General features: G+C 40.3%; 1 protein-coding gene across 6 annotated transcripts; it reads right to left on the bottom strand.

Moving 5' to 3' along the window:
* Positions 1–19,664: 19,664 nt before the first annotated feature.
* Positions 19,665–29,929, bottom strand: LOC104225567 (uncharacterized). 6 transcript variants are annotated; one of them, XM_009777394.2, is made up of 10 exons: positions 29,774–29,905; positions 26,915–27,282; positions 25,978–26,136; positions 24,702–24,782; positions 22,512–22,604; positions 22,152–22,244; positions 21,929–22,072; positions 20,394–20,501; positions 20,238–20,289; positions 19,665–20,167 (listed from the first exon to the last, which is right to left on the bottom strand). In XM_009777394.2, the coding sequence occupies exons 2-10, from the start codon at positions 27,248–27,250 to the stop codon at positions 20,136–20,138; spliced, it is 1,098 nt and encodes a 365-aa protein (XP_009775696.1). In that variant the 5' UTR covers positions 27,251–27,282; positions 29,774–29,905; the 3' UTR covers positions 19,665–20,135. The 6 variants fall into 6 exon arrangements, with proteins under 6 accessions (XP_009775696.1, XP_009775699.1, XP_070028053.1 ...); XM_009777397.2 differs by having other exon boundaries at positions 26,915–27,206; positions 29,774–29,869; XM_070171952.1 differs by lacking the exon at positions 25,978–26,136 and having other exon boundaries at positions 26,915–27,206; positions 29,774–29,929.
* Between the last annotated feature and the right edge of the window lie 42,160 nt (positions 29,930–72,089).

The raw sequence follows: 72,089 nt of genomic DNA on the forward strand, positions 1-72,089 counted from the left end.
AAGACCTGAGACTGTCCTTCTGTGACCGAGTCTAGAGTTCATGCCTTAAATGATCTAGGAGAAATACGAAAGTGACTTTGTAGTTGCAGGACTATGAAAAAGGCACATGGAGTTACTTTGTCCCACTATCTGGTTACCTGTCTTACGCAAACTTTCAGCAAAGTACAATGGTTTCATAGCTAATATTTCAGCACTTACAGAACCACAAACTTTCAAAGAAACTTCAAAGACCAAGAGATAAATTGAAGCAATGAAATTGTAGATTGAGGCCTCGGAGGAAAACAGGACACAAGAAATGGTAGATATTCCCAAAATAAAGAATACAATTGGTTCAAAATGAGTGTATAAAATAAAGATTAAAGATAATAGAGAAGTTGAAAGATTTAATGCAAGATTGGTTCCCTAAAGATATAACCAAAAAGAAGAGCTAGATTATCATGAGACATTCTTACCAGTTGCAAAAATAGTGACCGTGAGATATGTCATTGCCTTAGTAGCTTCCAAAAGATGGAGTATGTACCAAATGGATGTCAATAATATTTTCTTGCAATGAGATCTATGCGAGTAAGGAACTACAACAAGGATTCAAAAGACAGGGGAGACAAATGTATGCAAGTTGGTGAAGGCCTTATATGGGTTGAAACAGGAATCAAATGTAATTGAACATCAAGCTTATAGAAGTACTGCTAGATGCAGGATATGTACAGAGCTTGTATTACTACTCAATGTCTGCCAAGAGAAAAGGGACGACTTTGTGGTTATCTTAATATATATTGACGATTTACTAATTACAGGGTCTAGTGAGAGACTTATTTAGGACACAAAAATTGTTCTGCATTAGCAGTTTAAAGTGAAATACCATGGAGAGTTGAGATAATTTTTAGGGATAGAGGTCCCTGGGATCCAGTAAGGGAGTTCTATTGAACCAAATGAAATATGCATTTCACTAATAGACTTGAATCAGAAGTTCACTTCAATAGAGTTTAATGAACATACAAGAGCGACATGGGATGAAGTGTTAAAGGATTTAGTATACTAGAGGTCAATACTCAGTAGGCAGGCTGATATACTTGACCATCACAAGATCAAACATTGAGCCAGTTCATGCAAGCACTTAAACAATCACATTATGAGGCAGCTGTGAGGATAGTGAAATACATCAAATAGGCTCCAAGAATGGGAATATTAATGAACAGTACAAGTGCAGATAACTTGACATGTTGCTGTACTACAGGTTGGTCAGCTTGCACAAATACTAGAAGATCAACTACTGATTTTCTACTGATGTTTGGAGAGTCGTTAATCTCATAAAAGTCAAAGAAGTAGCAAACTCATTCAAGAAGTCGTGCAGGCCCCATTTATAAGGTAGAGGTAAGGTCTACATATACACTACCTTTCTCAGACCCCATTTATGGGATTACACTAATTTTGTTGTTGTTGTTGTAAACTATATCTCTAGTCAAATTAACATCATCACTTATACTAGGATGGAGGAAGTATGTATTTTGCGTTTAAAATTAATTCAAAAGTATATACTTTCTTCGTCTAATTTTATGTGAATGTGCTATTATTTGGGGAGTTAATTATAAGTGCTCCATCACACAATTATCAATTGTGGATGTTAGTGAGTTCATGCATGTCACGATCCGGATTTCCCACCCTCGAGAGTCATAATGGCGCCTACTCATAGAAGCTAGGAAAGCCATGAAATTTAGAAATTTTAACTCCTTCATTTTAGTCCTTTTTAACAATTTGTAATAGCAGGTGATCATTATTTAAATAATAGCGGAAGACAAAAATATGCGGAAGACTTAGACAATATAATGCCAAAATCAGTACAAAAACATCAGCATACGTCTCTACCCAGAAACCGGTGTCACAATATTCACGGACTGTCTATGAATACTACATACAGATGTCTGAAGAAAAGAAATACAATCTATCTCGGATACAAATGAAAACAGAACATATAAATAGATAGAAGAGACGTCGGGCCTGCGGACGCCTGCAGGACTACCTCGGGGTCTCTGTAGACTGAAGGCTGACTCCCCAAGTGCTACTGTCGCAGTGCTGCTCCGCTATCTGCACAGAGTGCAGAGTGTAGTATCAGCACAACCGACCCCATGTGCTGGTAAGTGCCTGGCCTAACTCCGGCAAGGTAGTGACGAGGCTAGCACCAGACTCTAGATAAACCTATGCAATTACATAATATACGGCGGAAAATAAATAGGAATAAACAATTCAAATGGGAGGGGGTACATGCTTCGGGGAGCATATCAAATCCAACAGAAATAAAGAGAAATATGAGAGAAACAGCTTAAAATCTACAACAAGCAATAATAAACTGTTGCGGCGCGCAACCCGATCCAATATATATCTAACATAGTTGCGGCATGCAATCCTATCCCATATATATAACAATGTTCCGGCGTGAAACCCGATCCAATATATATAACATTGTTGTGGCATGCAACCCGATCCTATATGTATAACATTGTGGCGGCGTTCAACCCGATCCAATATATATAGCATTGTTGCGGCGTGCAACCCAATCCAATATATATATCATTGTTGCAGTGTGCAACCCGATCCAATATATTTATATACCTTAAACTCAATCGTACCACGAGTCCCGGCAAGGGATCAACAATAAACTACACTATCCCGGCAAGGGAATTCAATAGTGAAGTATATATGTCCCGGCAAGGAAGAATCAGCTATAACCAATCTCAACTCAATCCCTACTCATCTCAGCTAACACCAATACTCAACCTTAATTAATTGCCACGTAAATAAACTAAAGCCTTGCTCAACATTGAGAATCACCAGTAAGAACATTCGTACAATCATTCAAGAACATAACATATATCAATTTAAGACTCACGGTCATGCTCGACTCCAACATATAGATACTTGTCACCATGCCTATACGTCATACTCAATAAGAAGCAATTAACAAATAGGACACAACTCCTAATCCCTCAAGCTAAGGTTAGACCAAACACTAACCTCGATGCCACGAACACAATTCACGATTCAATTATAGCTTTACCCCTTGATTCCACCGCCAATTCGCTCGTATCTAGTCACAAATTACTTAATTACATCAATAAACGCTAAATGAATTGACCCTAATGCATGAAAATGAGTTTTACAAAATTTTACTCAAAAAGTCAAAAATCGCATGGTCGAAATCTGAGGTTCGAACCAAAACCCGATTACCCATTCCCCCACAAACCCAAATATATGATTTGTTTTGAAATCGAACCTCAATTCGAGGTCCAAATCCCCAATTTTTGAAAAACCTAGGTTCTACCCAAAACACCCAATTTCCCCCATGAAAATCATTGATTTTGAGTTGAAATCATGTGAAAAGATGTTAATGATTGAAGAAAACGAGATAGAAATCACTTACCAATGTTTTGGAGAAGAAAGGTTATTTGAAAAATCGCCTCTTATGTTTTTGGGGTTTTGAAAAATGAAAAATAGCTAAAAATCCTGTTTTAATATACCCCTCTCAAACCCCCTGTGCGGACCGCACAAAATGGATTGCGGCCGCACAGTCCTTCCTGAGGATACTGCAGTCCAGTGCCCCTGTGTGGACCGCACAAAGTCGACTGCGGCCCCACAACCCTCCACCGCGCACCGCACAAGGTCGACCGCGGACCGCACTGGCCCCTTCCACGGTCGCACACGTTTTCTTGCGGACCGCACTGGCGGGTTCAGAGACCTGCAACTTCTCTGAACCTGCAACATCTGGTTTTAAGCCTAAAACATCCCGGAACCTACCCGAAACTCACCCGAGCCCTCCGAACTTTAAACCAAGTATACACACAACCTCAAAAACTTCCCACAGACTTATTCGTACGATCACATCATCAAACTAACATGTAACATCATGAATTAAACCTCAAAACTCAACATTTTCATCAAGAACTCTCAAAGTTCATAACTCTTCAACCGGAAGTCCAACTCACGTCAAATAAACTCCGTTTTTCACCAAATTTTACAGTTATCTTTCAAATACTATAACAAGTTTGTACCGGGCTCCGAAACCAAAATACGTGTCCGATAACAATGGTTTCAAACATTAATTATTTTCTTTATTTCTTAGATAATTCAGTAAAACAATTTCTTTCAAAAATTGATTTCTAAGGTTTGGGACCTCGGAATTCATTTCCGGGCATACGCCCAAGTCCTATATTTTACTACGGACCTCCCGGGATCGTCAGAACACGGATCCGGGTCCATTTTCTCAAAATATTGACCAAAGTCAACCATAATCATTTTTTTAACTCTAGAATTTCTATTTCTCATATTTTCACATAGAAGGCTTTCCGGATATAGGTACGGACCACGCACGTAAATCAAGGTGGGGTAAAAGGGAGGTTTTTAGGCCTCGGAACATTGAATTTACTTGCAACACAAGTGATGACCTTTTGGGTCATCACATTCTCCACCTTTAAAACAATCGTTCGTCCTCGAACGGTCATAAGAAGGAAGTACCTGAGTTGGGAAAAAGATGGGGATAACGGCTCCGCATATCGGACTTGGACTCCCAGGTCGATGCCTCAGGAGGCTGACTTCTCCACTGAACACGAATAGAAGAAAAACTCTTCGATCTCAATTGACAAACCTGCCGGTCTAGAATAGCTACTGGCTCCTCCTCATAAGACAAGTCTTTGTCCAACTGGACAGTACTGAAATCTAACACGTGGGATGGATCGCCGTGATACTTCCGAATCATGGACACATAAAACACTGGATGCACGGCTGGTAAACTCGGTGGCAATGCAAGTCTATAAGCCACCTCTCCCACTCGATCAAGAATCTCAAACGGACCAATGAACCTAGGTCTAAGCTTGCCTTCTTCCCAAATCTCACCACGCCCTTCATAGGAGACACTCGAAGCAATACCCGCTCACTGACTATGAATGCCAAATCTCGAATCTTACGGTCGGCATAACTCTTTTGCCTGGACTGAGCTGTACGAAGCCTATCCTGAATGATCCTGACCTTATCCAAGGCATCCTGAACCAGATCCGTACCCAACAACCGAGCCTCTCCCGGCTCAAACCATCTAACCGGAGACTGACACCGCCTACCACATAAAGCCTCATACGGAGCCATATGAATACTTTACTGGTAGTTGTTGTTGTAGGCAAACTCTATTGAGGGCAAAAACTGATCCCACGAGCCTCCAAAGTCAATGACATAAGCTCGAAGCATATCCTCCAAAATCTGAATAGTCCGCTCGGACTACCCGTCCGTCTGAGGATAAAACGTTTTGCTCAACTCAACTCGCGTACCCAACTCTCGCTGAATTGCTCTCCAGAAACGTGAGGTAAAATACGTATATCGGTCCGAAATAATAGACTCGGGCACACCATGAAGACGAACAATCTCCCGGATATAGATCTCAGCTAACATCTCGGAAGAATAGGAGACTACCACATGAATGAAATGTGCTGACTTGGTCAGCCTATCAATAATAACCCATACTGCATCGAACTTCCTCTGAGTCTGTGGGAGTCCAACAACGAAGTCCATAGTGATCCGCTCCCACTTCCACTCAGGAAGCTCAATCCTCTGAAATGAACCATCAGGCCTCTGGTGCTCGTACATAACCTGCTGACAATTCAAACACCAAGACACATACGTAACGATATCCTTCTTCATTCTCTGTCACCAATAGTACTGCCACAAATCTTGGTACATCTTCGCGGCGCCCGGATGAATAGAGTACCAAGAGCTATGGTCCTCCTCTAAAATCAACTCCCGAAGCCCATCCATATTAGGCACACAAATGCGACCATGCAATCTCAAAACTCCATCATCACCTAAGGTAACCTGCTTGGCACCTCCGCGTTTCACCGTGTCTCTAAGGACACACAAATGGGGATCATCATACTGCCGATCACGGATACGTTCCATTAATGAAGAACGAGAAACTGTGCAAGCTAACACACGGCTGGGCTTAGAAACATCCAACTACACGAACTGATTGGCCAAAGCCTGAACATCCAAAGCAAGCGGTCTCTCACTTATCGGAATATAAGCGAGACTGCCCATAGTGGTTGACTTCCTACTCAAAGCATCGGCCACCACATTGGCCTTTCTCGGATGATATAAGATAGTGATATCATAATCCTTCAACAACTCCAACCACCTCCTCTTCCTCAAATTCAACTCCTTTTGCTTGAACAAATACTGAAGACTCTTATACTCCGTGAACACCTCACATGTCGCGCCATACAGGTAGTGCCTCCAAATCTTCAATGCGTGAACAGTGGCTGCCAACTCCAAATCATGAACCGGATATTTCTTCTCATGAATCTTCAACTGCCGTGAAGCATAGGCAATGACCTTGCCATCATTTATCATTATTGCACTAAGTCCAATACAAGATGCATCACAGTAGACTGTATAAGGCCCTGAACCTGTTGGCAAAACCAACACCTGTGCCGTAGTCAGAGCTGCCTTGAGCTTCTGAAAGCTCACCTACACTCGTCCAATCATCTGAACTGGGCACCCTTCTGGGTCAACCTGGTCATCGGGGCTGCGATAGATGAGAACCCCTCCACGAACCGACGATAGTAGCCTTCCAATCCCAAGAAAATCCGAATCTCTATAGTTGATGCTGGTCTGGGCCAATTCTTGACTGCCTCAATCTTCTTCGGATCAACCTGAATACCATCTGCCAATACAACATGACCTAGAAATGCAATTGAACTCAACCAGAACTCACACTTCGAGAACTTAGCATATAGTTGACTATCCCTCAAGGTCTGAAGAACCACTCTGAGGTGTTGCTCGTGCTCCTCCCGGCTATGGGAATATATCAAAATGTCATCAATGAAGACTATTACGAACGAATCCAAATAAGGCCTGAACACTCGGTTCATCAAATCCATAAAAGTTGTTGGGGAATTTGTCAACCCGAATAACATAACCAAGAACTTATAATGCCTTTACTGAGTGCGAAAAGTTGTTTTAGGGACATCAGATGCCCTAATCCTCAACTGATGGTAGCCAGATCTCAAGTCAATCTTCGAGTATACCTTGGCACCCTGAAGTTGATCAAACAAATCATCAATCCTCGGCAATGGATACTTATTCTTGATTGTAACCTTGTTCAACTGTCGGTAATCAATACACATTCTCATCAATCTGTCATTCTTCTTAACAAACAACACCGACGCACCCTAAGGCGAAACACTCGGCCTAATGAAACCTTTCTCAAGCAAGTCTTGCAACTGCTCCTTCAACTCTTTCAACTCCGGTGGGGCCATACGATACAGCGGGATAGAAATGGGTTGAGTGCCCGGAGCCAAATCAATGCAAAAGTCAATATCCCTGTCGGGCGGCATACCCGACGGGTCTGAAGAAAATACCTCAGGAAACTCACGAACAATGGGCATAGAGTCAATAGAAGGAACCTCAGTACTAGAGTCACGAACATATGCCAAATAGGCCAAACACCCCTTCTCAACCATACGTCGAGCCTTCACATAAGAGATAACATTACGGGTAGAATGACCAGGAGTCCCTCTCCACTCTAAACGAGGTACACCCGGTAAGCCTAAAGTCACAGTCTTGGCATGGCAGTCCAAGATAGCATGGTAAGGTGATAACCAGTCCATCCCCAATATGACATCAAAATCAACCATGTCCAAAAGAAGCAAATCTACACGAATCTCAAGACCCCCAATCACAACTATACATGAACGATGGACTCGATCTACCATAATAGAATCACCCACCAGTGTAGACACATAAACAAGAATACTCAATGAATCACTAGGCATGACCAGATACGGCGTAAAATAAGATGACACATACGAGTACGTAGACCTTGGATCAAATAACACTGAAGCATCTCTATCACAAACCAGAACTATACCTGTAATAACCGCATCTGAAGCCTCAGCCTCGGTCCTGGATGGAAGAGTATAACATCGAGGCTGGGCCCCACCACCCTAGACTACATCCCTAGGACGGCCTGCAGCTAGCTGGCCTCCACCTCTAGCGGTCTGAGCTCCACCTCTAAATCCTCTATCTCCACTTCTAGCACCTCTACCCCCACCTCTAGCTGGCTGGGCGGGCTGTGGAACACCTGGTGCCTGAACAACAGCACGGGGACCTTGCTGCTGCGACTGAGTACCCACCAATCTCGGACAAGCCCTCCTGATATGACCATACTCACCATACTCATAGCATCCACCTGAGTGCTACGGCTGAGAAAACTGAGACTGACCCAGGAGACCTGAATGACCACCCCAAAAACTCTGGAGCGGCAATGCACTGATAGGAGATGGTGGTATACTGTAGGACTGCTACTCAGAATACTGCATCTGAGGACCACGGCTACTTGAAGCACCGTAAGAAACCTGAAGTGCTGACTGGAAAGGCCTAGGAGGATGGCCTCTACCATATGAATCTCTACCTCCATACGAGGTACCACTGAATCTGCCTGAATGATAGGGCCTCTTGTCCGACCCATGACCACCTCCCTGTGACAGAACCATCTCAACTCTACGGGCCACATTGGCTGCCTCCTGAAAAGTAATCTCACTCCCATCCTCCCTAGCCATCTGAAGACGAATCGGCTGAATAAGACCATCAATAAACCTCCCCACCCTCTCTTTCTCTCTCTCGGTAGGAAGTATGGCAAGAGCATGGCGAGCCAAGTCGTAGAATCTGGTCTCATACTGGGTAACAGTCATGGAACCCTGCTGGAGATGCTCAAACTGCCTCCGATAGGCCTCTCTCTAAGTAATGGGGAGAAACTTCTCTAGAAATAGTTGTGCAAACTGCTCCCAAGTCAAGGCTGGCGATCCAGCTGGTCTAGCCAAGCAGTAATCTCTCCACCAAGTCTCGGCGGATCCAGACAAGGGAAATGTAGCAAAATCGACCTCATTGGTATCAACAATCCCCATGTTCTTGAGAACCTGATAACAGTTGATTAGGTAATCCTGGGGATCCTCAGTAGATGTACTAGTGAAAGTAGTAGTGAAGAGCTTGGTGAACCTATCCAGCCTCCACAAAGCATCGACAGACATAGCTGCTCCATCACCGATCTGAGACACCACACCCGGCTGAACTACTCTAACTGGCTGAACCGCTGGAGTCTGAATCTGGGGAGCTACCTACTCCGGAGTACGAGTAGCAAGAGTCTGGGCTCCTCCTCCAGTCTGAGAGATGGCTGGTGCTACAGGAAGCAAGCCTGCCCGGGTGATATTCTCCATAAGGCCCACTAGTCAGACCAGAGCATCCTGAAGAACTGGGGTGGCAACAAACCCCTATAGGACCTGAGCTGGGCCCACCAGAACTGCTGGGGCCGGAACCTCATCATCAAAATCAACCTAAGGCTCTGCCACTGGTGCTGCTGCTCGGGGCTGAGCTCTGCCCCTACCTCGGCCTCTAGCACGGCCTCGGCCTCGCCCTCTGCCCCTCGTGGGAGTTGCTGCTGGGGGCTCGGGCTGTTGAGCGGTAGATGAGGAAGCGCGTGTTCTCACCATCTGCGAAAGAACAGAGTAGAAATTCACTTAGCATTGAGAAAAGACACCGCACGACAAGAAAGAACAAATGTGATGTTTTTCTAACTCTGTAGCCTCTGGGGATAAATACAGACGTCTCCGTACCGATCCCTCAGACTCTACTAAGCTTGTCCATGAATTGTGAGACCTATGTAACCTAGAGCTCTGATACCAACTTGTCACGGCCCAGATTTCCCACTCTCGGGAGTCGTGATGGCGCCAACTCGTAGAAGGTAGCAAGCCATGAAATTTAGAAATTTTAACTCCTTCATTTTAGTCCTTTTTAACAATTTGTAATAACAGGTGATCAATATTTAAATAATAGCGGAAGACGAAAATATGCAGAAGACTTAGACAATATAATGCCAAAATTAGTACGAAAACATCAGATACATCTCTACCCAGAAACCGGTGTCATAATATTCACGGACTGTCTATGAATACTACATACAGATGTCTGAAGAAAAGAAATACAATCTATCTCAGATACAAATGAAAACAGAACATATAAGTAGATAGAAGAGATGTCGGGCCTGCGGACGCCTGCAGGACTACCTCGGGGTCTCTGTGGACTGAAGGCTGGCCCCCCAAGTGCTACTGTCCCAGTGCTGCTCCGATATCTGCACAGAGTGCAGAGTGTAGTATCAGCACAACCGACCCCATGTGCTGGTAAGTGCATGGCCTAACCTCGGTGAGGTAGTGACGAGGCGAGGACCAAACTCCAGATAAACCTGTGCAATTATATAATATATGGTGGAAAATAAACAGGAATAAACAATTCAAATGGGAGGGGGTACATGCTTCGGGGAACATATCAAATCCAACAGAAATAAAGAGAAATATGAGAGAAACAGCTCAAAATCTACAACAAGTAATAATAACACTGTTGTGGCGCGCAACCCAATCTAATATATATCTAACATAGTTGCGGTGTGCAACCCGATCCCATATATATAACATTGTTGTGGCGTGCAACCCTATCCTTATATATATAACATTGTTGTGGCGTGCAACCCGGTCCCATATGTATAATATTGTTGCGGCGTGCAACCCGATCCAATATATATAACATTGTTGTGACGTGCAACCCTATCCCGGCAAGGGAATTCAACAGTGAAGTATATACGTCCCGGAAAGGGAGAATCAGCTATAACCAATCTCAACTCAATCCCTACTCATCTCAGCTAACACCAATACCCAACCTTAATTAATTGCAACGTAAATAAGCTAAAGCCCGTCTCAACATCGAGAATCACCAGTCAGAACATCCGTAGAATCATTCAAGAACATAACACATATTAATTTAAGACTCACGGTCATGCTCGACTCCAACGTATAGATACCCATCACCATGCATATACGTCGTACTCAACAAGAAGCAATTAACAAATAGGACACAACTCATAATCCCTCAAGCTAAGGTTGGACCAAACACTTACCTCGATGCCACGAACACAATTCATGATTCAATTATAGCTTTACCCCTTAATTTCACCACTAATTCGCTCATATCTACTCACAAATTACTTAATTACATCAATAAACGCTAAATAAATCGACCCCAATGTATGAAAATGAGTTTTCCAAAGTTTTACTCAAAAAGTCAAAAATCGCCCTTGGCCCACATGGTTGAAACCTGAGGTTCGAACTAAAACACGATTACCCATTCCCCACAAACCCAAATATATGATTTATTTTGAAATCGGATCTCAAATCGAGGTCCAAATCCCCAATTTTTGAAAAACCTAGGTTCTACCCAAAACACCTAATATCCCCCATGAAAATCATTGATTTTGAGTTGAAATCATGTGAAAAGATGTTAATGATTGAATAAAATGAGTTAGAAATCACTTACCAATGTTTTGGAGAAGAAAGGTTATTTGAAAAATTGCCTCTTATGTTTTTGGGGTTTTGAAAAATGAAAAATAGCTGAAAATCCCGTTTTAATATACCCCTCTCAGACCCCCTGTGCGGACCGCACAAAATGGATTGCGGCCGCACAGTCCTTCCTGAGGATACTGCAGTCCAGTGCCCCTGTGTGGACCGCACAAAGTCGAGTGCGGCCGCACAACCCTCCACCGCGCACCGCACAAGGTCGACCGCGGACCGCACTGGCCCCTTCCACGGTCGCACACGTTTTCTTGCGCACCGCAATGGCGGGTTCAGAGACCTACAACTTCTCTGAACCTGCAACATGTGGTTTTAAGCCTAAGACATCCCGGAACCTACCTGAAACTCACCCGAGCCCTCCGAACTTCAAACCAAGTACACACACAACCTCAAAAACATCCCACAGACTTATTCGTACGATCACATCATCAAACTAACATGTAACATCATGAATTAAACCTCAAAACTCAATATTTTCATCAAGAACTCTCAAAGTTCATAACTCTTCAACCAGAAGTCCAACTCACGTCAAATAAACTCATTTTCTCACCAAATTTCACAGTTATCTTTCAAATACTATAACATGTTTGTACCGGGCTCCGGAACCAAAATACGTGTCCGATAATAATGGTTTCAAACATTAATTCTTTTCTTTATTTCTTAGATAATTCAGTAAAATAATTTCTTTCAAAAATTGATTTTTAAGGCTTGGGACCTCGGAATTCATTTCCGGGCATACGCCCAAGTCCCATATTTTACTGCGGACCTCTCGGGATCGTCAGAATACGGATCCGGGTCCGTTTGCTCAAAATGTTGAGCAAAGTCAACCATAATCATTTTTTTAACTCTAGAATTTCTATTTCTCATATTTTCACAGGCTTTCCGGATATAGGTCCGGACCACGCACGTAAATTAAGGTGGGGTAAAAGGGAGGTTTTTAGGCCTCAAAACACTGAATTCAAGGTCATCACAATGCAGTGAATAAATTCTTAATAGCGAACGCTTCACATTAATGGGTTCCTAAGTGGTGAAAATTTGAATAAGTCAGATTAGTGGATTTCGAGGTTAAACCAAAAAGAAAAAAATCAATATAAGCTAATGTTACTAACGAGCTTCAAGGTCGTCTAGATCACCAAATGTATCACACAATAATATTTCGACATCATTAATGAATTAAGCCATTACAATGAACGACTAGGCAATGACTTAAAAACATTGTTATTTGGATCCACACATTTCACCAAAATGGTGAAGGAACACATAGAACTGAACTGCCGGATATGACAACAGAGAGAAAATCAAATAGAAAAAGATACATTGGTGCTGGGAGATAACACGATAAGTCAAGCACAAGAACAAACAGAAAATTAGGGTAACACACCACTCTAAACTATTATTTTCAAATCCTTTCCCTGATAACAAGGAAGGAAAAAACCATAGCAATAAGTCCAGCCACTGCGGATGGTAAAGAACTGAGGATGGCACTCCCGGGGTCCATCGGAGCTGCCATAGGTTCATGGTGGTGGCCTTCATGCGCGGCCACAGCAACCACCATGATCACAACACTAGCAATGAAGTTGAATGCTACAGCTGAGACCTTGAAAGCCATTATTATATTGCCTTCTCTTCAATATTCAAATGTTTGACTTCTATTTGCTGGAGCAAATGGCAATGTTTGATTAGGCCTCGACTGCTTGCTTTGGTATTAATTCTACATGCTTATATAGAAATCTTTTAGAAGGGTGTTATGACTCCAGGCCGGCAACTATCGATCGTACGATCCATTACAGGTTTGTACTTTGTACTATCATTCTAGCTTATTTCTTCCATTGACTTTCACCCTTTTGATAGACGCAAATTCATAATTCAAAGTAGTTGAGGTCAGAATGAATGTGATATATATATATATATATATATGTTTCATACTCTAGCCAAAAGTTATAGGTGAATCAGTTGAACCAAATAAAACCCATCCTAGATCCGCCTTTGTCCCCAGGGGCGGCTCTTAAGGCTTTGGGCAGTGAGGCCAGGCCACCAAAATTTGAAGTTCTCAAATTTATTTTAAATTTTTCTTATTATTATTACTATATATTATATAATTTATATAAATAATTGATATAAAGAAAAGTGTTACAATATATTTTTTTGTTACTTAATTGAGGTTATTTTATACCAATAAATTTATAAATTATGATTATTTCAACCCTCATCAATTAGTATGTTTTCTTCGCTCTTCAATTTTTATTTTTTTCTTTTTATATAGGAATTAATTATATATCGATAACATAATTAATTTCTTTTACAATATACGCTGAAACTGCATGAACACAAAACCGTTCATGCACCAGTTTTTTTTAGTATAATTCAACATATTATATTAGGTTATTTATAATTTATTTCCGATATTCACCAAAAAGTGCTACTTAATAGAATGAACTACAATTATTGTTAAAATTGATAAGAAGGAGTGAATCTTTGACACCGTCAGTGCTCAAACTTAAGCTATTACGTTATGTACGTTTATTTCTTTTTCTTGTTTGCGATGATAGCCAAATCAAAATTTTCACTTTGAGTTCTAGACCTCAACAGATAGTCCACCACTTTATTTTTTGTGCTCTTCTTATTTTTCTTTTCTATTTTTTGAAATTCGCTTTTTTTCTTTAATGATTAATTTGTTATTTAAAAAGTAAATTTTATTGTTAGGTAAATATTTTATAGAATATTTAAGGACCTCTCAATATAGTTTTGTCTTAAGCCACGAGATCCATTGAGTCGCCCTACGGTCCCTAAATCTTTCCTCTACATTTTTGTTTCAAATGATCCAAGAAGCAAGAAAATGGAGATCGTTTCGAAAGGTTCGGTACTGGAATTTTAATTATTATATTTAATAGTTTGAAGTGACGCATGTAATAGGCTAATAGCTAAATATTCTAGGGAAAAAAGTATTTAGTGATCTGTAAGGATTTGAAAAGGCTAAAAAAGAACGTGCGAACAATTCTATAAAGCAATGATTAGATGATGCAGACTGCTTCATTTGAGGCTTTGACAAATTGAAAAACTAATATATTAAGAATAAAAAAAAAATAGCTAGACATTCGCATTCGGAGAGATGTCGCAGTCATAAGGTTCTACTTTTGAGATTTTGTGACTTGCCCAACCAATATGTTTTGCTTCAAGAGTTGGAAGATTTACAGGATTATCGTGATTTGTTTATTTCTGACGGTAACGAATGAGACGACTTAAGTAGTAGTTTCAATATAACGACTAGTAGATGTGATTATTACATTTTTTTGTTACTCCTAACTAAAACAAAATTGTACTATTAAGTATTTATATTAGAGCATAGGTTGCGAGATTATTTACAGTATAAAACTATATATGGATATGTATGAGGCAAGACCCATGCAATCCTTGATGCTGCTGAATAATATAAACATTTGCGTCAATGGTCGATTTCCGATTGTATCTCTAATTCTTCATTGAGAAAATATCTTTATCGATGTGAATATTTTTTACCTGTCTCATATTGGAGGGGGTCCGAAGCAGATTGGGCTAAGATGCATCTGCCCCTGACATATTAGTTGAGAGAATGCGTTGTCTCGTTATCTGATCTTCTCGGTCCTCATTTCATGAGCTAAATTTTAAATTTTAGTTAGATTCAATGTTTATTTTCTCGTAACAATATGCTCATAGACACAAAAAATCATAAATATGATCAAGGATGGCAATATGAAAGAGGCACACATCTCATCTCAAATTGCAGGTGCTGCCTAGGTGGACTATAAGGCTAAGCAATGTTTACAGAGATTTTTAAAATTATTAAAACTGCTAACAGAAATTAATATACTATGATTAATTACCCCGCGGCCATCTTTAATTTTGTATTAAAGTTTATGTGCAAGACCAGAAAGGAAGAAAGTTCTATAGAAGTATTCCCTGGGTTGTGTATATATGAATACATATATGATGTTATATTTTGAAGCTAAAAACAAAAACAAAAAAGAATAACAATATGCACATCAACGCTGTCCTGAAACAAAAAAGAATAACAATATGCACATCAACGCTGTTCTGGAAGTAAGTTAAGGATAAGAGTGTATGTATTCTTTTGCGTATTTGGTTCCTACGAAGGTAAAGCAAGAGTTATTAACCAACAAATATTTTATTTTTACATAATTAAATTATTCAACAACTGTCATCACATGTGAAAATACAACATTTTAAGAGTAAATGACACAATAATACAGCTAAATACAAACACACTGATGATAGGCTATAATTGCGTATTTTAGTCGATTATTACACTCTAATTTACTGCACTTTAGTTGAGTTTGCGCTTTAATCGCTAGTGTCTTGCACTAACTGTGTGTTTTATGCCTTGTAGGAGTGATTCCGAGCTATATAGATGTTATGGAATGAATTCAAGTGATTTGGAGCTTTGAAATCTGTGTAAAAGTTCAAGGAATTAAGCCAGGATCGCGTTTGGGGGTCAACGGATGATAGTTAGAGCAAACGAAGAATCGAGCAGGCACACTGCGCACTGTCTAGTAAAATACACATAACATTTTTCTCAGGAATCCATTTGGGCTTCACAATATATGGTTGGAAAGCTAACTCAAAGGGCTACAACTTTCATGTTTTACGTTTTTCCAAATTCGAAACGGAAAAGGGTGAAAACGCGCGAACTACAAAGTTCGCGCAGTAGTTCGCGCGTATAAGGAACAGAGGCAGAATACTGCGCGAAGTAGTGCGCGAACTCTGTAGTCCGTGCAATAGTTCGCGCACTACCGACCCGGAAAAATATTATTTAGGGGTAAAATTGGAATTCCTTCTTAATCCCTCTCAATATACATAAAGCAAAAGCTCCATTATTGATAGAAGATCAGATTTTAGAGAAAGAGTTTTAGAGAGAGGAACTTTTTGAGGAGCTTCATCTTGGAGCTAAGAAAGGAGAAGAAGAACAACATCTTGGAGCAAGGATTCAAAGAGTTCTTCTAAACTTTCTTCTATTTGTTTGTTTATATTATGTTTAAGACTTTTATTGTTGATTTTTGTATGATTATGAGTAGCTAAATACTCTAGTATTCTTGGGTCATGGATGTTAGATGATCTTGTTGTTTGAAGCTTAGATTGAAGATCTTGAATCTATCGTTATGGGTTGTTTATTTGATTCTGCTTCTAATTATTTTACTGCGTAGCTAACAGTGAAATATTATTTACGAATCTTGAATTAAACTTGAAAAAGGAAATTCTTGGTTGCATATAGAATCAAATAGAGCAAGATCCGGATCCTGGGCATCGGGTGAAAGATTCGCAATTAAGATAGAACTATACTTAATTGCCTTTCTTGGTTGAGAAATAGGATTTGTAAATGCATTTGAGTTAATATTAATACCATAGACATATAGGTATTAATTTAACTTGAATAGATGCATAAGAACTCGAAAGATTCTTATGAATATTATTAACCCTATAATCAATAACCCGGATAATTCAATAAATCAATCTTAAGCTAAAATAGTAGCATGATCTCTAGCAAGTCCATGACCCTGGAATATATTTATCCAAATTGTTATAAACATATTGTGAAATTGGTGTAGTAATTTTGTGTTGAATTATTGTGCAATTATTAAGTACGTTGTAAATTGGTTCTTTATATATTTTGTGATAATTTAACTTGAATTGATAATTGTTTGAGTCTACATCAGTCGATAAGTTGATCACAATTCCTCGTGGGAACGATACTCTACTTACTACTATATTACTTGTCGATCGCGTGCACTTGCGTGAGTGTTTTGGTCGCAACAAGTTTTTGGCGCCGTTGTTAACCCGGGAGAAGGTGTTAGGCATTCTCGAGTTCCGTGGTTCTAGCACGGTCGCTCAACTGTCATATTAGGCTTGTTTATCTTCTCCAATAAGACTCAAATAATTAGTATTCTTGGGTCATGGATGTTAGATGATCTTGTTGTTTGAAGCTTAGATTGAAGATATTGAATCTATCGTTATGGGTTGTTTATTTGATTCTGCTTCTAATTATTTTACTGCGTAGCTAACAGTGAAATATTATTTACGAATCTTGAATTAAACTTGAAAAAGGAAATTCTTGGTTGCATATAGAATCAAATAGAGCAAGATCCGGATCCTGGGCATCGGGTGAAAGATTCGCAATTAAGATAGAACTATACTTAATTGCCTTGCTTGGTTGAGAAATAGGATTTGTAAATGCATTTGAGTTAATATTAATACCATAGACATATAGGTATTAATTTAACTTGAATAGATGCATAAGAACTCGAAAGATTCTTATGAATATTATTAACCCTATAATCAATAACCCGGATAATTCAATAAATCAATCTTAAGCTAAAATAGTAGCATGATCTCTAGCAAGTCCATGACCCTGGAATATCTTTACCAAATTGTTATAAACATATTGTGAAATTGGTGTAGTAATTTTGTGTTGAATTATTGTGCAATTATTAAGTACGTTGTAAATTGGTTCTTTATATATTTTGTGATAATTTAACTTGAATTGATAATTGTTTGAGTCTACATCAGTCGAGAAGTTGATCATAATTCCTCGTGGGAACGATACTTTGCTTACTACTATATTACTTGTCGATCGCGAACACTTGCGTGAGTGTTTTGGCCGCAACACACACCTTCTATGTCATGGCACATTATGCATATGGAAAGATGCATTAAACATTGACCGCCAATATCTCCCTTCAAACATAGAAATTAACAACAAGAAAAAACCATAAAAATGTCGAATGACACTGAAATTAGTTAAACGCAGCTGGTTTTAAACCCTTTTCCAGATAACAAAGAAGGAAAGAAGCAAACAAAGGATGCTGATGAGTGCAACTGGAGAAGAATTGACAGAAGCCAAATTAGTAGATGGAGTAGGGGCACCATCCATGCCAGGCATATTCGGCATGTCAGTACTGCTGCCGGGATCATCGCCATATTGGGCTGTCACTGCCACAACAGCTATTAAAATTGCGAAAGAGGCAACAGAGGCAGCAGTTGAGAAACGTAGAGCCATTATATGACCAATTCCGAATTCAAATGCCTTCGATAATTATCAGTAAATGATGTAACTTTACTGCCTTTGCTTGAACGGTTATGGCAACTTAGCTACGTATTTATATTGTAAAGATCTTTTATTTATGATGTTTAAACAAGATGTGTCGTATTTGGGGTCATTGGTTTTAGTGTTGGAGATCCTAGACGATGTTTTGCTGTCGAGGTTTGTCACTTATTTTATATTGTATGTAGCTAGGAACATGATTCAATGAGGAATCCAATGTGAATATAGATAGCTGTTTACAATTGGAAATTTTGCTTTCATCTGCATTACGGTTGAAACATAGACAACTAGGACAAGGACTTAAAGTTTAAGCATTGTGTGACAAATGAAGGAACAATTACTAGATTCTTGGGGCTTCGAATTTTGTATCTGAGAACCATGGCTCGATAACGAATGATAACTGAAGCAATATATATTTAGCAAGCTCATAAATCTAATCTAGTAAAAAAACGTAAAATATTACAAAATGGGTAAAAACTTGAGAACTAGATTTTCTTTTTATTCTTGTTGGGTAATTAGAATGTACACAGAAAACTTTTAGGATTAAAGAGCCCAATTTATCAAACATTAGAATGTAACAGGTCTAGACGGAGCAAAATAAATAGCTTATAATTGAGACTTAGTGGGAGTTTGGACATAAGAATTATGAAATTTCAAAAAAAAAAAGTGAAAAAAAATTTCAAGTGAAAATGGTATTTGAAAATTAGAGCTGTGTTTGGACATGGATAAAATTTTGGGTTGTATTTGAAGTTGAGTGATTGAGTGAAAATTTTGAAAAATAATTTTTCAAATTTTTGAAAAATTCCAAAATTCATCTTCAAGTGAAGATTGAAAATTTTATGGCCAAACATTGATCTCGAAAAAAAGTGAAAATTTTTGAAAAAAAAGTAAAAAATTTCTTATGTCCAAACGGACTCGAGTTGTTGTACTAATAATGTTGACATAGCATATTATCTGTCAAAGCTATAGGTAGCTCTAGAGCAATCATCACGTACAATGTTCATCGAATTATATGGAATTTGGATCCTCCTAGCAGCAGAGGCAGGGAAGCTGTATACAGTCTACCTTATGATAAAAAGGAAGAAAAATTAAACAAAATTAAATGATGGATGAATAATATTAATTAGGAAGAACACAAAAACTTAGAGAATTGAAAAAAAGAATTCAACATGGGGATATTGGGATACAAATAATTAACGTGTCTCAGCAGTAGGTGAGGAATGAGAGATGAAAATTTTCTGCTACAATAGTGACAAATATTGATTGTTCTGCAGTCTATCTTCGTTGAGTATCTGGGATATAGAGCGCTCTCATCAGCAATATTTCTAAGCAAACAATTAGTAACATTTGGTGTTGATTTCTCCCCAATTACATTTACATACTTCCTAATTGCAATAACATTAATCCATTAAATAATGAACGATATTACTGTATGGGTAATCCAGTGGCTTCATAGGCAGACTCCTTGAAGGTTGAAAGTAGTACTGGCTAAATAGGCAATGTTTACCCTTCGACAATCTGAAAACTTAGTGTTAGCGTGTAGAAATCCTTCTCTGCAATGTTACTACTACTTTATACCACGGACTTTAAAGCCATTTCCTAGTGCCGCTGTGTCATTTCTCGATCTCCTCCTGAATTTGACCTTCTGTATTAGCAGATAAAGTTAGATGAAACATCGATGACCACACAAAATACAACAAAGTGTAAACTCTCACCAGCAAGTTCAACACCCAAGTTAGCCTGAACATCCGCATCGGAGTTTGATTCCTATTAGAAAGAAGTTCACACTATGTTAAATCTTCAAAAAACAGCAAGGTAATACTCTTAGGTAAATCCAAAAGAGCGAAGAAAGAGATGATTTGCAGAATTACCCGAAGGACATGAATGATCCGGAAAGAAAGAAACCGATCTTTCAGTTGTTTTGCCTGCTCATACAGTGTGGAGATGTTTTGATTTTTAACCTTCCATAGGCCCTGTATCTGTTTGGTAAAAGACACTTTAATGAATTCATATATCAAAGGGATTAAAGAAGAGAAACGAAATAACAAATCATACTGCAAAGAGTAAACTAATAATTAGGACCAGGGGCGGTCCCAAGTGGAGAGAAGTGGGTTCAACTGAACCCACTTCGTCAAAAATAAATACTGTGTATATGTATAAATTATGGCTAAAGCAAGGTAAATTTTGTATAGAAATTATTTTTGAACCCGCTTATACGGCTTAGACCACTTATGTTAGTTATGGACTTCTCTGACTGAACCCGCTTTCACAAAATCCTGGGTCCGCCACTGATTAGGACCACTATTTTGTAAAGTAATAATCACTCCTGCTTCCAATGATGCGAAAACAATATCTCAACAAGATGACGTACAATAAAGCATCAATGAAAAGATGAGCAAAGCTCATCCTACATTTTACAGTGATCATACAGGGATGAATCTTGAATACAAGCTCATTTTGTTCCCTGGCAAGAGAATTCTTCCTTAGGTTAGACAACTTTTCGCCCACTTCTTCCTCACCTCTTTATCTTTTCCCAGTAGCAGGAGCCTCTCTCTTCTAGGTTTCTCCCAGTTTGCCATGTAGGTCATTCTTCGATTGGGTTTGACACAAAAGAATGCAGTAATTAACCTAAATTACTTGTTAAGATTCCTCATTGCTTCAAAATGCTCTGAACCCATATTGTCCATCACTAGTTAACACCGAACATAAGTTTAACAGGGGACCTACCTTGAAGGTAGAGAGGCTGTTTCCGAAAGACACCCGGCTCAAGAAAATATGAAAAGAAAGCAGTAGCAACAGCCAACAAGCAGTAACAACAGCAAGATATTAAGAAAACAAGCGTAATGAACAACATGTAGTAATAGAGATATACCAATAATAGAATACAAGGCTAACTACTAATCCTACTGGTACGGGGAAGATATTATCAGCTAACCAGACTTTATCTTTTCGTCTCCAACACAGAAGATCCGATTATTACTTATGCCAGAGGTAAGGAAAAGCTTTGTCATATAAAATAAAACCATTAAGCGGAAGTAACTTGAGAAAAGGCCCTCTGGCATAATATTGTTGACGACATCAAGGAGTAATGAACAAGCAATATAAAAAATTGCCAGGAGCTGCATATTCAGATGCTACCTGCTAGACCTTTGAACATGCAAATAAGGATTTCATTGATCCAGAATATCAACCCCCACCCCAAAAAAAAGAAAGAAAAAGGACGAGGAGAATTGCATTGATCCAGCTAAAAGATGAAAAGAGTAACTTAGCTTAAATGCAATACCATCACCATGTTAAGAGATGGAAATGTAAGAGGTTTTAGTAGTGCAGTGCATGACAAAGGACAAGTGTCAGATCAAGCATATAAAAGGAGAAACATGATAATAAATATATCTGAAAAACTAACCTGCATACAAACAAGTTTGGAGTCACCCTGAACACGAATACTTGTAAACCCTTTGCTAAGTGCATATTTCAACCCCAAAATAATGCCTCGATATTCAGCAGCATTGTTTGTTGCTACTCCTAAACCTTCACGCAGCCTACAGATCTTTTATTTGGAAGGTTGTAAATCATAAGTTTGAAGAAAAAGAGAAACAAACACAAATCCCAAAGTTAGTGATTATTACAAAACTGCCATCATCAGCTCGTAGCACCGCTCCTGCACCAGCTAGTCCAGGATTTCCTTTTGAAGCACCATCAAATTCAAGAGTACACGACCGCTGCTAACAATAACAATGATCAGCCTCTTTGCACACAACACCATAAACCAACAAGAAAATTTAGAAAAGCTCAACCATGTAGTTTGCCACAAAGAATTTAGTTTTCACAATTAATTTAGTAAATTACGATTTTCGCACTTGGCAGCCCACTAGGTATAAATGAAGTTTACCCTTATTAAAATTTTTAGATAAAGAATTTTGCTTTGTCAATTTCAGTACAGAAAGCATTTATGTTTTACAATTAGCCATCGTTTAACAGCCACTCACACCCGATGGCAGAGCTTGGTCACCCTTATGATCATCTAACTTCACATGCTTTCTTAGGAAATCATTTGAAATAACTGCTGATCCAACAGCATCCTGCAAACGAACATGGCCAAAAAAACAAATAGTTTCCAGAACAGTGTCAAGCCAAACTATCCAGGGCAGAGAATGCAACTAATCATCACTGTACTACTTTGAACCAAATATATATAAACCACCTTTCTACAAAGTGGCTAGAATAATATAGTGTACTTTAACAGATGAATTTTGCAAATACACATCATTCAACAATTGCAACTCTACCTACTATTTCATGTACAAAAAGATGTTGCAATTCGTCCCGTTACCAACTCAAGATTTTGTTTATTAACCAATATGTAGTACAGTTCTTGTTTGATAATGCTTAATGCAGGCTATACCAAATACTAAGCTTTCCTTTTGATGGAGTGACAAGCACATACAAATCTTTTAGCTAAATCCGTGATCCTCACCTCTAACTAAAGAAAAGTAACAACAATCATCCACCTAAGCCATTATAAACTATCATCCATCCCAAGATCAAGGATCACTATAGCTCCTAACTTTCTTCCCAAAAAACATTGGACTAATTATATCAGAACAACATCTATATTCTTGAGAAGGCCATTTAAATCCGAAAGAAAGAAAAGAAGCAGCAATAGAAGTTAACTTTGAACTTCAATTCCTTTTGACGTTTCTACCATTTTTTCCCGCTTTCCCAAAGCACAAACATGGTGAAGTAACATCTTTTAGTCATCGCCAGTAAACTCAAATTAAGGATCCAGATCTAGAAGGTAGGTCAAGCAGAGCTAATAATGTTACATTCAAGATAAATGCAAGTGTAGTTTATATACTTTCTTCGAGAAAAGAAAATTTCTTAACAGGAAGATACTATTATAGTAAAAGGGGCAGCCCGGTGCACTAAGCTCCTGCTATGCGCGGGTCCGGGGAGGGGCCGAACCACAAGGAAGATACTATTATAGTACAGGTTAAATATTTTCTTTTTGGTGATATGTGGAGTCTGTTGATTTCTTTTATTGACAAGAGATTCTTTTTTATGAAGGTTGACAAGACATGTTTATTTCTTTATATTATTATACGGCAAACTAAGATTTGCAGGGCTTTGAGATGTTAGCAGGTCATACTTGCTTAGTTTTTCTGTATGTTTTTGCTGCTGGAGCTCTCCTTTTGTTGTCTAAGGAATTATAAATTGGACGATGCAAGATTAAGCTATATCACCGGAGACTCTGTAGTTCTGTGACCATATTCATGATGTAGCTATGGATCTTAAAATAACATTCCTAGATACTGGTGTCTTTACTCATTAAGAAAAAGTTCGTATGTTGAGAAACATCAGAAATGAAAAAGACTACTATTTTAGAGCACCGAAGCTCAATGGCATCGATCACACCTGCGGGCAGAAGAAAGAAAATATCTAGTTACTTGTACATGTGTCTTGACAAGAGGGGTTGCTCTTATGGTAAGCAACCTCCACTTCCAACCAAGAGGTTGTGAGTTCGAGTCACCCCGAGAGAAAGGTGGGGAGTTCTTGGAGGGAAGGATGCCGAGGGTCTATTTGGAAACAGCCTCTCTACCCTAGGGTAGGGGTAAGGTCTGCGTACACACTACCCTCCCCAGACCCCACTAGTGGGATTATACTGGGTTGTTGGGTTGTTGTTGTTGTTGTACATGTGTCTTACACATAAGCTATAGTATCCTTCCATTTGTGAAAATCTTGCTCATAACTAGAGCTGACTTGTTAGAATCTTTCCACCACATGACATTATTACTTGTCTATTAAAAGGTGGCCCCGGTACAGCAAAAAGATATCAACAATTCTCTAATAATCAATAGTATACAAATTCTTAAATTAAAAGGCACTGCTGCTTATGAGAGAAAAAATGCCTTTCCAGTTGAATTAGTGACGACATACTTCTGTGATTGTGAAACTGTTAGTTATGACCTCTTAAAGAAAAATTGCAAGGAAACTCCCAACACTAAAAGCATGCTTCGGTTGCATAGAAAAGTGTGTACACTGACTTCCTAAGGAGATAACTTCGGGAATGAAGTAATTAAACTCTCAGTGTACAGTAAGAAGTGAAGAAATCATAGAGGCAATTGCTGCAAATTCTGATAGACTTTTCCGCAGATTAACATAATATGGTCTTAACTTACCGAATATTCTGACCACATTACTTCCTGTGACCTCTTCTTTGGCATGTGTTCAGGCATCCCACCTTTGGAAGAAGAAGGTTGCTGCAAGGAATAAAATGCTAATAAATTAGTACGACCAGTCAAAAAAGAAAAAAATAAGAGGAAAGATGTGTCATTTTCAGGCCATTTCACCGCTTTATGATCACAAGCAGCTCATCTGACTGACCAGCATATGCTTATTATTGCTAGCTATGTTGCCCGGACTCTCCTAAAATGTCGTCTAGTGCATGTCGTATCCTCCAAAAGTAGTGCATTTTTGGAGGATCAGGCACGAGTGCGGCAGCATTTTGGAGAGTCAGCGCAACATAGATTGCCGGAGAGTGACGAGAGAAATATACACCAAAGAACGAAGACGAGAATATTAAATAGAGGATTAGAGAGAGGTAAGGATCTTTTCTGCCAATGTTTATTGAATTACCACATGAAACAGGATTGTCACATCATGGAACAATTTTTTTTGAAATAAAGCACATCATATAGGAAAGTTAACCTGGGTAGAGTACAAACCTACAATTAATGCGTCAACTGCATTTAGAGAAATCTCTTAATCTGGATTATATTGACAACATAGAAGAAAAATAAATAAGTATACCACACATGAGGTAATGCAATGAAACTCTCAGGGTTTTTTTCCTTTTTGGCAGTACCATTTGTTGATGAAGTGAGTTGCAGTATAAAGTTTAGAAACTTTCAACTTTGGTTGGGGAATGCAGTACAAATTCATCCCTTATATAGCAAAAGGCAAAAGTAGAGCGTTTTTTTCCAGCCACTCTTCACGGTTGGACTTCGCGATTTTTTGTCCTAACTCTTCACACACGATACAAAATCAGCTAGTCATATCATGGTCTTATTTCTAGATAACAATCCAATAAATACATGAGATTTCCAGGGTTTCTTTAGCTAATGGATTTTACCTTTATTTGAAGTTCCAGCGGCCAAAATATGAAAATTTCAGCTTTTATTTGGGATTGTTTGATGGGCGATGATTATTCAAATCAAGTGGAAAGGAAATTTCAAAATTCCAAGTATCAAGTAGTTCTGACAAGGAAACTTGCACATTAAGATCTGTGTCATATCAACCTCACAACAGAATGGGTGAGTCAAAATTTAGATCAGATTGATTGAAAGAACCTATTTGTAGAAATAAAGGTAAAATTATCACCCACCTTGGTGAAAACATCGTGAAACAAATACTAAACCATTAAGAATAAATGATAGACCTCAGGAATTGGCTTACATGAAAAGGGCATGGTACTAGAGTTCCAAAGAGATCTTCAGTCAGATCAGCAGCTCTGATAGAATAAAGAGCATTTTTAAGCCCACAAGAGAGCAGATATTCCTCTGTGTCCTTAGGCATGGCATAGCCTTTATAGACACTCACAGGGGGATCACATATCTGCCAGGAACAGCGAGCGGCAGAAAACAACTGATTAACTCATTGCAAGTGAACGTCTTCACAGGGAGAACAATCTCAGAAGAATCATGCAAACGGCCATTAAGTTCAATCACTCCATACAATATGATCTCAAAGATGCCAGTTGACATTCTCAGAAACAAAAAACAAAAACAAAAAAGAATGACATCTGACGATATGCAGATAAAGTGGCACGAAGATGATAACAATACGAAAAAGCATGTGTACAGAATGTGGAAAAATAAAGTAGCGAACTATCCAGATGATGCAGGGAGAAAGTGAGAAACAGAGAGAGAGAAAAAGAGATAGAGAAGGGGCCTTAGAAGTAAAAGGAGAACGAATCACAAATAGAAGGATAAAACTCAACTCACTTAACCTATCCTTTTGTGATTTCTTTGAAGCTTGAAACACATTGGTTTACAATAGTAATTGGACAAAAGAATGACCTGGAGACATAATGTTTCATTGTCATACACTCAGGAGGGAATTCCAAGACTGTTTTCAAAGTCATCCAAACACACTTAGCTGAAGTTTTGGTAATAAACTCAGGTTAATTATGGATAAACAAGGTTCTAATACACAAACGACTATTGCATATTATTCATCAAATAAGAAAGAAGCACTAGTTACAGTAAAGCATTGCATTTATAGATATATTCTCTGCATAACAATCCTCCGAGGATCCGACTTGAGTCTGGCAAGAGAAAAATAATAGATACATTCAATAAAGGTCAATAAACAAGAGAAAAATAATGGTTACCGAGGATCCGACTTGAGTCTGGCAATCACTCAAGTTTTTGTAGACTCCAACCAGATCTCCTTTCCTAACAACAAAGAAACCATCTCTATCTTCCTTCATTTTTGGAGTAGGATCAGACTTCTCTGAGCTGGAACTATCCCCACTAGACTTTTTAGATGAATAGCAACGAAAGCAAATTCTCTTCAAAAGCAAGTCGAAATCAACTTTTCTAGCTGCATTATGTCCAACACCTGTCTTCCATGAAAGAGCTGAAATTGCACCAATAGAACTCTTCACAGCACGACTGCCAGTCCTTGTTAATATTACAGCAGAACATGCATTAAACAAGACGTTCATTACACAGGACCTCACTCAGAATCAACCAGTTTCTGAAAAAAGAAAAAAAAAAGAGAAAACAAAGTCATTTTTCTTCATTCAAAATCATTTTCATTTTGCGAGAAGAGAACAGAAGAAAGAAAACACCGATTTTTTTTAATTTTTTTTTTTTGTATGATGAAGTAAGAAATTTCACTAAAGGCATCAAGAAGATGCTAACAGATCCACAAAGGATTACAAAAAGGCACAGTTAGCTCCAATACAAAATAAACTAGGTTATGCTCGGGGAGCTAACAAATCTAAAAACTGAAAAGCAGTGGAATGGTTATTGTACTAACTTTCCTCCTAGAAAACACCAATTTATTCAGCCAGTTCTTTCTGTGTTCCACACTTCCACTTCTATAAACACGTTACGAAGTGAGAATTTCAGACAGCTCACCATGTTTAAAAGGCTAGGAAAAAAATTAACTTGCACCAAGTGTTTACACAGGTTTAGTTAATTTAACTAAGAAATCTTATTCACAATTAAGGCGATTTAGTTTATTTCTAAGCTACTCGGACTCTTCACTTTCGGTGCCCCACCCGTGTCGACACGATATGGGTGGGTGTGGGATCCGTAGTGGATATAGTCAATCGATTTTGGGTACTTTGTATGGTGAAACTTGGGACTGATCCAATGATTTCTCAAATCAAAATAAAGGCTAGGGTGAAATTGAAGAAAATGAAATATCTTGTATATATAGAAATTTCTATGTCAGTCCTTTTCTTTTTATCTCCTTCTCGGATTCTCCTTTGAAAATGTAGGAGGCCTACAAATTCCAATTAGAAATGCTTTTCTATTTTCTTATTAGCTTAATTCAAATGTTAATGTTCTTCACTTTTTATGGTTTAAACTTGTAGACTTTTTCTTGCACTTTACAAGCACATGTAAGTTTTCCGCATAATGTCTTATAATTTAGGCATATTTTTTAACTCTACTTTAAGATATTTGAATTATTTTTAGCCGAATCCCCGCAGCCGAAAGTACTTAGATCTATACCCCCGAATCTTATCATGAAGGATCCGACTTCTAGATCCACACCCATATCGGACACCTGCACCCGAGTTCGAGCAACTTAGGTTTATATATTAGTATTCTTTATGAGATCATGAATCATTGACATGAATTTTAGTGTTTTATTCTAATATTTGAAATTTATTATTTTTCACATTCTTATGACGGATACATAATACTACTTTTTTTTTTATAAGGTGAAGATTTTATTAAAAACAGTATCAAGCTGATACTGTAAAAATACAAAGATATTACTGGCTTAAAAACATTAAAATCCTAAGCGGTCTAGCATGTCCAGCATATCATGAAAATTCATAACAACATTTCCATCTTTCCAATAGTACAAATAATGTAAACAACTATTATATTTACATAGGTATAAAAATAAGTGAAGAAATATTAAAAAATTAGTTTATATCATGTGCGAAACACATCTTAGTTAATTTAAAATGGTAAAATTTAAGTTTATAAAAAAAAATTAAATGGTAAAAATTTAAGTTTATAAAACAAAAGGACACATCTTCTATGTTTATTTATGGTTCAACTTTTTTGTTTTTGACCATCTGGTATCGGGAACCCGCTGGCTGACTAATACTCCCTCCGTTCACTTTTACCGGTCCAATATGAACTTTGCAGAATAATAAGTGAAGTGTATAATTTACCATGATACTCATGTTAATTGATGCATATTTTTAATGGATTTAAAAAAATAATTTAAAATAAGTAATTAATATTGTGGGTATAACAGGAAAAAAGAAATTGTCTTCTCTTTATATGCTAAAAGTGGCAAGTAAAAGCAAAAAATCTAAGTAAAAGTGATCGGAGGGAGTACATTGGTGCCTCATAGGGCCTATTTAAGTGAAACACTCCCTATTTTTGGTGGCTATATTTTTTCTATAGGTACATTACATATGAGAACTTCCTTTTCATTTTATAAAAAGAAAAAATAAGCTTCCTTTTCATTCTTCTTTATATTATTTCAGTTCTTTTCCCTTCTCAAAACATAAAGAACTTTTTTTTATATTTTTCTTTTACAACCTTTAAGATAAAACAAAAAACAGCACAGCAGAGCTTAATGGAGGGTTCTTCCCTCTCCCCCCAAAATCCAAACTTCGAGTCATTCCATCACCGGAAAACTACCCTTCCCCAAATTTTAATTCTTAAAACACCAAGGACTTAACTGCAAAGCGCTCAATAAATGAAATTGTCAAAAGATTTTCCTTTGAAGTATTTGAAAGTTAGGAAAGGATTCTTCTATATATACACAACTAGATGAAGAGCCGCATTGAATAAAGGTAGTAAAAGGAAGGAAGCCATAGAATAGCTCTAAGTGTGAAAGTTCCAATCTTTCCATCAAATTGAAAAGATTAAGAGAAAACTTTAAATGGGTTCGCATACATTGACAAGTGGAAAATGATAAAACGAAATTAGAGCCCTAATCAAAATGGGTCAGCAAAATGGATGTGTTTAGCTAATAAATACAAGCATACCGGCAATTGCAGGATGAAACTGCACCAATCTTCTTGGGGCATGAAGAAGACCCTCGTAGGGAGCGTGAGAGAAGGGGGTTGGGGTTAGCGTTGGGGTTGGGTTATAGGGTGGGTGGTGTGGAGTGAGTGCGTAGATAGTGTCTTTTACTTTTCAACAGTATAGCTGGTTAACCCGGTAAGGTTTTTCGAATTTGGCTCCGGTCTGGTTCGAGTGTTTTGCCCTTTCAACAGTTCCGGTTCGAGTTGACTTCTATGTTTATGTTTCATTTTTGTTTTATTCCTTATAAACAAGGAAAATTCCTCAATTTTAATTGGCAGAATAGCAAGCTATTAAATTTGTGCTCACTTTTCACTTAGACAATCTATCTTAAGTCTGTTTCATTTGAACACTTTAACTAGGCTTTTACTGTGTCATTTAGACACAAAATGCTGACATGACAAGGCAAGTGTTTCTCACATTTTTCAAGTGCGTGAAATCATCCAAAAAACAAATACCACATACTTCTTACCGGAAAATGAATAATTTATGTCGGAAATTTTTTCCAGGTGAACTTATCTTTTTAAATTTTCAGATTTGTTCACGAGATTACTACCAAATCCTACCAAATTTTGAACCCAAAATTGCAATTTCTTCTTAGTTCGTCGACTGAAGAACTAGAAGTGTTTCATCGTGCTTCAGCAGACCCAAAACGAACCAATCTCACCCAAATCTTCACCAAACAATTTAAAACTTGAAAGGAGAACTCTAATCAACATCAATACCAAGTCGAGTGATTAATTCGAACAAACAACCGCAAAATCAGAAGACCTAAGTTCGTCTCTTCGTCGAAAAATCAGTTAAAGTTTCGAACCCAAAACCCTAGAAAATTAGTTCAAAATTGAGCTAAAATCTTCAGACTTCACCTCATATCAGCGTTTACAACCAAAAACTCTAACACTCAGCCAACTTCGAACCCTAATTTTCAGATTTTCAAATGACCCAACTTCCAAATCTAAACGTTTTTGGCTTAGATTAGTATTTGTTTCCTAATGTATAACTCTGAGAAGAAGAAAGTTCCGAACTTTTCCGCTGAAAGCCAAGAATTTTTCAAAATTTTGCATTCGTTCTATTCGATTTGGAACCCTGAAACTCCATATCCGGCAATTTGGCCTAGAATTTAACCAAGCCATGGTTATGTGAGTACTTTGTTCTTTTGTTTGGTAGAAGAAGATGGAGAGGAAGGTGTAATGACCCAGCCGGTCGTTTCATGAGTTATCGCTCCGTTTTCCCCATTTCTGCTTCTTATTGCCTTGTTCAGCGGTATTTTGTGTTATCGGGTTGGTTGGCTCGGGTTCAAAAAGGTTTTGGTAAGGTTTGAGACACTTAGTCTCTTTTGAGTAAGCTTGAGTTGAAAAAAAGTCAATCAGATGTTGACTTGTGTGAAAAGGGCTCGGATGTGAATTTCGATGGTTCGGATAGCTTCGGGAGATGATTTGGGACTTAGGAATGTGATCCGAACGTGTTTTGGAGGTCCATAGTAGGTTTAGGTGTGAATTGGCGAAATTGGTATTTTGACTTTTTCCGTTTGATGTCACACCCCTTTTAAGCTCACTTAACCCTCTTAAAATAAATAAAAGGATTTTATGAAACTCAAAAGGGTTTTTAAATTCGAAAGTGACAAAAATATGTATTCAAAAGGATTGTTTCAGAGTCGCCACCTGACATTGGTTTCGGTGTGTCAGGCCACCATTTTTAGAAATGATTTTTCTTTTTAAAACACTTTGGACTCAAAAACTAAGTCACCACCAGAAATTTGGGTAAGGGAGTTCATTTGACTCGGGGAGAAGGTGTTAGGCACTCCCCAAGTCCCGTGAAAGTCACGGTTGCGTACTCAATCTAGTTGGCTTTTAAAATATTCAAGTTGAGATAAAATCACGAAAAAGCAAAATAAACACACATGAGGTTCGAGGTTGTCCCTGCCTAGATAAAAGAAAAATAAGATAAGAATAAATAAAATACTACACTAAGCTTCCTTCACAAACTCGTCACGGCCTCCAAAATATTTACAAAGTACTTCGGGGCATTCCCCGGATAATATAATCAGCTAAAGGGACAACCTCTCGCCTCGACAAAACAAAAACAAAAATATAAACACCCTAAAGATTTACCTACCCGAATGTGGTCAGCCTAAGCATGCTCCTAGAGATTAAAAGATAGAAATAAAATTAAATAAAACTCATTTCATGTTCACTTTTCTTTTAACTTCTTATTTCATGCATTTGACCAAGCCCAATTCCTAAAACATGCTAGCAATTTCAGATCACTAATGGGCTAGGCCTTTACCAACCCCCACGGCCCATGATCCAACAGACATTCAAGATAACATCATTTTAGCAGATGAAATGTTCCAGACAAGAAAACATCCAAACAGGTAGATCAAATATACTAGCGAAAGAAAGAACGATAGTGAAGCAATGGAACAGAAAAATGGACTTAAAAATGTGACAAGAGCCAATTACCAACCCCACCCCATTCTGGCAATCTTTAAGTTAATTAACTACCCGTTTAATACAAAAATTTCCTCCTTTAAAGTTAATTAAGGACTTATCATGAACTGTCACTTACTTTACTCCTCACCCCTAAATTTAGAATTGAAACTCGACAAATATGTATAGCTAATAGCATCACCTTCCCATTCACCCAAATTCTTGTATTGACACTTTGCAAACAAACTGATGGCAACCAAAATCAAATATTAAGAAAGGTAACCTGCATGATGAGCACTTCATGAAATCATGATATGAGCAGGACAAGTTACCAATAGATCAGGAGGGGGATAGTCTAGTTATTTAGAAAGATCTAACAAAAAAATGAACCTAAAAGAACAGCTTGACCGTTAGTCATCAATAGCGGACAATGCAACCAACTACAGATGTGAAAGGATCTATGCATTAACAGTCAGAATGCATACAATGCCGCTCGATATCAGACCATAATCATAGACATGCCATTTTTGTTAATTACTCAATCCATACAAAACTTAATACATGGATAAACAACATGAGCGCGGGAATCTAAATTCTAGTAAATTAAACAGAGGCAGCTATGATCTGGGTGTCCAAGATCAACAAATATAGACAGTAACTCCTTTGTCGTAATAGTCACGGGATCGATCGAATTCACAGTCATTCATCTTGATAAACAAAGCAAATTCAAACTAAAACAAGGCTTTAACACCTACAAGCAAACTGGATTAGCATTGAAGTCTTAGATTCATTTTTATTCCCCGAATTAGCAAATTATATTAACTTCGACAAATAATTTGTAATATGACTGGGATGTCAAAACACCTAACTGAAACCAGCAAATAAAGGTATCATTTGTAACACTATTGCAGTCACTAACAGTAAGTAACTAGCAACAAACATTTATAACAGTGATACAAACAATCTAAGCTAGTATTGCATACCAAGCTTTATATTCCAACCACACCAAAATATTCAACAAAAGAAGAGAAATGAACCTGGTGTGGCAAAAATTTTGATTAGTTCTGTAGAGTAAATACAAGCAGAGTCAACAACGAGATTTTAAAATGAACAACAAACAGCAGAAGGAATCAAGAGCCCCGAACAGAAACCTCGATCGGCAGTCAAAGAGCGACTTCAAAATGACCTCGGCAAAAATCTCGGACTACAGCTTCAACTCCACGATGTCTCCGTTAACTCCATCAAAGAGAATCAAAACAAAACTGAGAATAATAATTTTTTTTGTATTTTTCGAAGATTTAAATCAAACTAAAAATCTGAAAAATAGAATCCGAAAATGAAGAGGGCTAACTGAATCTCTTTTTTTTCGTTTGTATTTTTCTGGTTGCTCCAAGAAAACCAAGAAAATTAGAGAAGAGGATTGATGATTTCTCAAACCCTAATTTTTATCCCAATCCCCCCTTCAATCTCTGTCCAGACCCAAATATATAGCCCTCTCTCGAAGCTTCTCTCCTTCCTTTGCAAGAAATCGCAAAACCCTTCAAAAATCCGAAAATCCCCACGAAATTCTCAGAAAATCAAAACCAAAATCGGAAAATCTCTTCTATTGGTGAGATAAGAGAAATGGAGGGAGTAGATCGAGTGCAACTCAATCCTACGCACCCTATTTTTCCTATTTTCGCCTAAAAGAGAAATCCGAAAAATGAAAAATAGGAAGAAAACGCGTAGAATCAAATCCTAATGATGAGGGGTGGACCATGAGGGGACCGTGTGAGTTAACTCGGCCGATTTGCTGAGTTTTCCGGCGAGTTAGAGTGGCAAGGGACGTGGGCAGAGGCTGGTAAAGGGGGGCGCCGATTTGGGTTGGGATTTAGGTTTAGGGTTTGGGAAATATTAGGGTTTTATATGGGGTTAAAATGAAATGTGGGTCATTGGATGAGAGGAAATGAATGGCTGAGATTTAAGACCAAAAACGGGTCGGGTCGGGTCGGGTAGGTCTGGCGGGTCGAAGGGGTTGGGTGTGGGTCAAGAATTAAGGGAATTGGGTTGCCCCAATTTGGGCTCAAGCTTGGCTGAATTTGGGCCTAAATTTGGGACTATAACCCTTTAAAATCCATCAATTAAGAAAGACTTAAACCTTTTCTTCTCAAAATATAATTCAATTCTAATTAACTAGGGTAAATTATATAACAAAATGCAACTATATTATATATATAAATATATATATAAATTAATACATTAAAGATAAAAGTAGAGAAAAATACGTAAAAATCGTAGTAAAAATAAAAAAAATAAAATAAAATAAACAAAATATATTTGCTATAAAATATTGATTGCCTTAAGTTAAAAATAAGAAAATATATAAGGAAACTATTTTTTGTATTTTTTTTTTCAATTTTTTTGTGCCTTTAAAAATAGAATCAGAATTAATAATAAAGTGAAATCTTATAGAAATAAACCCAGACAAATATCCTAAAAAAATACTAGGACTATTAAAGGTAATTCGAAAGTGCGGGTCAAAATTACATGTCTACATTTGATAGGTGAGATTTTGATATAAGGGTCGAAATAGAATTCTGGGAGTTGCAGTAAGTCCGTTGTGTCATTTGGGATGTGTGTGCAAAATTTCAGGTCACTCGGATGTGGTTTGATAGACTTTTTGATCAAACGCGAAATTCAGAAGATTTTTGGAACCTTAAACTTGAATTCGATGTGATTTGGTTGATTCGATGTTGTTTGAGGTGTTTTGAAGATTTGGTATAAGTTTGATAGTGGTATATGACTTGTTTGTGCTTTTGGTTGAGGTCCCGGGAGCCTCGGGGTGATTTCAGATGGTTGACGGAAGATTTGAGTTGGGTTTTTTTGCAGCTGAAGTTTTAGGACTGCTGTCATAACCGCATCTGTAGTTGGGAGGCCGCATGTGCAATCCCCGCAGATGCGGAAGCAAGCCGCAGGAGCGGCCAATGGGGGAAGATCAGCTGGAACCACAGAAGCGACTAAGGAAGCACACCTGCGGTAGTGCAAGTGCGAGGATGTGATCGCAGATGTGGGACTTGGACTTTAAGTGAAAAACTGCAAATGCGGTGGTTTGAACCGCAGAAGCGGAATTTGGACCGCAGGTGCGAAAAGCTTGGGCCAGAAAATATAAAAGGCTTCCTTCGCTATTTTTTAGTTATTCTTCACCATTTTCATGCGGGTTTGAGCTTGAGGGAGCTATTTGAAGAGGTATTTCAAAGGGGTTTCATAGAGGTAAGGTTTTCGGACCATAAACTCGTTTCTATGGTGTTATTTCACTGTTTTGACTTGAAATTAATGGGAATTAAGAGTTAAAAATTGGGAATTAGGGCTTCAGATTGGATACCTTTGAGTAAGGGTTTGAGGGGTCATTTGTAGTCGGATCTTGGTACTTTTGATATGTATGAACTCGTGGGGAGATAAGGAGTTGATTTATATAAATTTTATCAAATTCCGAGATGTGGGCCTGGGGGTCGGGTTTGGTTAATTTCGAGATTTGCGTTATATTTTGATTACTTTCGAGTGGGCTTTGTTCCCTTAGCATATTTTGATGGTTATGTACTGATTTTGGTTTGATTTGGAGCATCCGGAGGCCAATTCGAGAGGCAAAGGCATCGCGGACTAGAGTTGGACCGGATAGAGGTGAGTAATGATTGTAAATGTTGTCCTAAGGGTATGAAACCATGGATTTTCACATTGTTGTGCTATCTTGAGGTGACGCACACGCTAAATGACGAGCGTGGGATCGTGCACTATTGGGGATTGTGACTTAGTCCGTCCCAAATGACTGTTTTACTGTGTATTTGATTGAAAACTATTTGCTATCAATATGTTTGGGTTGAATGCCATATTTGGGCCTCGTGACAACTGTTTTGGACCATTAGGGGATTTTTACTACTATTCCTCACTTTTTGACTTGATATTTGTACTCAGTTGTGTTATATTCTACTGCTTTTATAACTCAGCCAAGTTTACTCTGTTTTGACATCTTAGATGATATTTTGAGTTGAGCATCATACCTTTTACTGTGCCCGAGTGGCTTTTAGAGATTTTTGACTGAGTAGGGCCGAGGGCCTGTGTGCTGAGGTTAGCATGAGATCGGGTTGCACGCTGCAGCAGTGTTATACTGATTTATGATTATGAGGCCGAGGGCCTGAGTTGTTATGCCACGAGATGGCTTGATATTGCGCTTGGGCCATAAGGGGCCCCTCCCGGGGTCTGTACACCCCAAGTGAGTGCAGGTACCCAGTTTATGATGTGATATAGTCCGAGGGGCTGATGTTGTTTCATGATATTGCCCGAGGGGCTAATACGAGTGATTATGAGATAGCCTGGGGGGCTGAATCTATGGGTCTTTTGCCCGAGGGGCTAATTTTATGTGTCTATCTTTCCTTACTTCTTTTCTTTCACTTGTTTAACTGCTAAAAGGGGTTTTAAAAGAGGTTTCTACTGAACTAAGGCGTTTTGTACAAGTTTTCATTGTTTTATTGCAATGTATTGTCTTTATACTACCTTATTGTAGCATTTTGCTGTGTTTTTACGTATTTTCTTATCTCTCAGCTGCGGTTATTTTTATTACTCACTGAGTTGGCGTACTCACATTACTCCCTGCACCTTGTGTGCAGATTCATGAGCCTCAGGTCCTGCTAGCTAGGGGTGGGCATAAAATCCGAAAAACCGAATTCCGAACCGAACCGAATTAATTTGGTATTTTGGTTTCGGTTTTTTTGGTATTTTGATTTATTTCGATACATAAATTTCGGTAATTCGGTACGGTACAAGGTATTGGATTATTGATATTTCGGTATTTCGGTTATACCGAAATAGTTTAATACGTTTTGGTGATTTGTTGCCCCTGCTCCCTAGTTTTTACCTTCAAGTTTTTTACTTCGTCCTTTTATCTCCTGAGATAAATATAAGTGACCCATCCCTGACTAAAACTTTGCATGCCCTTTTTAATTTGTTTTTTTCTTTTTCTTATAAAGAACCAATGGCACACGTTAGTTTTCTTCCAACACCATCAATAAGGCTATCTAGTCTAACAAAACGGTAGTGCTTTTAGCCAAATATAGGTTCACTTCGTTATACTGCAAATACGTTACTCAAGAGTCTCTCAAATGTCTATAGCAAATTGAAGTCGGTTTGACGGATCACTAGTGCAAATCTCGTCGATTGAAGAATCTTCAGAATGAGTGAATCCCCTCAATATAATCTGTAAAGAATACAATGCTGGGAACATGAAAATAATTGAAAGGGAAGACAAATGTTGACAAGTAACAGAGAGCAACGACGAACTTTCTGTTGCTTTCTTTCTTTTTGTTTGTTCTCTTCCCCTGTTGGCGTCAGATTTTGCTAGTTAATGGAGATTGGAGGGGGAGATAGTGAAGATTTGGTTTAAACCGAAACCGTACCGAACCAAAATAAGAAATACCGAACCGTACCGAAATATTATGGTACGGTATTTGGTATATACAATTGATAAACCGAATACCGAATTACCGAACCGAAATTCTTAAATACCGAACTGAAATACCGAACGCCCACCCCTACTGCTAGCGAGGGCTGATTGCTTCCAGTGGGCTATTTGTAGTTCACTAGGTAGCCTCTCGGCATTCACAGCCTAGTGTTTCTCCCTCTTATCTTTATTTTCCTCTTGTACTGGATTCTGTAATAGACTGTGAAATCCTTGTTTCCATACTCTTAGACTTATGTTAGATGCTCATGACTGGTGACACCCCGATGTCGGGCTGTGGTTATTTTCGTAATTGTTCTACTTCACTTTCATTTTGGGATTTATAGCATGTTAATGACTTTAATTGAATTATTATAACTGTTAAAAATGAATTGGGAGTTGTGTTGGCTAACCTTGTTTCACGATAGGCGCCGTCACAACTGGGTCCGAATTTAGGGTCGTGACAAGTTGGTATTATAGCCTAGGTTACATAGGTCTCACGAGTCATGAGCAGGTTTAGTAGAGTATCGCGGATCAGTATAGAGACATCTGTATTTATCCTCGAGAGGCTGTAGAACCTTTAGGAAACTTCATATTCTTGAAATTCTTGTTGTGCGAATATGTTGATCCGAGTACTAAACTTCTGTTATTCTATTCTCTCATAGATGGTAAGGACACGTGCTACCGGTCAGGATGGACGACCACCAGTACCACCAGCTATGGTCACTAGGGGTCGAGGACACGGTCGAGGTAGCGGTAGGGGCAGGGGTGTCGCCCGCACAACAGCTTGGGCAGCACCTGCAGATCCACCAGTCGCCCTAGTTTATGATCAGGTCCCAATTGTGGACGCTCTAGCAGCACCAGCTGTGCCCATTGTGATTCCGGGTCTTTAGGAGGGCCTGGCTTAGATTTTACCAGTATGCACTGACCTAGCTTAGGCGGTTTCAGTTACTACAGTCACAACTACTTCTCAGGCCAGGGGAGGCACTCAGACTCCCGCCGCTCGCACACCTGACCAGGTCGTGCAGGGACTTCAGATACCGAGGGCACCTCCAGCCCAGCTGGTTGTAGCTATTCAGGACTATGTATCCCCTGTTATGCCAGAGGACGAGTAACACAGGTTGGAGAGGTTTGGTAGACTTCAGCCTTCGACTTTCAGTGGTGCAGAGGGCGAGGATGCCTAGGGTTTCTTGGACAAGTTTCAGAGGATTCTTCGTACAATGGGTATTCTGGAGACCAGCGAGGTCACTTTCACTACTTTTCAGTTTTTTGGAGTTGCCTTCACTTGGTGGGAGGTTTATGGGAGGTTGTAGGCTTGTTGGTGCAGCACCCTTTACCTGGCAATAGTTTTTCTTTCTCTTTTTGGAGAAGTATGTGCCACAGTCTCGCGGAGAGGAGCTGCACAGGCAGTTCAAGTGGTTGCGTCCGAGATATTTGACCGTGATGCAGTATAAGATGAGGTTCTTAGAGTTTGCTCGTCATGCTGCTTGGTTGGTTCTGATAGATAGAGAGGGGATCAGGAGGTTCGTTGATGGCCTCACTTATCAGCTTCGTATTCTCATGACCAGGGAGCGGGTGTCTGGTGCTACTTTTGAGGAGGTTATCAATATTTCTCGCAAGATTGAGTCAGTTCGTCGCCAGGAGCGGGATGAGAGAGAGAGGCCAAGAGGCCTCGAGGATCTGGTAGTTATGGTGGTGCTCCTTGGAGGGGTCAGTTTCAGCACGGCAGATGCGGTCCATTCAGGCATGCTCAGCCAGCTCGCTCGGGTTATCGTGGGGTATCATCGGGGCATGGTTCTCACAGTTCTCATCAGGGCTAGTCATCAATCAGTGCCCTTCCAGCACAGAGTTCATCCCGTGCTCTATCAGTTCAGGGCTCTTCTATGCCAGGTGCATCTACTAGTCATTCCAGTGCTAGCGGTTCCCTTCAGTCCCCGTCCCCAGCATCCGGGAATTGATATAAGTGTGGAGAGTTGGGTCATATGTGGAGGCAGTGTCCTCATCGTCTTGGGGGTTCATCTTAACAGAGGAGTCAGCCATCGGCTTCAGTGCCAGTTACTTCACCACCACCCACCCACCCAGCTAGGGGTGGGGGTCAGTTAACTAGGGGTCTTCCTAGAGGGGGAGGTCGATCAGTTAGCGGTCAGGCCCATTTCTATGCACTTCCAGCTAGACCCGATGCTATTGCTTCAGATGCTGTGATCACAGATATTGTCTCAGTCTACCACAGAGATGCCTCTGTATTATTTGATCCTGGCTCCACTTATTCTTATGTGTCATCATACTTTGCTCGTTATTTGGATAAGCCCCGTGAGTCTCTTATTTCATTTGTTCATGTATCTACTCCGGTGGGTGATATTGTTGTTGTAGATAATGTGTATCGGTCTTATGTGGTGACTATTGGGGGTCTGGAAACCCGAGTGGATCTTTTGTTGTTATGTATAGTAGACTTCGATGTTATATTGGGCATGGATTGGCTATCTCTGTGTCGCGCTATTTTAGATTGTCATGCTAAGACAGTGACATTGGCTATGCCGGGTGTGCCACGGATTAAGTGGCGAGGTTCAACTGATTATGTTCCCAATAGGGTAATTTCATTCTTGAAGGCCTAGCGTATGGTTGGGAAGGGCTGTCTTTTGTATCTAGCCTTTGTGAGGGATGTCGGTGCAGAGACTCCTAGTATTGATTCTGTTCCTGTTGTGAGGGAGTTTCCTGATGTGTTTCCTATAGACCTACTGGGCATGCCACCGGACAGGGATATTGATTTTGGCATTGATCTGGTGCCAGACACTCAGCCCATTTCTATTCCACCATATCGTGTGGCACTAGCGGAGTTGAAGGAGCTGAAGGAGCAGCTTTAGGAGCTCCTTGATAAGGGGTTTTGGCCTAGTGTGTCACCTTGGGGTGCGCCGATTTTATTTATGAAGAAGAAGGATGGCACGACGAAGATGTGCATTGATTATAGGTAGTTGAACAAAGTAACAATCAGGAACAAGTATCCTTTGCCTCGCATCAATGATTTGTTTAACCAGCTTCAGGGAGCAAGAGTGTTCTCCAAGATTGATCTCTGTTCAGGTTATCACCAGTTGAAAATCAGGGATTTGGATAATCTTAAGACGGCTTTCAGGACCCGATATGGTCATTATGAGTTCTTGGTGATGTCTTTTGAGATAACCAATGCCCTAGCGGCGTTCATGCATTTGATGAACAACATGTTTCGGCCTTATCTCGACTCGTTTGTCATAGTTTTCATTGATGATATTCTAGTATACTCGCGTTGCCAGGAGGAGCACACAGAGCAATTGAGAGTGGTGTTGCAGAGATTGAGGGAGGAGAAGCTTTATGTAAAGTTCTCCAAGTGTGAGTATTGGCTCAGTTTAGTGGCTTTCGTGGGGCACGTAGTGTCCAACAAGGGTATTCAGGTTGATCCGAAGAAGATATAGGCGGTTCAGAGTTGGTCCAAACCGTCCTCAGCCATAAAGATTCGCAGCTTCCTTGGTTTGGTGGGTTATTATCATCGATTTGTTCAGGGATTTTCATGTATCACATCGCCCTTGACCAAGTTGACTCAGTAGGGTGCTCCATTATGTGGTCGGATGAGTGTGAGGAGAGCTTTCAGAAGCTCAAGACTGTCATGACCACAGCTCCAATGTTAGTTTTGCCATCAGCTTCAGGTTCATATACCGTGTATTGTGATACTTCGAGAGTTGGTATTGGGTGTGTATTGATGATGGAAGGTAGAGTTCTTGCTTATGCTTCTCGTTGGTTGAGGCCCCATGAGAAGAACTACCACGTTCATGATTTGGAGTTGGCTGCCATTGTTCATGCATTGAAGATTTGGAGGCATTATTTGTATGGTGTATCTTGTGAGGTGTTTACCGATCATCATAGCCTCCAGCACTTGTTCAAATAGAAGGATCTCAATTTGAGGCAACGGAGATGGTTGGAGTTGCTAAAGGATTATGATATTACTATTTTGTACCATCCGGGGAAGACCAATGTGGTGGCCGATGCCTTGAGCAGGAAGGCGGTGAGTATGGGGAGTTTGGCATATATTCCAGTTGGATAGAGACCTCTGGCCATTGATGTTCAGGCCTTGGCCAATCGGTTTGTAAGGTTGGATATTTCGGAGCCTAGTTGGGTATTGGCTTGTGTGATTTCTCGGTCTTCCTTATTTGATCGCATCAGATAGCGCTAGAATGATGATTCTCATTTGCTTTTCCTTAAGGATAGAGTTCAGCACGATGATGCAAATATGACTATTGGTAATGATGGGGTGTTGAGGATGTAGGGCCGGATATGTGTGCCCAATGTGGATGGGGTTCGAGAGTTGATTCTGGAGGAGGCTCATAGTTCACGGTAATCCCTTCATCTGGGTGCCGCGAAGATGTATCAGGATCTAAGACAACATTATTAGTGGAGGAGAATGAAGAAAGACATTATGGGATTTGTAGCTCGATGTCTCAATTGTCAGCAGGTGAAAATTGAGCATCAGAGACCGGGTGGCTTGATTCAGCAGATGGATATTCTAGAGTGGAAGTGGGAGCGGATTACCATGGACTTTGTAGTTGGGCTCCCGCGAACTTTGAATAAGTTCGATGCTATTTGGGTGATTGTGGATCTACTGATCAAGTCCGCGCACTTCATTCCTATGTGTACTATATATTCTTCAGAGCGGTTGGCAGAGATCTATATCCGGGAGATTGTTTGTTTGCATGGTGTCCCAGTTTCCATCATTTCACATAGGGGCACTCAGTTCACTTCACGATTTTGGAGGTCTGTGCAGCGAGAGTTGGGTACTCAGGTTAAGTTGAGCACAACTTTTCCCCCCTCAGACGGACGGGTAGTCTGAGCACACTATTCAGATATTAGAGGACATGTTGCTTGCCTGTGTCATTAATTTTAGAGGGTAATGGGATCAGTTTCTACCACTCACAGAGTTTGCTTAAAACAACAGTTACCAGTCGAGTATTCAGATGGCTCCATATGAAGCCTTGTATGGGAGGCGGTGTAGATCTCCAGTTGGATGGTTTTAGCCGGGTGAGGCTAGACTATTGGGTACAGACCTAGTGCAGGATGCTTTAGCCAAGATGAAGGTGATTTAGGAGAGGCTTCGTATAACGCAGTCGAGACAAAAGAGTTATGCTGACAAGAAGGTTCGGGATGTGTCCTACATGGTTGGTTAGAAGGTTTTGTTGAAGGTTTCACCCATGAAGGGTGTTATGAGATTTGGGAATAAAGGTAAATTGAGTCCTCGGTTCATTAGGCCTTTTGAGGTACTTCGGAGGATTGGGGAGGTGGCTTATGAGCTTGCTTTGCCACCTAACTTATCGAGTGCGCATCCGGTATTCATGTTTTTATGCTCCGGAAGTATATTGGCGATCCGTCTCATGTTTTGGATTTCAGCACGGTTCAGTTAGGTGGTGATTTGACTTATGATGTGGAGCCAGTGGCTATTTTGGAGTATCAGGTTCGAAAGTTGAGGTAAAAAGGATATAGCTTCAGTAAAAATGCAGTAGAGAGGTTGACTCATGGAGAAGGCTACCTGAGAGACCGAGCGAGAGATGCGGAGCAGATATCCTCGCCTATTTGAGGCTTTAGGTATGTTTCTTGACTCGTTCAAGGATGAATGTTTGTTTAAGAGGGGGAGGATGTAACGATCCGGCCGGTCATTTCACGAGTTACCACTTCGTTTCCCCCATTTATGCTTCTTATTGCCTTGTTCAACGGTATTATGTGTTATTAGGTTGGTTGGATCGGGTTCGGAAAGGTTTTGGTAAGGTTTGAGACACTTAGTCTCTTTTGAGTAAGCTTAAGTTGGAAAAAAGTCAACAGGATGTTGAATTGTGTGAAAAGGGCTCGGATGTGAATTTCGATGGTTCGGATAGCTTCGGGAGATGATTTGGCACTTAGGAGTGTGATCAAAACATGTTTTGGAAGTCCGTAGTAGGTTTAGGCTTGAATTGGCGAAATTGATATTCTGGCGTTTTCCGGTTGATAGGTGAGATTTTGACATAGGGGTCAGAATGAAATTCCGGGAGTTGCAGTAGGTCTTTTGTGTCATTTGGGATGTGTGTGTAAAATTTTAGGTCATTCGGACGTGGTTTGATAGACTTTTTGATCAAAAGTGGAATTTGTAAGATTTTTGTAACCTTAGGCTTGAATTCGATGTGATTTGGTTGATTCAATGTTATTTGAGGTATTTTGAAGATTTGGTATAAGTTTGGATAGTAGTATATGACTTATTTCTGCTTTTGGTTGAGGTCCCGAGGGCCTCGGGGTGATTTCGGATGGTTGACGGAAGATTTGAGTTGGATTTTTTTGCAGCTGAAGTTTTAGGACTGCTGTCATAACTGCATCTGTGGTTGGGAGCAGGTGCGACCCCCACAGATGCGAAAGCAAGCCACAGGAGCGGCCAAAGGGGGAAGATCAGCTGGAATCGCAGAAGCGGCTAAGGAAGCGCACCTGCGGTAGTGCAGGTGCGAGGATGTGATCGCAGATGCGGGACTTGGACTTTAAGTGAAAAACCGTAGATGTGATGGTTTGGACTGCAGAAGCGGTAGCGCAGGAGCGGAACTTGGACCGCAGGTGCGAAAAGCCTGGGCCAGAAAGTATAAAAGGTTTCCTTTGCGATTTTTGAGTTATTCTTCACCATTTTTATGCGGGTTTGAGCTTGAGGGAGCTATTTGAAGAGGGATTTCAAATGGATTTCATAGAGGTAAGGTTTTTGGACCCTAAACTCGTTTCTATGGTGTTATTTCACTGATTTGACTTGAAATTAATGGGAATTAAGGGTTAAAAATTGGAAATTAGGGCTTGAGATTGGAGACCTTTGAGTAAGGGTTTGAGGGGTCATTTGTAGTCGGATCTTGGTACTTTTGATATGTATGAACTCATGGGGATATAAAGAGTTGATTGATATAAATTTTATCGAATTTTGAGACGTGGGCCCGGGGGTCGGGTTTGATTAATTTCGGGATTTGCATTGTATTTTGGTTACTTTCTAGTGGGCTTTGTTCCATTAGCATATTTTGATGGTTATGTACTGATTTTGGTTAGATTTGGAGCATCCGGAGGCTGATTTGAGAGGCAAAGGCATCACAGACTAGAGTTGGACCGGATAGAGGTGAGTAATGATTGTAAATGTTGTCTTAAGGGTATGAAACCCCAGATTTTCTGTCACAACCCCGGTTCGCCATCCGTGAACCATCGTGGTGGCACCTAGTCTCTATGACTAAGTAAGCCTCAAAAGTGTCGCTCGGCATACACAATATCAACTCTCAAAAACTAATACATTTTTCCAAAACCCGAAATCTCATGATCACAAGCCTTTGAATGTCTAGAAGTATCTAACTCCGGAAAGTCTAACAAAGAAACGAAAATACAGAAGGGCTAATACAAAAGGGAGAGTAGAAAGGGACTCTTCGGTCTGCGGACGTGGCAGATACCTCGGAGTCTCTTCAAGCACCTTGTCTCAAGCGTGATAAGTCTGGGTAGAAGTACCTGGATGTGCACATGAAAAACATGCGCAGAAAAGGCATAAGTACACCACATCGTTACTCAGTAAGTGCCAAGCCTAACCTCGATCGGGTAAAGACGAGGAAGGTCTAGGCCCTACTAAGGTTAAATAAAATATAAGGTTCAATAGTGTATAACAAAACAATATAAATAATTACAACAGTAAAAGCAACACAGGATATAAAGGGCAGTAACAACTACCACAGAGGTAAAGTAAACACGGAAGAAAATACAGCTCAGCACAAAGATAACAACCAGGGATCTCCCAGGATACCGTCCTGTAGTCCCAAATATAAATATCCAATGGATCTCCCAGGATACCGTCCCGTAGTCCAACTCATAGTGCGTGGGAATCTATCGGAATCCCTATCCATAGTCCCAAATGTAAATACCCAGTAGTAGGGGAATCTACCGGGTGCAGTCCCGTAGTTCCATATAACCGTGCAGGGGGATCTACCGGAATCCCACATCCGTAGTCCCAAATAAACAGACAGGGGGGGGAGGGGAGCTACCGGAATCCCACATCCGTAGTCCCAAATGTAAATACACAGCAACAACAAAAAAAATATTCAGCAAATGTCAATTTCATATTAAGGCAAAAAGTAATTCTAGCCTAGCATGCTGCACAGAATTCAAGTAAAACAGTTTGAGTAAATAAAACAATTAAATCACTTAGACATGCTTTCCTAAGCTAACAACACGCTTAATAGTGCAAGTAATATAGACAGGAAAGGAAACATACTAGTAATTACTTAATGGAAAAAATTGGATTTTCAAAAATTTGCACAAGTACGCACTCATCACCTCACGTACAAGGCATTTCAATTAACAGTAATACCAAATCCTAAGGGGATGGTCCCCCACACAAGGTTAGGCAAGCCACTTACCTCAAACCAGCTCAAAATCAACCCGAAACCACACTCTTGCCACGAGTACTCGACTCCAATTGGCCCAAATCTATTCAATTCAATTGCATAATATAAATAACACTTCAAGTAAATTATTCTACAATTAAATTCTAAGCCAATACGTGAAATTAGGTAAAATGACCAAAACACTCATCGGGCCGACATCTCGGAATCGGGTAAAATTTACATTTCCAAAATCCTCACACTCTCACAAGTTCATTCATACTAAAAGTACCAAAATCGGACCTTAAATGGTCCCTCAAATCATCACTCAAAGGTCTCTAATTAATCAAACCCTAACCCCCAAATTACCACTAATTTTCCTTTATTTTTCATGCTTATAATGATACAAAACACTCCAATAACGAGTTTAGGGACCAAAGACCTTACACCAATGAACTCCTTTAAAAATCTCCCTTGAAAATGCTCCCCAAGGCTTCTTCCCGTTTGAAAAGAGGTAAAAATAACTCAAATTCGTGAAGGCAAGTAATTATATGTTCTGCCCAGCTTATCCACTTTTGCGGTCAAGGGACCGCACCTGTGGAGCCAAGGTTGCATCTGCGACTTCTCATTTAAAGGGGAACATCCGCACCTGTGACTACCTTACCGCAAATGCGGTGCCGCTTCTGCGATGCTCTGACCGCATCTGTGGTCAACTCCTTTTTTGCCTGAAACCGCTTCTGCGGTTGCTCGACCGCTTCTGCGGCCTCACACCTGCGGTCCCCAAGCCGCAGGTGCGGTTATGATATCAGACTTAAAGCTTCAGCTGCAACTTTTAACTCCAAACCTTTTCGTAAAGCATCCAAAATCATCCCGAGGCCCCCGGGACCTCAACCAAAAGCACGAACAAGTCATTTAACACTATCTAAACTTATACAAATCCTTAGAACACCTAAAACAACATTGAAACGATGAATCAACCATGGATTCAAGTCTAAGAACTCCAAAACTCTAAATTTACGCTTTCGATCAAAAAGTCTGTCAAACCTCGTCCGAATGACCAGAAATTTTGCACACACGTCACATTCAACACTACGGAGCTACTAAAACTTTTGGAATTCCGTTCCGACCCTCGGATCAAAATCTCACTATCGAAACGGGAACTTCAAAAGTTCAACTTTTACCATTTCAAGTCTAAATTAGCTATGGACCTCCAAAACACAATCCGAACACGCTCCCAAACCCGAAATCACCCAACGGAGCTAACGGAACCATCGGAATTCCATTCTGAGGCCATCTTTACACTGTTCCGACTATGATCAAATTTTCAAAACTTAAGCTCTCATTTAGGGACTAAGTGTCCAAAAATTCTCCGAAACTCTAAACAAACCCTTCCGGCAACTCACAATAGCAGAAACAAACACGGGGAAAGCTGTTAATAGGGGATTGGGGCGTTAATTCTTAAAATAACCGGCCAGGTCGTTACATCCTCGTACATTTAAAACATTCGCTCGAGCATAGAGATATACCTGAAGTAGTGAAAAGATGAGGGTAATGGCTGCATATATCCTGCTCGGTCTCCTAGGTCACCTCCTCGACCGGCTGACCCCGCCACTGAACCTTTGCTGATGCAATGTTCTTTGACCTCAGCTTTCGAACCTGCCTATCCAATATCTCCACTGGCTCCTCTACATAAGATAGATCCTTGTCCAACTGGACTGAACTGAAATCCAACACTTGCGATGGATCACCGTGATACCTCCGAAGCATCGAAACATGAAAAACCGGATGAACTCCTGCCAAGCTGGGAGGTAAGGCAAGCTCGTATGCAACCTCCCCAACACACCTCAATATCTCAAAAGGGCCAATAAACCTCGGACTCAACTTACCCTTCTTTCCAAATCTCATAACGCCCTTCATAGGAGAAACTCGAAGCAGAACCCGCTCTCCAACCATATAGGAAACATCACAAACCTTCCTATCCGCGTAACTCTTCTGTCTGGACTGGGTTGTACAGAGTCTATCTTGAATCACCTTAACCTTCTCCAAAGCATCCTGAACCAAGTCTGTACCCAATAATCTAGCTTCACCCGGCTCAAACCAACCCACCAGGGATCTACACCACCTACCATATAAAGCCTTATACGGTGCCATCTGAATGCTGGACTGATAGCTGTTGTTGTAGGCAAACTCCGCCAATGGAAAGAACTGATCCCTAGAACCTCAAAATCAATCACACACGCACAGAGCATATCCTCAAGAATCTGAATAGTGCACTCAGACTGTCTGTCTGTCTGAGGGTGAAATGCTGTGCTCAACTCCACCCGAGTACCCAACTCATGCTGAACGGACCTCTAGAACCGTGATGTAAACTGAGTACCTCTATCTGAAATGATGGAAACCGGAATACCATGTCGACGGACAATCTCCCGGATATGAATCTTCGTCAACTGCTCCGAAGAATAAGTTGTACATACAGGAATGAAGTGCGCGAACTTGGTTAGCCGATCCACAATCACCCAAATAGCATCGAACTTTCTCAAAGTCCGTGGGAGCCCAACTACAAAGTCTGTGGTGATCCTCTCCCATTTCCACTCCAGAATCTCTATCTGCTGAAGTAACCCACCCGGTCTCTGGTGCTCATACTTTACCTGCTGACGATTGAGGCACCGAGCTACAAATCCAAATATATCTTTCTTCATCCATCTCAACCAATAGTGTTGTCTCAAATCCTGATACATCTTCACGATACCCAGATGGATGGAATACCGCGAACTATAGGCCTCCTCTAGAATCAACTCCCGAAGCCCATCAACATTTGGTACACAAATCTGACCCTGCATCATCAATACCCCGTCATCACCAATAGTCACATCTCTGGCATCGCCATGCTGAACCGTGTCCTTGGGGACAGGCAAATGAGGGTCATCATACTGATGCTCCCTGATACGATCAAATAAGAAAGACCGAGAGACCACGCAAGCTAGAACCCGACTGGGCTCCGAAAGATCCAATCTCACAAAATGGCTGGCTAAAGCCTGAGCATTTATCGTCATGGGCCTCTCCGAAGCTGGTAAATAAGCCAAACTCCCCAAACTCTCTGCCCGGTGACTCAAAGCATCGGCCACCACATTGGCCTTGCCCTGGTAATACAAAATAGTGATATCATAGTTCTTCAGCAACTCTAACCAACTCCTCTAGCGCAAATTAAGATCTTTTTGCTTGAACAAGTGCTGCAAGCTCCGATGATCAATATAAATCTCATAAGGAACACCACACAAATAATGGCACAAGTGAACAATGGCAGCTAACTCTAGATCATGGACATGGTAATTCTTCTCATATACCTTCAACTGTCTGGACACGTAGGCAATCACCCTACCGCCCTGCATCAACACCGCTCCAAGGCCAATCCTCGAGGCATCACAATAGACCGTATAAGACCCCAAACTTGTAGGCAATATCAAAACTGGGGCTGTAGTCAAAGCTGTCTTGAGCTTTTGAAAGCTCGCCTCACACTCTTCCATCCACTGGAACGGAGCACCCTTCTGGGTCAACCTGGTTATAGGGCTGCAATCGATGAAAACCCCTCAACAAAATAATGATAATAACCCTCCAAGCCAAGAAAACTGCGGATCTCTATAGCTGAGGATGGTCTGGGACAACTCTGCACTGCCTCTACTTTCTTTGGATCCACCTGAATACCCTCACCCAATGCCACGTAGCTTACGCATGCCACGGAATCTAACCAAAACTCGCATTTCGAGAACTTTGCATATAACTTCTTTTCCCTCAAAGTTTGGAGCACTGTCCTCAGGTGCTGCTTATGATCTTTCTGACTCCGGGAATACACCAGAATATCATCAATAAAGACAATGACGAATAAGTCAAGATACGACCGGAACACACTGTGCATCAAATGCATAAAGGCTATTGGGGCATTGGTCAGCCCAAATGACATAACAAGGAACTCGTAATGAACAAACCGAATCCTGAAAGCAGTCTTCGGGATATCTGGCTCCCTAATCTTCAACTGATGGTAACTTGAGCGCAAGTCAATCTTAGAAAACACTCGTGCGCCCTGAAGCTGGTCAAACAGATCATCAATACGAGGCAAAGGATAACGGTTCTTCACTGTAACTTCGTTCAACTAGCGATAATCAATACACATACGCATAGAACCCTCCTTTTTCTTCACAAACAAGACAGGAGCACCCCAAGGTGATACACTGGGCCTAATAAAACCCTTATCAAGCAATTTCTATAACTGATCCTTCAATTCATTCAACTCAGGAGGAGCCATACAATACGAAGGAATAGAAATGGGCTGAGTGCCCGACAATAGATCAATGCCAAAATCAATATCTCTATCATACGGTATGCCCGGAAGATCAGTTGAAAACACATCAAGAAAATCCCGTACTACTAGGACTGAATCAATTGAAGGGGTATCAATACTGACATCTCTCACATAAGCAAGATACGCGTTACACCCCTTCTAAACCATATGCCGAGCCTTAAGGAAAGAAATAACTCTACTGGGAGTGTGATATAAAGCACCCCTCCACCCAACACGCGGTATACCTGGCATAGCCTGCGTCACAGTTTTGGCGTGACAATCAAGAATAGCATAATGGGGCGACAACCAGTCCATGCTCAAGATAATATCATAATCTACCATGCTGAGTAACAATAAATAAGCTCTGGTCTCAAAACCACTAAGAGCAACCAAACACGACCGATAAACACGATCCACAACAAGAAAATCTCCCACAGGAGTAAAAACATAAACGGGGGAACTCAAAGAATCCCGAGATACACCCAAATATGGAGCAAAATAAGAAGACACATAAGAATAAGTGGAGCTTAGATCGAATAGAAATGATGCATCTCTATGACAAACCAGTATAATTCCTGTGATGACAGAGTCGGAGGCAACAACCTCGGTACGGGCAGAAAAGGGCATAGTATCGGGCCTGGCCTCCCCCTCTAGAGCGACCTCTACCTCCCCGACCTCCACTTCTAGCTGGCTGAGTAGGTGAGGTAGCACCTGGTGCTATAATCATAGCCTGAGAACCCTGCGGGGCACGTTGTGGCTAAGAAGTATGTAGAGGTGCAACCCTCCTAAGTCTGGGGCAATCCCTCACCGTATGGCGTGTATCACCACACTCAAAACAAGCTCTAGGAGGACGTGGTGGATGTGACTGGTTCGGGCCAGGTCTGCTGGACTGACCACTGAAAGCACCTCGCACAGGAGGCGCATTAGATACTAGAAGTGCATAATAAGGTTCCTGAGGCCTAGGAGGAGCTGGAATACCACTGGCTGCTAGAAGAGCTGAATAGACGGGGCGACTCATATAACCCGTACCATGACGACCTACAGCTGGGGCACAGGCACCAGAATAATGGCCCGATTCTCGAGACCTCTTGGCCTCCCTCTCCTCTCTATCCCTAGAATGCATATCCTCAATCTTCCTAGCAATGCTCACCACCTACTGATAATCAATATCCATCTCAAACTCGCGAGCCATGCTAGACTTGATGCTGGGAATAAGCCTCTCAATGAACCGGCGAACCCTCTCGCGAACAATAGAAACCAAGGCTGGTGCATGTCTAGCCAAGTTGGTGAAACAGACAGCATACTCCGAGACAGTCATAGTAACCTGGCGCAAATGCTCAAACTCTATGCGCTATGCGTCCCTGAGGCTCTGAGGCTCTGAGGAACATATCTGAAAACTGAGTCCAAGTTAGGGAAACTGCCTCATCCGGACTGTCTGACTCATAGGTGCACCACCACTAATAGGCGGCTCCTCAAAGCTGGAAAGTAGGGAAGGAAACCCCGCTCGATCCTGATATACCCATGGTATGGAGAATGCGGTAGAACTCCTCCAAAAATCCCAAGGCATCATCTGATGCTAACCCACTGAATATAGGAGGATCATACTTCTTGAACATCTCAAGTCTCCGCTACTCATCCTCTGAAACCGCTGCCCTGTCCTTGGGCTGATCTAGGACTACAGGCTGTACAGGAATAATCTTTGGGACCTGATCAACTTGCACTCACTGCTCAGGAGTGCGGGCGGCGGGAGTCTGTGCTCCTTCCCCCACCTAAGATATGGCTGCAGCAAGGGGAAGCAAACCTGCCTGAGCCAGAGTGGTGTACATGCTCATGAACTGCGCAAGAGTCTCCCGGAGAGTTGGAGTAGTAGCAACAATAGGCGTATCAGGTGCCTGGAATCTGGCTGGAACTGCTGGTGGTACCTCAGCGGCAGCTCGCAGGGGTGCTCTAGCTACACCACGTGCGCGTCCTCGACCTCTAATGGCTGAAATAGGGGGCGCGGGTGCCTGATCATCTTGAGTAGCACGTGTCCTCACCATCTATGAGAGAATAGAAGATAGAATTTTAAAATTGTGATGTCAAAATCTCGCATGACAAGGAAATCAAATGAAGTGGAATTTTCCTAACAGTTACATAGCTTCTCATAGATAAGTATAGACGTCTCCGTACCGATCAGCGAAACTCTAATAAATCGTCTTGTGATTCATGACTCCTATGAACCTAGAGCTCTGATACCAACTTATCACGACCCTAGTTCGCCCTCCGTGAACCATCGTGACGGCACCTAGTCTCTACGACTAGGTAAGCCTAAAATGCGGAAGATAAACTAATTTGCGAAAGAAAACCGTTTAAAATAGAAATAGTGTAATAAAACAGCATTTAAAAGTTCCGCTCGGCATACACAATATCAACTCTCAAAAACTAATACATTTTCCCAAAGCCCGAAATCTCATGATCACAAGCCTTTGAATGTCTACTAGTATCTAACTCTGGAAAGTCTAACAAAGAAACGAAAATACAGAAGGGCTAATACAAAAGGGAGAGTAGAAAGGGACTCTTCAGTCTGTACCTAGATCTGCACATGAAAAACATGCGCAGAAAGGGCATGAGTACACCACAACGGTACTCGATAAGTGCCAAGCCTAACCTCGGTCGGGTAGTGACGAAGATGGTCAGGGCCCCACTGAGGTTAAATAAACTATAAAGTTCAACAGTGGAGAACAAAATAGTATAAATAAGTACAACAATAAAAGCAACACAGGATATAAAGGACATCAACCACTACCACAGAGGCAAACTAAACACGGAAGAAAATATAGCTCAACATAGAGATAACAACTGGGGATCTCCCAGGATACTGTCCTGTAGTCCTAAATATAAATATCCAGTGGATCTCCCGGGATACCATCCTGTAGTCCAACTTATAGTACGCGGGGATCTACCGGAATCCCGATCCGTAGTCCCAAATGTAAATACCCAGTACTGGGGGAATCTACTAGGTGCAGTCCCGTAGTTCCATATACTATGCAGGGAGATCTACCAGAATCCCATATCTGTATTCCCAAAATTACAGACAAGGGGGGAAGCTACCGGAATCCCACATCCATAGTCCCAAATGTAAATACACAGTAGCAATAGGAAAAATATTCAGCAATTGTCAATTTCATATTAAGGCAACAAGTAATTCTAGCCTAGCATGCTGCACAGAATTCAGGTAAAACAGTTTGAGCAAATAAAGCAATTAAATCACTTAGACATGCTTTCCTAAGCTAATAACAGGCTTAAGAGTGCAAGTAATATAGACAGGAAAGGAAAAATACTAGTAATTACTTAATGAAAAAATTGGATTTTCAACAATTAGCACAAGTACACACTCGTCACCTCACGTACAAGGCATTTCAATTAACATTAATACCAAATCCTAAGGGAAAGGTCCCCTACACAAGGTTAGGCAAACCACTTACCTCGAACCAGCTCAAAATCAACCAGAAACCACGCTCTTGCCATGAGTACTCAACTCCAAATGGCCCAAATCTATCCACAATTGCATAATGTAAATAACACTTCAAGTAACTGATTCTATAATTAAATTCTTAGCTAATACGCGAAATTAGGTAAAATGACCAAAATGCCCTTCAGGCCCACATCTCGAAATTGGGTAAAATTTACATTTCCAGAATCCTCACACTCTCACGAGTTCAGCCTTTCCAAAAGTACCAAAATCAAACCTCAACTAGTCCCTCAAATTATAACTCAAAGGTCTCTAATTAATCAAGCCCTAACCCCCAAATTACCACTGATTTTCCTTAATTTTTCATGCTTATAATAATAAAAATCACACCAATAACGAGTTTAGGGACCAAAGACCTTACCCCAATGAACTCCTCTAAAAATCTCCCTTGAAAATGCTCCCCAAGGCTTCTTCCCGTTTGAAAAGAGGTGAAAATAACTCAAATTCGCGAAGGCAAGTATTTATATGTTCTGCCCAGCTAATCCGCTTCTGCATTCAGGGGATTGCACCTGTGGTCCCGCTTCTGCAGAGCCAAGGTCGCATCTGCGACTTCTCATTTAAAGGGGAACATCCGCACCTGCGACTACCTTATCGCAAATGCGGTGCTGCTTCTGCGGTGCTCTGACTGCATCTGCGGTCAACTCCTTTTTTTCCTTAAACCGCTTCTGCGGTTGCTCGACCTTTTGTACGGCCTCACACTTGTGGTCCCCAAGTCCCAGGTGCGGTTATGACAGTAGACTTAAAGCTTCAATTGAAACTTTCAACTCCAACCTTTCCGTCACATATCCGAAATCATCCCAAGGCCTCCGAGACCTCAACCAAAAGCACGAACAAGTCCTATACCACTATCCAAACTTATACAAATCCTTAGAACACCTAAAACAACATCCAAACGATAAATCAACCACGGATTCAAGCCTAAGAACTCCAAAACTCTAAATTTACTCTTTCGATCAAAAAATCTATCAAACCTCGGCCGTAATGACTTGAAATTTTGCACATATGTCACATTCAACACTACGGAGCTACTCCAACTTTCCAAAATCCATTTCGACCATCGGATCAAAATCTCACTATCGAACCAGAAACTTCAAAAATTCAACTTTTGGCATTTCAAACCTTAATTAGCTACGAACCTTCAAAACACAATCTGAACACGCTCCGAAACCCGAAATCACCCAACAGAGCTAATGGAACCATCGAAATTCCATTATGAGGTTATCTTCACAATGTTCTGATTATGGTCAAATTTTCAAAACTTAAGCTTTCATTTAGGGACTAAGTTCCCCAAAACTCTCAGAAACTCCAAACAAACCCTCTGGGCAACTCACAATAGCAGAAACAAACATGGGGAAAACAGTTAATAGGGGATTAGAGCGTTAATTCTTAAAAAGACCGACCGGGTCATTACATTTTCACATCGTTGTGCTACCTTGAGGTGACGCACACGCTAGATGATGAGCGTGAGATCGTGCACTATTAGGGATTGTGACTTAGTTCGTCCCGAATGAGTGTTTTACTGCATATTTGATTGAAAACTATTTGCTATCAACATTTTTGGGTTGAATGCCATATTTGGGCCTCGTGCCAACTGTTTTGGACCCTTTGGGGATTTTTACTACTATTCTTTACAATTTTGACTTGATATTTGTACTTAGTCGTATTATATTCTACTGCTTTCATAACTCAGCCATGTTTACTCTGTTTTGACATCTTAGATGATATTTTAAGCTGAGCATCATATTTTACTGTGCCCGAGTGGATTTTAGAGATTTCTGACTAAGTAAGGCCGAGGGCCTATGTGTTGAGGTTAACATGGGATCAGGCTGCACGTCGCAGCAATGTTGTACTGATTTATGCTCATGAGGCCGAGGTCCTGAGTTGTTATGCCACTCGATGGCTTGATATTGCGCTTGGGCCGTAAGGGGCCCCTCCCGGAGTCTGTACACCCCCAGTGAGCGCGGGTACCCAGTTTGTGATGTGATATAGCCCGAAGGGCTGATGTTGTTTTATGATATTGCCTGAGGGACTGATACAAGTGATTATGAGATAGCCCGAGGGGCTGAGTCTGTTGGTCTTTTGCCCGAGGGGCTAATTTTATGTGTCTATCTTTACTCACTGCTTTTCTTTCACTTTTTTAACTGCTAAAAGGGGTTTTAAAAGAGGTTTCTACTGAACTAAGGCGTTTTGTACAAGTTTTCACTGTTTTATTGCAATGTATTGTCTTTATACTGCCTCATCCTCCAAGACATACCTTTAATGCAACATCATGCCCCAGATCGCACTTCTATTACTCCCCTCTAACCCTTCGCACCTTTCCTACTAATCCTTAATGCTCTAATTTAGTTATTCTTACCTCCTATCTAAACTTGCCAGGAAAAAAAGGAAATAGAGATAGCACCATCATCTCCCTCTCACACTACTTTGTCAAAAGTAATAATTAATTTTTATGACTTTTAGATTGACTTAATTACTTTTAATTATGTAATTTAGGTATCGTTAATATTTTTACGGCAACATCAAACTGTATTTTTTTTAATAATCATTAAATAAATTATCAATAATTTGTGGTAACAGAATTTACCAAAAGGATAAAGGGCAAGCTAGTGCTTGACACTGGACCAAGTAGTCCATCTATATCAACGATTCTACCACTTTTCAATACAACGAAGGGCATGAACATATTATCATTGAACCCTACTCGTGCATAGAAAGTAATGATGGACCCAAGTATAATTTCATCCTTTATATGATAATTAACATTATGGTTGATCTGTGTGTAGGATTACATGTTTAAACCGTTAGTTACGTATTGGACAGATGCATTATCATTTTCATATGAGTTTCACACATTGATGTGATTTTGTCACATTGAGTAGTCCGTGGAGTTTATGATATGCATATAAATTGGCATGTTTTTAGCACATTGAGTTGTTCATGGGATTATGATATTCATGTGAACTGGCCATGTAGTTTGGCACATTGAGTTGTCTATATGGATAATATTGCGCATGTTAAATTGGCCAAGTAGTTGTATGCGAATATGGATGCGTCCCACTAGAGTCACTATATCACCTATTTTACCTCGATGAGTGTATGCACAAGATTGTGAGAAACTGATAAGTTTCTATTTTGTTTGATACTTAGAGTATTAGTTGATGTATAGTTTGAGTCTTTATCATGAATTAGTAATATTAGGCTTTTGTTGATGTGTTTCATATCAATTTTGAGTTGTACATATCATTGTTATATGCTATTTTGATTCATTGGTACATGCGTTGGACTAATTAGGTAAAATTGGGTACATCATGTCATGTATTATATATGTACATACTATTATATGCATTGACAGAGCATATATGATAGAATCCTAGGAAGCTCAACTCTATTCAAGAACAAGGATGAAGCTTTGGAATCTCATAGAGGGCCTTTAAAACGATCTCAAGCTAAAAGGTTCCAAAACAAGGTCATTGGACTTTAAGAGCGAAAAAAAATTGTTAATTGGGAGGAAGAACTCAAGGATAAAGGATATTAGTTGTATAGGTGTTATACTTATTATATGGCCCAAATTCATGTCCAAGAAGAGGTGGATTAGATCACAAGAGACATCCTCTAAAGAGGGTCCAAATCAGGTCGTTGTTTGACCTATTTGGCACCTAAAATGTGTTCAAACTTTCAGCCTAAGAAGTCCTACATAAAGACACGTTCTTATAACATAAAAAGGACATACTTGATGTCCAAGAAGGGTACAATAAGATTTCTAAAAGTTGAGTGCAAGTTGATGCCAAGTTGCTTGCAAATTTCCTTCAAGATTTCTAAGATCCTATCTAAGATTAGTTTGGGACTTTCAAGATCTTATCCTAGATTGGTTTAACTTATTTCCATATATTTTGGTACTAAATTTATTGCTGTCCTAGGTAGTTAAGGTTATGTTTTCCTTTTCCTAAGATTGTTGGAGTTTACTTTCCAAGATTGACTTGGTTTTTGTTTCCTAATATTTTTTCTTCCCCTGAGGTAGTTGGACTTGTTGTCCAAAATAGTTTAGGACTTTATTTATTATTTTTAGGTTCAATTTTGTGACCCTTTCCTTTATAAAAGGGTGTCTTCTTTGTTTTTAGACATAGATTATAACATATTATTATCAATAAAAATTGTGAGATTTTCTTTATACTCTTGTGTGTGGCTACTCTTGGATGTATCCTTCAACCTTCAAGACTCAACTTAAGGTGGTATGATTAACCCTTTTCGAAATCTTATATCATTTTTAGGTATTCAAGAAAGGTGATAAGTTTTGGGCTTATTGTTGTTCTCGTTATTCTAAAAGGTCGGGTTTCACAATCTGTCTCTTGTCTTTAATTCTCTACCAAAGGCAATTAATTCTTTGTTAGTTAATTGTTGTTGTTAGGATTCAACTTCAAAAATAGACTTCTTCAATTCAAGAAACTCTTTCTTGAATTCAATCTATCTTTAATTTTTATCTTCTTTTTCATTTCTCTACTTTCTTTTAACTTCCCCATGTTTTTTTATTTTCTTTTTTTTCTTTAATAATTCTTGGACCCCTATCGTATTGTGACCAAGTGGCATCAGAGCGAAGGCTAATCAAGATTTCAATATTGATAATCTTGAGAGGTTCTTAAGCAACAAAAAAACAAAAACAAAATAAATAAATAAAGGAAAATAGCCTACAAAGAAAAGTGTTATTGCTCATTATTATTTCAAAATTTAAGTATTATTTCGTTTTCAAGTCAAGAAAGGAAACAAGAAGAGGGGATCCTAGTTCTTGCAGATTAAGGTAACTTCTTTCCTTATTCTTGTGGGTTTTGGATTTCCTAAATTCTTTCCTTTTTTTTCTACTAACCAATTCCTATTCTTCCTAGGTTTGGTCCTTCACCTTTCTTTTCTTTTTCTAACTCTGTATTCTTATCACTAATGTTTATGACTAGAAAGGTTTATTAATAAATCTAAAGATGTAACGACCCAATCGATCGTTTCATGAGTTACCGCTCCCTTTCCCCCATTTCTACTTCTTTATGTCTTGTTCAACTGTATTTTGTGGTATCGGGTTAGTTGGTTCGGGTACAGAATGGTTTTGGAGAGGTATGAGACACTTAGTCTCTTTTGAGTAAGTTTAAGTTGGAAAAGCCAACTGGATGTTGACTTATGTGAAAAAGGTCTCGAATGTGAATTCCGATAGTTCGGATAGATTCGTTGGTGATTTGGGACTTAGGAGCGTGATCATAAATTATTTTGGAAGTCCGTGGTAGATTTAGGCTTGAATGGCGAAATTGAAAATTTGGCATTTTTCGGTCAGTAGTAGAAATTTGATATCGGGATCTAAATGGAGTTCCGGAGATTGGAGTAGGTTCTTTGTGTCATTTGTGACGTGTGTGCAAAATTTCAGGTTATTCAAGTGAGGTTGGATAGACTTTTCTATCGTTTGCCGAATTCGGAAGATTTGGAATCCTTAGGCTTGAATTCGATGGTAATTTGATGTTTTGATGTTGTTTGGAGCGTTCCGAAGGTGAACAAGTTTGGATGATGTTATGGGATGTATTGACATATTTGGTCGAGGTCCCGAGGGCCTCGGGTGAGTTTTGGGTGGTTAATGGATCATTTTTTGACTTGAAGAGATAACAGATTTTCTAGTATTTTGTTGCAGAGAAATCCTTCTTCGAGATCGAGATAGGGTCTCGCGTTCGCGAAGGGATGTTGAGTGAGGCTGTTGAGTTGCTCTTTGCATTCGCAATGTAGGTCCCATGTTCACGAAGGGTGAGACAGAGTGTGCATCGCGAATGCGTGAGTGGAGTCGCATTCGCGAAGAGGAAAGTTGGAGTATCTAGGACCCCAGAAGTTTGTTCATCGCGTTCGCGTAGGAGGGGTCGCGTTCACGAAGGCCTTGGCAGTTGAAGCTTTGCGTTCGCGAGAAGGAGATCGCGTTCGCAAAAGAGGAAAATTGAGCAGTGGAATTTTTGTACTTCGCGAACGCGAGGCTTTGACCGCGTTCACGAAGAAGGAAGAACCTGGGCAGAATGTATAAAAACCTATCTTCGCAATTTTTAGCCCATTTTTGAACGGTTTTGAGGCTTTTGAGAGGGATTGAAGAGGGATTCGAAGGGAAATATTTTGAGGTAAGGTTTTTGAACTCAATACTCGATTCTATGGCGATTTCTAACTAATTAGACATGAAATTACTGGGATTTAAAGCCTATAATTGGAGAATTGGGGCTTGAAATTGGAGAGTGTAAATTGGGGATTTGAGGGACCATTTGAGGTTAGATTTTGGTGTTCTTGGTAGGTATGGACTCGTAGGAGGATATGGAATCTGTTGGTGTGATTTTTATTGGATTTCGAGACATGGGCCTGGGGGTCGGGTTTGACCAATTTCGGGATTTTTGATGTAATTTGATTATTTTCATTTGGGCTTTGTTCTCTTAGCATATATTGATGTTATGATTCTGATTTTGGATCGATTCGAGGCGAGTTGAGGCCGAGTCAAGAGTCAAGGAAATCGCGGAGTAGGATTTCATCCGGTTTGAGGTAAGTAACGATTATAAATCTAGACCTGAGGGTATGAAACCCTGGAATTTCGTACTGTTTTGATAAATGAGATAACACACATGCTAGGTGACGGGCGTGTGAGCGTGAACCCATAGGAATTGTGACTTGGTCCGTCTCGTGGCGACTGTAGAGTTGCATATTTTGATAAAATTTATATGGTATCCATGTGTTTTAGAAATAAATCTGTTAATTTGGGCTGAATGCCATGTTTGGGGCCTTGTGCCGAACTGTTTGGACCCTTAGAGGTATTTTACTACTTTCCTCACACTGTTTTGATTTGAAAGCATATCCTCATTTATGATATTACATGGCTATTGTTGAATCAGTTTCATTACTCTACTTTCAAATATATAAAAACTATTTGGGTTGAGTTCTATGATTTTCACTTAAATGCCCGAGTGGTTGTGAGGTTAATGACTGAGAGAGAGGTCGAGGACCTGATTGTGAGGATTATATATACATACATACATACATACATATATATATATATATATATATATATATAAAGAGAGAGAGAGAGAGAGAGAGAGATTAGATTTGTCATACATAAATACATACATACATAAATACATACATACATACATACATACATATATATATATATATATATATATTACATACATACATACATACATATATATATATATATATATATATATATATATATATATATATATATATATATAGGCTTCACGCCGCTGCAATATTTATATATATGGATCGGGTTGCATGCCATAGCGATATATTAGATCGGGCTGCGCGCCGTAGCGAAATAGCGCTTGGGCTGTAGGAGCCCCTCCAGAGTCTGTACCCCCAGTGAGCGTAGTCGACTATATATATTACGGATCGGGTTGCACGCTGCATCGGTATTTATTATGATATATCTATTGAGCGGGTGTGCTGAGTGTGGGTACTGATTAACGAGAGTTGAGACACGAGTGACTGAGAGGCTTGCCCGAGGGGCTATACTTCTAAGTGATACTTTGCCCGAGGGGCTTGTTTATGAGATTTTCTGTTTTCACTCTTCTTTTATACTGAGCCTCTACTGAAAAATGTTGAATAAATGTTTTAAAGGATTTTCATTGAAATTGGAGTTTTTACGAGATAATTGGTTATTGAATTGCAGATTTTGACTTTGATATTTGTATTGAGATTCTTGATAAAGTATGCATATGATTTTTAGATGCTCTTCACTGCACTCAGACTTTATTTACTTTGGTTACTTACTGAGTTGGCGTGCTCACGTTACTCCCTGCACCTTGTGTGCGGATCCAGGTGCTCGAGCATGAAACTGAGAGCTTTCAGCAACTTTTGTGTATTTCTGGAGTTAGCAAGGTAGTTGCACAACGTTCGCATCCCTGCCTTTTTCCTTCATATCCTAGTACTTTATATTTCAAACTTATTTTGTATTAAGTAGATAGTGTTGAGTTTTACTTAGTGGCTCATAACTAGTGACACCAGATTCAGATTGTGTTGATGTATTTACGTACTTGTTTCCGTGTATTTCTTTTTGATACCTTAAAAAATGAAAGATTTGAGACTTAATCTATTTAGAAAAATGAATTTTTCAAAATATCTTCATATTGTTCGTATTGTGTTTGCTGGCCTAGTATTGTGATAGGCGCCATCACGACTGGGGTGTTTGGAGTCATGACAAGTTGGTATCAGAGCCTAGGTTACATAGGTTTCACGGGTCATGAGCTGGTTTAGTAGAGTCTCGCGGATTGGTACGGAGACGTCTGTACTTATCCTCGGGAGGCTGCAGAACCTTTAGGAAAAACTTCACATTTTTGAAATTCCTATCGTGCGAATCTGTTGATTTATGGTACTAAACTTCTATTATTCTATTCTCTCACAGATTGTGAGGTCACGTGCTACCGGCCAGGACGGGCGACTACCAGTGCCACTAGTTGGGGCCACGAGAGGCCGATGTCGTGGTCGAAACCGTAGTAGGGGCAAGGGTGTGGCCCGCATAGCAGCTAAGGTAGCACCTGCAGATCCACCAGCCGCCCCAGTTCATGATCATGTCCTAGTTACGGACGCTCCAATAGGACTAGCTCAAGCACCAGCTGTGCCAATTCTTATTCCAGGCCTTCAGGAGGCCCTAGCTCATATTCTATTAGTATGCACTGGTCTGGCTCAGGCGGTCTCAGTTAGTACAGCCGCAACTACTTCTCAGGTCGGGGAAGGCACTCAGACTGCCACTGCTCGCACACCTGAGCAGGTTGTGCATGGACTTTAGACATCGGGGGCACCTCCAGCCCAACTGGTTGCACCAACATAGGATTATGTGGTACCAGTTATGCCTGGCGACGAGCAGCATCGATTGGAGATGTTTGGTAGACTTCAGCCACCGACTTTCAGTGGTGCAGAGGGAGAGGATGCCTAGGGTTTCTTAGACAAGTGTTAGAGGGTGCTTTGGATCGCGGGTATTTTAGAGACCAGTGGGGTCTCGTTCACTACTTTCCAGTTTTCAAGAGTTGTCTTTACTTGGTTAGAGGCCTATGAGAGGTGTAGGCCTATTGATGCAACACCCCTTACTTGGCAGTAGTTCTCCACTCTCTTTTTGGAGAAGTATGTGCCATAGTCTCGCAGAGAGGAGCTGCGCAGGCAGTTCGAGTAGTTGCATCAAGATGATATGACTATGATACAGTATGAGATGAGATTTTCAGAGTTAGCTCGTTATGTCATTTGGTTGGTTCCTATGGATAGAGAGAGGATCAAGAGGTTCGTGGATGGCCTCACATATCAGCTTCAAATTCTCATGACTAGAGAGAGGGTGTCAGGTGCTACTTTTGAGCAGGTTGTTGATATTGCTCGAGAGATTGAGTTAGTTCATCGCCAGGAGCGAGATGAGAGGGAGGCCAAGAGGTCTCGAGGATCTGGTAGTTTTGGTGGTGCTCCTTCGAGAGGCCAATTTCAGCACGGTAGAGGCCACCCATTCAGACATGCCCAGTCGGCTCGCCCAGTTCATCGTGGGGAATCATTGGGACATGGTTCTCACAGTTCTCATCAGGGCCATTCATCACTTAGTGCCCTTCTAGCCCAGAGTTCGTCCCGTGCTCCATCAGTTCAGAGCTCTTCCGTACCAGGTTCTTTTGCCCGTCATCCCGATGCCAGGGGTTCCCTTCAGGCCCCGTCTCCAGCACCAAGGAGTTGATATAAGTGTGGAGAGTTTGGGCATATGAGGAGGTCGTGTCCTCGTCTTCTTGGGGGTCCAACTCAGCAGATGAGTCAGCCCTCGACTTCAGCTCCAGTTACTTCATCACCCGCCTAGGAAGCTAAGGGTAGGGGTCAGTCAGTTAGGGGTTGCCCTAGAGGGGGAGGTCGATCCGGAGGTGGTCAGGACCGTTTCTATGCACTCCTAGCTAGACCAGATGTTATTGCTTCAGATGGCATGATTACAAGTATTGTCTCAATTTGCCATAAAGATGCCTCTATGTTATTTGATCCTAGTTCTAATTTTTCATATGTGTCATCATATTTTGCTCGTTATGTGGATACGCCCCGTGAGTCTTTTGTTTCATCTATTCATGTATCCACTCCGGTGGTTGATATTATTGTTGTGGACCGTGTATACCGATCATGTGTGGTAACTATTGGGTGTCTGGAGACTCGAGTGGACCTTTTGTTACTTTGTATGGTGGACTTTGATGTGATATTAGGCGTGGATTGGCTATCTCCATGTTGCGCTATATTGGACTGTCATTCTAAGACAGTAATGTTGGCTATGCCGGGTGTGCCACAAATTGAGTGGCAAGGTTCGACTAATTTTGTCCCCAGTAGTGTGATTTCATTTCTGAAGGCCCAGCGGATGGCTGGGAAAGGTTGTCTCTCATACTTAGCTTTTGTGAGGGATGTTAGTGTAGAGACTCCTTATATTGATTTTGTTCTAGTAGTGAGGGATTTTCCTGATGTGTTTCCTGCAAACCTGCTGGGCATGTCACCGGATAGGGATATTGACTTTGGTATTGATTTGGTGCCGGACACTCAGCCTATTTCTATTCCACCGTATCATATGGCACCGGTGGAGTTGAAAGAGCAGCTTCAGGAACTCCTTGAAAAGGGTTTTATTTGGCCTAGTGTGTCGCATTGGGGTGCGCCTGTTCTATTTGTGAAGAAGAAGGATGGCACGATGAGGATGTGCATTGATTACAAGTAGTTGAACAAAGATACAATCAAGAACAAGTATCCTTTGTCTCTTATTGATGATTTATTTGACCAGCTTCAGGGAGCGAGAGTGTTCTCCAAGATTGATCTCTAGTCAGGGTATCACCAGTTGAAGATCAGGGACTCAGATATTCATAAGACAGCCTTCAGGACCCGATATGGTCATTACGAGTTCCTTGTGATGTCGTTTGGGCTCACCAATGCCCCAACATCGTTCATGCATTTGATAAACAACGTGTTTGGCCTTATCTCAACTCGTTCGTTATTGTATTCATTGATGATATTCTTTTATACTCGTGTAGTCAGGAGGAGCATGCGGAGCATTTGAGAGTTATGTTGCAGAGATTGAGGGAGGAGAAACTTTATGCAAAGTTCTCCAAGTGTGAGTTTTGGCTCAGTTCAATGGCTTTGTTGGGGCACGTGGTGTCTGGTGAGGGTATTCAGGTTGATTCGAAGAAGGTAGAGGCACTTCAGAGTTGGCCCAGACCGTCCTCAGCCATAGAGATTCGCAGCTTTCTTGGTTTGGCGGGCTATTACCATCGGTACATTCAAGGATTTTCATCAATAGCATCACCCTTGACCAAATTGACGCAAAAGGGTGCTCCATTCAGGTGGTCAGATGAGTGTGAGGGGAGCTTTCAGAAGCTCAAGACTGCCTTGACCACCACTCTAGTGTTAGTTTTCCATCAACTTCAAGTTCATATATAGTGTATCGTGATGCATCGAGAGTTGGTATTGGGTGTATATTGATGCATGAGGGTAGAGTGATTGCTTATGCTTCTCGTCAGTTGAAGCCCCATGAGAAGAACTACCCTATTCATGATCTAGAGTTGGCTGCCATTGTTCACGCGTTGAAGATTTAGAGGCATTATCTATATGGTGTATCTTGTGAGTTGTTTACTGATCATCGTAGCCTCCAGCACTTTTTCAAGCAGAAATATCTCAATTTGAGGCATCAAAGATGGTTGGAGCTGCTAAAGGATTATGATATCACTATCTTGTACCATCCGGGGAAGGCCAATGTAGTGGCCGATGCCTTGAGTAGGAAGGCGGTGAGTATGGGCAGTTTGGCATATATTCTTGTTAGGGAGAGACCTCTTGCAATTGATGTTTAGGCCTTGGCCAATCGGTTTGTGAGGTTGGATATTTCAGAGCCCAGTCGGGTATTAGCTTGTGTGATTTCTCGGTCTTCCTTGTTTGATCGCATCAAAGAGTGCCAGTATGATGATCCTCATTTGCTTGTACTCAAGGATAGAGTTCAGCACGATGATGTCAGAGATGTGATGATTGTTGATGATGGGGTATTGAGGATGCAGGGCCGAATATGTGTGCCCAATGTAGATAGTCTTCGGGAGTTGATTTTGGATGAGGCCCATAGCTTGCGATATTCCATACATCTGGGTGCCGGAAAGATGTATCAGGATTTAAGGTAGAACTATTGGTGGAGGAGAATGAAGAAGGATATTGTGGAATTTGTAGCTCGGTGTATCAATTGTCAGCAGGTGAAATATGAGCATCAGAGACCGGGTGGCTTGCTTCAGCGGTTAGATATTCCAGAGTGGAAGTGGGGGCAGATCACCATGGATTTCGTAGCTGGGATCCCATGGACTTTGAAGAAATTTGATACCATTTAGAGGATTGTGGATCGGCTGACCAAGTTCACGCACTTCATTCCTGTGTGTGCTACCTATTCTTTGGAGTGGTTAGTAGAGATTTATATTCGAGAGATTGTTCGCTTGCATGGTGTCCCAGTTTCCATCATTTCAGATAGAGGTACTCAGTTCACTTCGTAGTTCTAGAGGGCCGTGAAGAGAGAGTTGGGTACTCAGGTTGAGTTGAGCACAACTTTTCACCCTCAGACGGACGGGCAGTCCGAGCGCACTATTCAGATATTGGAGGTCATGTTGCGCACTTGTGTCATTGATATTGGAGGGTTATGGGATCAGTTTCTACCGCTCACGGTGTTTGCTTATAATAATATTTATCAATCGAGTATTCAGATGGCTCAACATGAGACGTTATATGGGAGACAATATAGATCTCCAGTTGGTTGGTTTGAGCCTGGTAAGGCTTGGCTTTTGGGTACAGACTTAGTGCAGGATGCTTTGGACAAGGTGAAGGTGATTCAAGAGCGGCTTCGTACAACGCAGTCAAAACAAAAGAGTTATGCTGACAGGAAGGTCCGTAATATGTCTTACATGGTTGGGGAGAAGGTTCTAGTGAATGTTTCACCCATGAAGGGTGTTATGAGATTTGGGAAGAAGGGTAAATTGAGTCCTCGGTTCATTGGGCCTTTCGAGGTACTTCGGAGGATTGGGGAGATAGCTTATGAGCTTGCTTTGCCACCTAGTTTGTCGAGTGTGCATCTGGTATTTCATGTTTCTATGCTCCTGAAGTATATTGGCGATCCGTCTCATGTCTTGGATTTTAGCAAGGTTTAGTTACATGGTGATTTGACTTATGATGTGGAGCTAGTGGCTATTTTGGAGCGGCATGTCCGAAAGTTGAGATCAAAGGATATAGCTTCAGTGAAAGTGCAGTGGAGAGGTCGGCCCGTGGAGGAGGCTACTTGGGAGACCGAGCGGGAGATACGGAGCAGATATCCCCACCTATTTGAGGCTTCAAGTATATTTCTTGACTCGTTTGAGGATGAACATTTGTTTAAGAGGGGAAGAATGTAATGATCCGGCCGGTCGTTTCATGAGTTACCACTCTATTTCCCCCATTTCTTCTTCTTTATGTCTTGTTCAACTATATTTTATGGTATCAGGTTGGTTGGTTCCGGTTCGGAATGGTTTTGGAGAGGTATGAGACACTTAGTCTCTTTTGCGTAGGCTTAAGTTGAAAAAGTCAATCAGATGTTGACTTATGTGAAAAAGGTCTTGGATGTGAATTTCGATGGTTCGGATAGCTTCGTTTGGTGATTTGGGACTTAGGAGCGTGATAGGAATATATTTTGGGGGTCCGTGGTAGATTTAGGCTTGAATTGGCAAAATTAGAAATTTGGCATTTTATGGTCGGCAGTGAAAATTTTGATATTGGGGTCGGAATGAAATTTCGGAGATTGGAGTAGGTATGTTGTGTCATTTGTGATGTGTGTGCAAAATTTCAGGTCATTTGAGTGAGGTTTGATAGACTTTTTGATCGTTTGCGGAATTCGGAAGATTTGGAATCCTTAGGCTTGAATCCGATGGTAATTTGATGTTTTGATGTTGTTTGGAGCGTTCCGAAGGTTGGAACAAGTTTGAATGATGTTATGTGATGTGTTGGCATATTTGGTCGAGGTCTCGAGGGCCTCGGGTGAGTTTCGTGTGGTTAACAGATCATTTTTGGACTTGAAGAGATAGCAGATTTTCTGGTATTTTGTTGCAGAGAAATCCTTCTTCGCGTTCGCGAGAGGGTCTCACGTTTGCGAAGGGATGTTGAGTGAGGCAGGTGAGTTTCTCTTCGCGTTCGCGATGTAGGTCCCGTGTTCGAGAAGGGTGAGGCAGAGTGTGCATCGCGAACGCGTGAGTGGAGTCGCATTCGCGAAGAGGAAAGTTGGAGCAGCTAGGAGCCCAGGAGTTTGTTTATCGCGTTCACGTGGGAGGGGTTGTGTTCGCGAAGGCCTTGGCAGCTGAAGCTTCGCATTTGCGAGAAGGAGCTCGCGTTTGCAAAAGAGGAAAATTGAGCAGTGGAATTTTTGTGCTTCGCGAACGCGAGGCTTTGACCGCGTTCACGAAGAAGGGAGAACCTGGGCAGAATGTATAAAAACCCATCTTCGCGATTTTTAGCCCATTTCTCACCATTTTTGTACGGTTTTGAATCTTTTTGAGAGGGACTGAAGAGGGATTTGAAGGGAAACATTTGGAGATAAGGTTTTTGAACTCAATACTCGATTATATGGTGATTTCTAACTAATTAGACATGAAATTAGTGGGATTTAAAGCCTAAAATTGGAGAATTAAGGCTTGAAATTAGAGAGTGTAAATTGGGGATTTGAGGGATCATTCGAGGTCCGATTTTGATGTTCTTAGTAGGTATGGACTCGTGAGAGGATAAGGATTCTATTGATGTAATTTTTATCGGATTTCGATACGTGGACCTGGGGGTCAGGTTTGACCAATTTTGGGATTTTTGATGTAATTAGATTATTTTCGCGTGGGCTTTATTCCCTTAACGTATATTGATGTTATGATTCTGATTTTGGATAGATTCGAGGCGAGTTGAGGCCAAGTCGAGAGACGAGGGCGTCGCGGAGTAGGATTTCATCCGGTTTGAGGTAAGTAACGATTGTAAATCTAGACCTAATGGTATGAAACCCCGGAATTTTGTACTGTTTTTATAAATGAGGTGATGCACATGCTAGCTGACGGGCATGCACCCATAGGGATTGTGACATAGTCCATCCCGTGGCGACTGTAGAGTTGCATATTTTGATAAACTTTATATGATATCCATGTGTTTAAGAAATAAATCTTTTAATTTGGGTTGCCATGTTTGGGGCCTTGTTCCGAATCGTTTGGACCCTTAGGGGTATTTTACTACTTTCCTCATACTGTTTTGATTTGAAAGCATTTCCTCAGTTATGATATTACCTGGCTATTGTTGATTAATTTTTATTACTCTACTTTCAAATATATGAAAATTGTTTGGGCTGAGTTCCCTGATTTTCACTGAAATGCCCGAGTGGCTATAAAGTTAATGAATGAGAGAGAGGTCGAGGACCTGATGGTGAGGATTATATATATATATATATATATATGGATTGGGTTGCACACTGCAGGGATATATTTGATCGGGTTGCGCGCTGCAGTGATATCGTGCTTCGGCTGTAGGAGCCCCTCCGGAGTCTATACACCCCTAGTGAGCGTAGTCGACTATATATATTATGGATCGGGCTGCACGCCGCAGTGGTATTTATTATGATATATCTATTCAGCGGGAGTGTTGAGTGAGAGTACTGATTGCCGAGAGTTGAGTCACGAGTGACTGAGAGGCTTGCCCGAGGGGCTATACTTATGAGTGATACTTTGCCCGATGGGCTTGTTTATGAGATTTTTTGTTTTCACTCTTCTTTTATATTGAGCCTCTACTGAAAAATGTTGAATATATATTTTAAATGATTTTCATTGAAAATAGAGTTTTTACAAGATAATTGGTTATTGAACTGCAGATTTTGACTTTGATATTTCTATTGAGATTCTTGATAAAGTATGCATATGGTTTTTAAATGCTTGTCACTGCACTCAGACTTTATTTACTTTGGTTACATACTGAGTTGACATACTCACGTTACTCCCTGCACCTTGTGTGTAGATCTAGGTGCCCGAGCATCAGAGTGGAGCTTTCAGCAGCTTCTGTGTATTCCCGGTGTTAGCAAGGTAGCTGCACGGCGTTCGTAGCCCTGCCTTTCTCCTTCCTATCCTAATACTTTATATTTCAGACTTATTTTGTATTAAGCAGATAGTGTTGAGTTGTACTTAGTGGCTCATGACTAGTGACATCAGATTCGGGCTGTATTGATGTATTTACGTACTTGTTTCCGCGTATTTCTTTTTTATATCTTAAAAAATGAAAGATTTTAGACTCAATTTATTTAGAAAAAATGAATTTTTCAAAATATCTTCATATTGTTCGTGTTGTTTTGGCTGGCCTAGTACTATGATAGGCGTCATCACGACCGGGGTGTTGGGGGTTGTGACAAAAAATTAACAACCAAGAGTTGCTTTGATTAGAAAAAGGAAACAGAGGTGAGAGCATGAGAAGGAAAAAGCAAAATTTTAGAGACATATATTTCTTCTAATCTTTGTTCAAGATGTTTTTAACAGGTAGTTAGGAAGAAAGGGGGCGAGCTATGACTCAACAATTTGAAAAGTTGAACTTACAATATGCCGAGTGGAAGGAAGATGATAGTAAAGTTATTTTTCAAACTAGAGATAAAGTGTTATTTAAGATTGATGCCCTTAGAATTGACAAAGAGTTTGGCTATAACTCAATTAGCACTTATATGGTTGAGAAATTGAACTTACCTTGTGTTGAGCATATTGAACCCTATATGTTGAAAGGAGTAAAGATAGATAAAAGAGTGTTATTATCATTCTCTATTGGTAGGTATGAGGATGTGATCTGCTGTGATGTCATTCCCATGAATAGTTATCATATCTTGTTGGAAAGCCATGGTATATCTATAGAAGTGCTTCATACAACATGGAAAAAATAGATACTCTTTTGAGGTTAACGGGAAGAAACTCATTCTTGGGCCTTTGACTCCCTCACTAATTTGTGAAGATAAAAAGACTGTTAAAGAGAATATTGAAAAATATGAGAGAGAAAAGAATGAGAGGAGTAAGAGAGTGCATGTTGATGTCCCAAGAGAGGAAAAAGGAGAGGTTGTGTTGAGTGAAGAGAGTGGGAGGTCAAGTAAGGAAAAGAGTGAGTTTGAGAGAAAAAAAAGAAGAGAAAAGGCCATGAGATAGAAAAAGGTTGTGAGGTAGAGAAAGAGAGAGAGAGAGAAAAAAGAACGTTTGAGTGAAGAAAAAGAAGAAAACCTTGGTGAGAGAAAAGAGGATAAGGGTGAGAAAAAAGTTAGTCTTGTGATAAAAGCCAAAGAGAGTGTAAGCAAGAAATTTGTTTATTTACTTCCTAACCCATTAACCCTTTCTTGTTTTAGTTCTTGTGATTTTGTGCAGCCACATGTTGAAAGATCTTTTGAAAGGGGAGGTGAGGCGCAAGAGATGGTGGCAAAGGGTCCAATTGGATTCCAACATGAATTTGGCAAAATCTATTCTTGTTGGATGGTGGAAGATAAAAGCTTGGTTAATTTCATTGTTGTTGAACATTTTGACTATTTTGATCCTTATTTACAGGTTTATGACATGGAGTGCCCTAAAGCCATTATTAAATTGGAACCATTGCATAAAAGAATACAAGTTGATGATGTTCTATTGGTAAATAAGTCCAGGTATGGTATGCATAATTGGTTTATTCGAATTCTTAGGCTTTTTAGAATACGTAAGGTTTTTCCGGAGGTAATGAAGTATACTCTTATTTCTTGTGTTAGTGACTTTATTATTTTTGTGGATGATGATATTTTGATATATATCAAGTAATTAACTGTTTATATCTAAGTTCAAGTGCAAAAGTAATTTTTTCCTTTTAAATTGAGTAAGACATAGTTGATTTTGATTTCCAACTTGGTAGGAAAAGGTCTGAAATTTATAAGAAGAGACTTGCGAATGAGTTAAATGTTTCTTCTTCTCTTATTCAAGTGTCTAGTGAGCTTTCATGTGATAAATTGCTAGAGCATGATTTTTATTGTGTGATAGGGAGCCATTCTTTAAGTCATGTTGATTGTGAACTTGTAAAAGTATTTGCTACTAGTAAAGAGGATATGTATGATTATTGTGACGCTAGTGTAAATATGTTATATCCCATACTTTTGTAAGTTGAATTTATCG

The sequence above is a fragment of the Nicotiana sylvestris genome, chromosome 4 (assembly GCF_000393655.2).
Source record: "Nicotiana sylvestris chromosome 4, ASM39365v2, whole genome shotgun sequence".
NCBI classification, from domain to species: domain Eukaryota; kingdom Viridiplantae; phylum Streptophyta; class Magnoliopsida; order Solanales; family Solanaceae; genus Nicotiana; species Nicotiana sylvestris.

What these genes read in the sequence shown, in the direction of transcription:
- LOC104225567 (XM_009777394.2), bottom strand. Translation starts at nt 27,250, where the DNA reads ATGAACGTCTTGTTTAATGCATGTTCTGCTGTAATATTAACAAGGACT. An exon ending in TAATGTGGTCAGAATATTCG is followed by an intron (nt 22,605 to 24,701) that starts GTAAGTTAAGAC and finishes GTTCGTTTGCAG; the next exon opens with GATGCTGTTGGATCAGCAGT. An exon ending in CTTGGGTGTTGAACTTGCTG is followed by an intron (nt 20,168 to 20,237) that starts GTGAGAGTTTAC and finishes CTGCTAATACAG; the next exon opens with AAGGTCAAATTCAGGAGGAG.